General features: G+C 38.6%; 8 protein-coding genes across 18 annotated transcripts in view; 6 read left to right on the forward strand and 2 right to left on the reverse strand.

Moving 5' to 3' along the window:
- Window positions 1–693: 693 nt before the first annotated feature.
- Window positions 694–7,215, forward strand: LOC135680546 (APETALA2-like protein 1). Of its 4 annotated transcripts, XR_010515474.1 has the most exons (12): window positions 694–1,709; window positions 1,791–1,816; window positions 1,894–1,924; window positions 2,021–2,108; window positions 2,200–2,345; window positions 2,557–2,601; window positions 2,726–2,829; window positions 2,927–3,037; window positions 4,744–4,951; window positions 5,329–5,434; window positions 5,505–5,578; window positions 6,136–7,215. XR_010515474.1 is itself a non-coding variant. In XM_065194540.1 (9 exons), exons 1-9 carry the CDS (start codon window positions 1,078–1,080, stop codon window positions 4,767–4,769), a joined length of 1,209 nt encoding a protein of 402 aa, XP_065050612.1. In that variant the 5' UTR covers window positions 694–1,077; the 3' UTR covers window positions 4,770–5,148. The 4 variants fall into 4 exon arrangements, 3 of the variants coding, with proteins under 3 accessions (XP_065050612.1, XP_065050613.1, XP_065050614.1); XM_065194540.1 differs by lacking the exons at window positions 5,329–5,434; window positions 5,505–5,578; window positions 6,136–7,215 and having other exon boundaries at window positions 4,744–5,148; XM_065194541.1 differs by lacking the exons at window positions 5,329–5,434; window positions 5,505–5,578; window positions 6,136–7,215 and having other exon boundaries at window positions 2,927–3,033; window positions 4,744–5,148.
- Window positions 7,216–8,072: 857 nt separating this feature from the next.
- LOC135584195 (two-component response regulator-like PRR37) lies at window positions 8,073–17,680 on the forward strand. Of its 5 annotated transcripts, none has more exons than XM_065194547.1 (9): window positions 8,073–8,313; window positions 8,706–9,178; window positions 11,528–11,689; window positions 11,800–11,933; window positions 12,156–12,314; window positions 14,504–14,687; window positions 14,767–15,193; window positions 15,275–16,019; window positions 17,289–17,680. In XM_065194547.1, exons 2-9 carry the CDS (start codon window positions 8,809–8,811, stop codon window positions 17,394–17,396), a joined length of 2,289 nt encoding a protein of 762 aa, XP_065050619.1. In that variant the 5' UTR covers window positions 8,073–8,313; window positions 8,706–8,808; the 3' UTR covers window positions 17,397–17,680. The 5 variants fall into 5 exon arrangements, with proteins under 5 accessions (XP_065050619.1, XP_065050617.1, XP_065050618.1 ...); XM_065194545.1 differs by having other exon boundaries at window positions 8,073–8,241; XM_065194546.1 differs by having other exon boundaries at window positions 8,271–8,406.
- Window positions 17,681–18,376: 696 nt separating this feature from the next.
- Window positions 18,377–23,232, forward strand: LOC135680549 (CDP-diacylglycerol--glycerol-3-phosphate 3-phosphatidyltransferase 2-like). The gene is made up of 7 exons (XM_065194550.1): window positions 18,377–19,137; window positions 20,275–20,372; window positions 20,473–20,523; window positions 20,659–20,772; window positions 22,414–22,470; window positions 22,542–22,627; window positions 22,718–23,232. The coding sequence occupies exons 1-7, from the start codon at window positions 18,594–18,596 to the stop codon at window positions 22,836–22,838; spliced, it is 1,071 nt and encodes a 356-aa protein (XP_065050622.1). The 5' UTR covers window positions 18,377–18,593; the 3' UTR covers window positions 22,839–23,232.
- A 3,683-nt stretch (window positions 23,233–26,915) lies between these two features.
- LOC135588859 (uncharacterized) lies at window positions 26,916–27,727 on the reverse strand. Its single transcript, XM_065081209.1, has 3 exons — window positions 27,602–27,727; window positions 27,296–27,510; window positions 26,916–27,210 (listed from the first exon to the last, which is right to left on the reverse strand). The coding sequence occupies exons 1-3, from the start codon at window positions 27,725–27,727 to the stop codon at window positions 26,916–26,918; spliced, it is 636 nt and encodes a 211-aa protein (XP_064937281.1).
- A 3,254-nt stretch (window positions 27,728–30,981) lies between these two features.
- Window positions 30,982–31,775, forward strand: LOC103994387 (WUSCHEL-related homeobox 3B-like). Its single transcript, XM_009414708.3, has 2 exons — window positions 30,982–31,275; window positions 31,554–31,775. Exons 1-2 carry the CDS (start codon window positions 30,982–30,984, stop codon window positions 31,773–31,775), a joined length of 516 nt encoding a protein of 171 aa, XP_009412983.3.
- A 6,156-nt stretch (window positions 31,776–37,931) lies between these two features.
- LOC135680550 (uncharacterized) lies at window positions 37,932–58,033 on the forward strand. The gene is made up of 18 exons (XM_065194552.1): window positions 37,932–38,391; window positions 40,272–40,351; window positions 40,734–40,784; window positions 40,910–41,443; window positions 41,572–41,826; window positions 42,291–42,356; window positions 45,310–45,486; window positions 47,620–47,671; window positions 47,741–48,028; window positions 49,577–49,687; window positions 52,204–52,395; window positions 54,058–54,333; window positions 55,291–55,911; window positions 56,392–56,903; window positions 56,987–57,047; window positions 57,129–57,197; window positions 57,317–57,535; window positions 57,927–58,033. Exons 1-17 carry the CDS (start codon window positions 38,149–38,151, stop codon window positions 57,401–57,403), a joined length of 3,675 nt encoding a protein of 1,224 aa, XP_065050624.1. The 5' UTR covers window positions 37,932–38,148; the 3' UTR covers window positions 57,404–57,535; window positions 57,927–58,033.
- A 3,522-nt stretch (window positions 58,034–61,555) lies between these two features.
- Window positions 61,556–68,119, forward strand: LOC135680551 (uncharacterized). 2 transcript variants are annotated; one of them, XM_065194554.1, is made up of 9 exons: window positions 61,556–61,719; window positions 61,918–63,541; window positions 63,848–64,074; window positions 64,163–64,495; window positions 65,567–65,813; window positions 66,322–66,450; window positions 66,524–66,739; window positions 66,858–66,981; window positions 67,624–68,119. In XM_065194554.1, exons 2-9 carry the CDS (start codon window positions 61,982–61,984, stop codon window positions 67,860–67,862), a joined length of 3,075 nt encoding a protein of 1,024 aa, XP_065050626.1. In that variant the 5' UTR covers window positions 61,556–61,719; window positions 61,918–61,981; the 3' UTR covers window positions 67,863–68,119. The 2 variants fall into 2 exon arrangements, with proteins under 2 accessions (XP_065050626.1, XP_065050625.1); XM_065194553.1 differs by having other exon boundaries at window positions 61,557–61,719; window positions 61,914–63,541.
- A 140-nt stretch (window positions 68,120–68,259) lies between these two features.
- Window positions 68,260–68,760, reverse strand: part of LOC135680552 (type I inositol polyphosphate 5-phosphatase 8-like) — a 4,120-nt gene continuing 3,619 nt past the window's right edge. For all 3 annotated transcript variants that reach the window (XM_065194556.1, XM_065194557.1, XM_065194555.1), the window contains exon 11: window positions 68,260–68,760. This exon is cut by the window's right edge and continues 156 nt beyond it. In XM_065194556.1, the coding sequence (XP_065050628.1) occupies window positions 68,646–68,760 (115 nt within the window). In that variant the 3' untranslated portion in view covers window positions 68,260–68,645.

Consider the following 68,760-nt stretch of genomic DNA (forward strand, 5'->3'; position numbering starts at 1 on the left):
ATGCTCATTAATTGATTTCATTGTTATGTAGCTAATGTGGGCTCAATTTCATAATTATTATGATGTGATATTAAATTGAATTAAATCGATACATTTAAATTACTTAAAATTATAAATCGATCGGTTTGATTAAGTAGATTGTTCCGATTCGGACTATCTTATTTTAATCAAATTAAATAAAAAAAATCGATTCAATTTGATTCTTAATGATTGGGTTCGAATTAGTTTTAACGTTTATCTTTCTCTCGAGTCTTATAATTATATTGATTAATTAACATATAATATTATTATTATGAAACTTACTATTTACAATATTTTGTAGTATTAATAATTCTTTTTATTATTGATTATTTTTTTAAAATAATAAAATGATATTTTTATTATGTTGCCATCACTTTTTACCACATTACTAATCATCATCTTAAACTAATCCACGTGTTTCTTTTTTTTTATTGTATTTTAGCACGTGTCGTCCTCCATGAGGAGGCACATACTAATCTCTATCCGCCCCCTTCCCTCCGATTCCATCAGACGGCGGGGATGAATCCATCCACCCCAAAGGAGGTCGAGACCTTTGAAACCAAAACCGGGGCTACCGGCTTCTCCCGGTCACCCCACCTCACCTTCCACCCCACGCCTGCCTCTCTATATATCATCGCCGAAGTAACTCTCGCTTATGTCTTCTGCTCCTCCGCCTCCTCTTCCTTCGTCCCTCTGCTATCCGTCGAAAGAGCAGAAGGCTTTCGATCCCTTTGTCCTTAAACTCCCCATCGGACCCGATCTCGGGTGCTCCGTCTCCATTCTCGAAGCTCTGATCATTGGGCTAAGAAAGATCTGGGGATTGGAGGGCGGAACGAACGACGACGAGGGTGGAAGGTCGACGCGATCGGAGGTTGGAGTCTCTTCCATTGGATGCCTTGGCGGATCCCATGCCGTCGATTTGATCGTCGAAGTCCGAAGTAGATGTTCCGTAAGAACGACTCGGCCTTGTCCTGCTTCTATCTCTTCTTGCTCTGGTTCTTCTTCCTAAAATAGCGAGGAAGGATCCGAACCCTAAGCTGCGACGAGTGCTTTGCGATGGGGAAGAGGTCGAACCGGATCGAGGACGAGTTTCTTGGAGGAGCGATGTTGGACCTCAACTTGGCGTCTTCCAGCGAGCGCTCTGGCGCCGGGCAGGTGGATGATTCCAGGAGTTCCAATTCGTCCGGCCTCAACGCCGAGGTGATGGTCCATGTGATCGACGAGGATTACTGCTCCACCCAGCCTGCCGCTGCCTTCGAATTCAGTATCTTGAAGAGCTGTACGTCGGGTGAAGTCGGGAATGAAGTCGAAGAGGAGAACGAGGACGATCGGCGACAACCTGCTCTAGTCACGAGGCAGCTGTTTCCACCACCGCCGGTGGTTCCGCATGTTTCCCAACTGCCCATGGTTGCTTCTTCCTCGTCGTCAACCAGGCCGCATTGGTTGGATTTTACGTTCTCGCATGCCGAGGCACCAACGGAGTTGAGAGTTATCCATAAGCAGCAGCAGCAGCAGCAACAACAACAACAACCACAACCGCAGCAGCAGCAGCAGCAGCAACAACAACAACAACAACCACAACCGCAACAGCAGGTGAAGAGGAGTCGAAGGGGGCCACGGTCTCGGAGCTCTCAGTATCGAGGCGTTACCTTCTACCGCAGGACAGGGAGATGGGAATCTCACATCTGGTTAGCACCTTGGCCCTTCGAATCGTAGTCATTTCTCCCCTAAATCGGGTAAATTGACATGAGTTTTGTTTTCTTGGGCAGGGATTGCGGCAAACAAGTTTATTTGGGTGAGCAATTTCTTCTGTTGTCATCATCGATTATGCGCTTCCATATATATTTTTTATGATCGACTCTTGTTTTACAGGTGGTTTTGACACGGCTGATGCTGCCGCAAGGTGAGATTTGGTTTTCTCGTCTGGTCCTTATCTTCATCTTGTCATGTCTCTACCTATTTAGGCAAGAATATATGGGCAGATGTATTCTATTTTCAGGGCATATGATCGAGCTGCGATTAGATTTCGTGGAGTTGATGCTGACATCAACTTCAATCTCAGCGACTATGAAGAAGATCTGAAAGAGGTTACTATATATCATTCTTGAATAAGTTGCTTGATTATTCTTTAGATGGCTAAATTCTTTCCTTTTTTTCGTTTCTTTGAACCCTTTCCAGATGAAAAATCTACCAAAGGAAGAATTTGTGCATGCTCTTCGTCGCCAAAGCACTGGGTTCTCGAGGGGAAGTTCAAAATATAGGGGAGTGACTCTTCACAAGTGTGGTCGCTGGGAAGCTCGCATGGGGCAAGTCCTTGGCAAGAAGTAAGAAGTTTGTGTTCAAGTCCTTGACTAAGCCTGCTGTGGTCTTTGATTTCAGATCAGAATGAGTTCTTGCCTTTTACATGTTGTTCCTTAGTTTGTCAAGTTGATTCTTGATAGATCTTTGATATGTTAGAGTCCTTGTCATTTGACAAAAAAGAAAGATCACATAAAAACCCACCCTTTACCAATGAGAATATCAATGGATGTGCAGGTACATATATCTTGGGTTATTCGACAGCGAAATAGAAGCTGCAAGGTCCTCCTGAGCATGGATTATCTCATTACTAATGATGATTTTCTGATTACTTTTTTTTTACTTAAACCAGGATTCTGTTTTGACACCATTTTTTCTGTTTGTCCCCTTTTTTGTTTTTCATTAGGGCTTATGACAAAGCAGCTATAAAGTATAATGGAAAGGAGGCTGTTACAAATTTTGATCCAAGTGCCTACGAAGAAGAACTACTTTTGGAGGGTGATAAAGAAGGTGCAACCCACATATTGCAACCTCTTACTAATCTGTTTTATGCAAATCTTTCCCTGAATTAAACTGATGGGAGTTCAATGTTCTGAATTGCTGGCAGGCCATGATATGGATCTGAATTTAAGGATTTCGCAACCTGCTGTCCACAATCAGAGAGGGAATCAAAATCCAACGGGTGTTCAATTTGAAGCTTCTGATGCTGACAAAGCAAGTATAACCCATTTGCCATATCCATAAATTTTGGTCTCTCTTTTTCGCAGTCGGAGACTTTTTCTAAGCTTGATTCCACTTTTCTGTGTGGTTCCCATGTAGACATTCTTCTTTATTTCTTTTAGAATTGAAAAAGGAGGACTCAGACTCTCATATTTAATCACTGGTAGGAGCTCTCTATTTTTTTAATTGTATAGTACAGTTCAAAAGTTTTTCCTCTCATCTTCTTCTCCTCTTTTTTCCTTCTGCAACTGATTAACAATGCTTTAAGTCATATGGTATTTATGCCACATATCTCACCTGTAGATATTGAGCACCCTCATTTTGGACTGCTGAATCCAACACTTTCTTTCTCATGATTGAGGCACTGTCTCGAAAAATGCCGTGTTAAATTGCAAATTCGGTCGATTGAAGTGAACTTCCATTGTGGTTGGATCACTTAACTAAAATACAGATTAAACTTGAATGGTTGCTTAGTTCTTTGGGCATGACTTATGATTTGAATATGGTTTATGATAAAGTCTCGTTATCGTTTTATGGAATGAGAAATGCTTTTTACACCCACAAAAGAAGGCCAAAAAAGAAATTTAGATTATCCTAACCATCACTTGCATCAAACTCCTATGCAATCGTGAATGGTGCCATCCCCCATTGATCTTTGCCATATTTTGTTTTGTCGAGGTTGTCTTGTTCGTATTCCATTTGTGGATGCCTAATTCACTGCTCTCATTGGTTTTTTTTATTGCTGCGGTATCATAATTGTTTTAAAATTTGAAGTTCGGTACAGCTTGGACAGCAACATCTAAATCATTTGAGTTCATGAATAATTAGACAGCTAATCAAATGTTGTATATTGATTGTCAAAAGCCTTTTTGTTAATGTGCATGTAATCCAAGGCTTTATACGTGCAAATGTAGATGTTTTTCAATTCTTTCATTGTTTGATTTGGAGTTCGATGATAGAGTGCCCTTCTCAAACTCTGATGCCCGTTTTGGCTTTTATAACTTGGTAAAATGCTTTCAAGCTCAAATGACTGGCATGCATCATTTATGACAAAGTTGTCTTTTTAGACATAACTTGGTAAGGCGAAAGATTAACAACCATCTGATGCAATGAACATCACACAGATCATTCTCTTCTTCAAGTTTTGGAGTCTAAAATATACATTATCGTTGATCTTTCTATGGACAACTTCATTGATGAATTGAACTCTCTAATGAGATGGTTATGTGACCTTTTAAATGGTAATAGAAATATTTGGTGTCAGTATCATTGCCTTGCCTGTAGCTCTTATGGTTTAAAGCCTGCTTTTCTAGTTCCATGGCCCGAAAGGCTCATCAAGTAAAATTTTCTTCTTTTTTTTTTGGGTAGAACAATCATTGTAGCTCCTTTGTACTTTCTACATACAGTTCTAGGCTTTTGGCTTTTCCTAGGAGAAAGCCAGGTAGTGTTAAGAGGTCCATGCGGAAGTGAGCACTACTAGGGTCCCATCTCACCCTCCTAAACTCAGGTTAGGGCTTTAAACCTTTAAGCCTGTTACGTGTTCCTGTGAAGGTTAGGTAGTGTCCATCGGAGCCTCTTATATTAATCTGGGATAACTGCAATCTGCTGTATCTATTTATCTCTTGTTACTACATGATTTTTTTTTTTTTTTTTATGTTCGACATCTTTTCTAGTTGTTCTAACAGTTTCTGGCAACAAATGCAGGACAGGATGAGACAGAAGAGCTCTGAGTAGGTTGGTTCACAAGCTCTCACTGTTTCCGTCTGCAGAATCACCAGGATGCTGCTCTTTATCAACAGCAATGACCACCTTAAACAACCCATGGTCTCCGTTTCTCCCCAGAAGCTGTTTCAGTATCGGTGCAATGTTGCAGACAAAACAACAGTGAACATGCTGTAAACCTATCAACAGGGTAAGGCGGAGGCTCTGCCCAGTTTCAAAGACACATTACTCGACGGTGCTTGTTTCTTAAAAATCCTTGTGGCGAGTTCATTTTCCCTTTTGTCTTATTTTGGACGTGTGAGGAGGAGCAATGTTTTCAGCTCTTCCTCTTTATGGAACCTTCACTGTTTGCTTTTAGCTTCAAAATATTCCCTCTTAAACCATCAACTCAGCTTCTTCAACTTGGCAATGTCTATGGGTGACTCTGGTTTCTCGAACTGATCTTAAGGTTGCGTAGACCCGAGACTGCAGGTGGTCAGATTAATATTATTTGTTTGTTGGACGATAAACTTTGACTTATTATTGTCGACGTTCTTGCTTCTTTTGTTGCTTATTATTATTGTGTAGGTACAACAGCAAAAAGCAACAAGTGCAAGTGGACCTGTACCTGGATATTAAACTACTCCGCTCCCGATCTCACAATTGCCACTGCCTATCTTTCAACCATTAAAAGGTACGAGATGCTTTTAGGTTGGTACAGTCTCCAGCTTGTGTTAACTCATTTGCTTCCACGTGATTGCCAGGAAAAGGATAAGCCGCAAATTATTAGAGACGTACCACCGTTCGTCCAAACACCACCAGAAGACTCTTCCCACATGTGAGTTATTCTTTCCCTTTCTTTAAAGAAAACACATGTGAGTATTTTTCTTTTTATTTTTCGGAAAGCAAACCCTTTTTTATATGATTGAATTGTCGTTTATAATCGTCTGCTTTTTCCTACATATATCTGTATTATAAGTTTCAAGAATATTTCCTTTGTCTTTTTGGTGTCAAGAAATATTTCTTATTTGTGTCCTGTCCTGTCCTGTCCTGTCCCAAAAGAAGTCTGCGGTACTAATTAATCCCCTTCTTGATCGCGAAGAAGCACGTCACTGCTTACGTATGCTTGTTCTCAATTGCTCGTACTTTTTCTTCTCTCGTGTTTGTATGAATCTGTCACTTTAATATTATATTATATTCAAATCCATGTTCTGGCGTTACGTTTTGGCTTCTTCTTCAAGATTTGTTTATGGCCATAGCGTTGTCGGCAATAAGAATATTATACCTTTCTTCGTCTCTTCCTGCCAAATATTCAAATATGAATATTATTCTTCTGAGTCTTAATTCTGACATCGGCTACCGGCAGTCTAATGTTTGTTTGTTGTTAATTTCCAGAAGCCAAATTTAATTTCACATCTGCCTTCTCGGGCTTCGTCTTCGTTGTTCCGGAGGCTCAAAGCCCACAAGTGTTACATCCAGCATCACTTGGAGATTTTGTTAATTTCCCTTACATTTTGTTCTCCAAGAATCACTTGGAGATTTAGCAATCTTGCCAACACACTTGTGCAAGGTTGGAGTTGCAGGTTTTCCATTCGGCCTTACATCAGTAGTCTTCAGGGGCGTCATCCCTGAATTCAGATACAGCAAGATCCTAACAAGTTACTGTGAAGATAAGAAGATAATGCATCACCATCATGGTTTGGTCTCCGATCCAACTTAGAATACTCCCACGGAAGAATGCAAGGCGATGTAGTTGCCATTACTTTGGGCTAAAATTCTAGTGTTATACCATGCAATGGTGAGCATAAGAAGATTCCTAGGCCATTGTCCTCGGGAATCTTCGCTGAATCTGATCCCTAGACCACCTTCTGCACTGTCTTCCAGCTTTCCAATCGAAAGCTATGTCTTCCCCCATTATCTGCATTGCTTTTAAGAAGGCCAAGCAAAATCATTCAAAAGCAAGCACTGGGGAAGAAAGATCTCACCCTTTTTTTTTCCTCCCGCGTGCACCGACCACAACCAGGAGAGACAAAAAAAAAACAGATGGATCAGATGCCAGATCGAATGGAAGAAGCTAAGGAAGGCAGGCCACACGAGGAGAAAGAAGACGATGCAAAGATCCGAGCACTGCCTCTTGGGCCACAACAAGGAAAGCATAGATAAAGTAGGAGAACCTCACTCGAGGGAAGACGATGGAATCCAGTGATCTCTGTGGCCACGTCCCGCTTCCGCATTTATGTTCCTTCATCCGTTCCAGTTGCAATGCAGATTTCAGTCTTTGTTGCTTGCTGTGGGGAGATGCACGCAGCATCATCAACTCCTATGGAACTGACGTGGGCTTGAAGTCTTCAACCTTTGTCGACCTCAGCCCTTCATGTTCGACATGTTCATATCCCTCATAGTAGGCAGAGAAAGAAGACGGCCAAGTAATGCCAACAGTTGCAGACAATCACAAGTTAAAAAACACTTTCTTCATCCTTCAACTTTTCCCCCTCTCATAGGTTCTATATCGCACTTAATCACGCTCTAATCCAATTTTATTCAGACTTTCAAATTAATTTTACTTAAATATAAAGTTCACTTAATGTATGAAGTTATTAGGAAAAATAAAAAAATCATTCTTAAAATATTAGGTATAACTTTGATAAATAACTAAGAAAATATTTAAGATGATGTGAATATATACTAATGAGATAAATACACATGATAGTTAGAAGATAAAATATATTTAAAAAACCTATAAATTACAAAGGATATGACTTTTCACATAGCTCAATAATGATAAAAGATATATGTAGCCTATATTCATAATAGTTAGAATATATATATATATATATATATATATATATATATATATATATATATATATATATTGCCTGCAAACAAAAAGTATAAATGCTATTGGAGCTTCCTGGCTTTAATTTATGAAATAATGGGGCGTTTCTGCAAAACTTCCGGAGATCCGTTTCCGCCGTCTTGGACTAGTAAACACCGTTACTTCGACGTTATGATTTTTATTCTTCCGCTACTGGTCCCCTCAGTCCCCGAAGACCCATACCGCCCTCCCATCGCTCTCTCTTTTCCGAACGAGGCAGCCAAAGCCGTTGCGGTAAGCTGACTCGGCAACTTCCCGCACCGTCACACGTGGCCGATACACGATCGGGACGGATGCGCACGGGGCGCGTCAGCTCGCGGCTTTTGATCTCGTCCACGTGTTACGACACGACGGGTTCATTCATCATCCGACGTGGTATCCATGGTCTGTTGCCCACCTCCACTTGTTCCATGTCATCTCCGTGGAGGCCCTAATATCTCTCTCTCTCTCTGCCTCGACGCTTCCGGCTCGGATGTCATCGTCTACCCCCACTCGGACTTAATTGCGCTCTGAAGCACTCGGCCATGGCGCTTCCCCCTCGACCGTGACTTGAGATTTAGATTCCCCAAGAGGACGAGCCAAATCCATTCCTTCCCCAAAACGTATCTGTTTTGGGATTTCTGGAGGTGCTGGTTAGATTTTCGGGAATGGGTTCCTGAGCCTTTCTGTGGGATTCTCCATTCTGATCGAGGGTTGACGTACTCGAAACCTGATACGTTTTCTTTGTTCTTGTCGGCGTTGGTTGAAGCTGATGTGAATTCCTCTCGATTTGGATTCTTTGCTCATGAAAGGTCTTGTTCCGTCGGGATCTTTGTTCCTTGTGGTTCTCGATTAGTTATTTGGGGTTTTTTTTGTCGGTATTTCTGTTGATTCGTTATCTAGAGCCGTGAATCGTTGGACCGTTTCTTTTTTAATGCACGCCTTGATTCGTTTCTTCAATAATTGTATTTATTTGCAGGTAAATATACTGTTTTACTTGGAATATTTGTTCTATCATTTGCTGATTTGGGGATGACTTTGATCTGTAGGGCTTCGAGTTCCGTTCTTTGGTTCTCACGCACAAAATATTTTCTTGTGGTTTCTGATGTAGGTATTGTTTAGCTGAGTTTGCATATGTGCACATTCCATTGTTGGACAATCGTGGGGATACGACTGGTTCAGCCTAGTGCTATTCTCGATCGTGAGTCTGGTTGATGGCAGGTTCGCATCGTAGGAGCCACGATGGGGTTGGAACCAAGGGGCAGGCGACCAGTAACCATCAGGATCAGAACGGGCACAGGGAAGTCAGGGATGCCACGGCTGGGGAAGGTCAAGGACTCTCGGAAGAAGATGAGTCCAAGATCAATGTCGTGGTCGGAGATCTGAACAATAACCAGATAGCGGATGTCGCACAGCCTTCACAACAGTGTGGTGATCCCCAGAAGCAGCAGCAACAGCCGCTGGGGCCAATCGTCCGTTGGGAGAGGTTTCTTCCCATCAGAACACTTAAGGTTTTGCTTGTGGAGAACGACGACTCCACCCGTCAAGTTGTCAGCGCATTGCTCCGCAACTGCAGTTATGAAGGTAATCATTCCATATTCAATTGGTGTTACATCAATGAATTGTCTTGCTTCTACCATAGTAGATGAACAATCTACTTCAACCAAAAGAAGTAGATGAACAATCTCCACAAGTCAACCCATTCCTACTCGAGCCTCTCCTCACACTCAAATACTAAATCGACTTCTGATACCAAATCTCACGACCCGAGTTTGATGGGCTAATTGGCCCATCAATTTCGTTTGACCTAAATCACTGGTCAAAATACTTAAGTTGAAATTGATAATAGTACATTTATCATATCCTTATAAGTCAATCTTAATTTTGCCCACTTTCGATGTGTGGGACTAATCAGTGTGTAATACTTGTGGCCTTACCGCACCTTACTTGTAATATTTTGTCAACGTGCATCTACTTTCCGTTTTGTTGTTTATTTTTCTCTTTTTGTTATGTCATTTTGCCTTGCTTGCTTATGAATCATTTTTCCCTAGTGGGATTGATCATTAAAGTCTAGAATAATGAAAATTATTATTTTTATCACAGTGATCTTAGACAAAAGATTAAATTCATTTAATGTTCAAGCCTATGATGGACTTTTTATCATAATAGTAAAGAAGGCCTGCATTGGTGGGAGTGTTGAGTTGTGGGCTTCCTTTTTGGTAGAGTTGGACATTAATCTTGATTTTGGCTCTTTTCTGTTCATCTCATGCATATTTCACCAAACAATATAAATTCACCCTGATATGGATCGTTATCTAATGCTTGTCAACCTTTGGTTTAAACTATTGTCTTGCATTAAGTTCCACACAAGTCCATTATTTCATCTTGCTTTCACTTGAGAGGGGATGTTAGAGCTCATATGTTGTGTTATACCTCTTTTAGGAATATTGGTTATCCGGCACCCACTAGAAACTTCTGGACTGGTTGTGGGCCAGGTCAACATACATCCAATGTGGATCCCATTTAACTGATATTTCTTATGGAGATTTCTACTCGGAACCCCTTTTTACTATTTACAACTTCATCTTAAGAACTTTTAATATTCCTAAAATATCCCCTGCAAATAGATGTAATTACCCTCTTTTTCCTCCTCTTTTTCTTCCTCTTCTTTTGCTCCTTTGTCATTATCGCCCTCATTGTCTCTCCCTTCCAATGTTGCTGCTGCTGCCCCTACTCCCGAAATGGCCTCAGGAAGCATCTCCTCCTCTTCTCCTTACCCGGCCTGATGTCGCTGGCGAGCGGCCAGCGGCGTTAAGCAGTGTGGTAACAAAAGGGTAACATTGGTAATCGAGAGGTTGTAAATAGTAAAACTGTCTCTTTTTTTAAGGGGTTTCCAATAGCAAAAAGGGGATTGCAAATAGCAAGCTTCTTTTTTATAACTGATGTAAGCCATATGCTTGTCTTTTTTGCCATTTACGTATATAGGATGTTATAATTAGCAAGGTTTGTCGTACCGTACCATACCGATGTTTTAACCCGGGCTCGGTATGGTACGGTACCGGTGTACCGAACAATTTTAAATTTTTTTTCATACTGTAGCAGTGCTACAGTATAGTACTGTAGTAATGTAGCGGTACCGGATGGTCCGCGTACTGGTAATCTGTCGGACCGGTACGTACCACTCGGTACGGGGGTACGTTTCGGTATGACAGACCTTGATAATTAGAGCACTACTAGGAATGGTGGTATATTTAGATTCTGGTCTAACCCTTCTTTTCCGCGGTATCCAGCTGGTTTATTCTCATTTATTCCAATCTGCTTCTTAAATCAGTTTGTTAAATTTGCGTGGTTATAATGATGACTACAATTATGGTCTTAAAATTACATTCCTAAATTCAATTTTGCCCTTTTTTGGTGGACCAGCGAAACCTGGACCTTGCCTGAGTCCCCATGAGATTTCTAAAGCAACCTGGACTCAGAATTGACCTTGGCATAAACTGCAGGGACTGAGGTCCAAAATTCTATATGCTCCATGCAAAGGTGGGTGGTAGTGGTACATGTGCCTGACTTGATGGTCTTGCAATAGAATTTATAGGGTTAAGTGCTCTCTGTGTTTGCATGTAGAAATGACAAATAGTACTATATTAAATGGCAATATACTCCTGAAAAGTTTCCTATCAAATCTTTATAATCAGTTTGGCATTCCTGCTTATAATATTCTCATAAGATATACATATAATTTGGATTATCAAATGCTCTTACTTAATTCAACACCCATTCAGTTACAACTACAATTAATGTTTGAAAAAACATATGATGGCTTCAATATTATCAGGGATCACTCTATTTAATAATAAGAAATCTCCTGGTTTGATCAGTTTGATGGGCTTGGGACATATTTCTTGACCTAAAGCTTCTTCTTTTTTTTAACAGTTACTGCTGTTGCAAATGGTCTACAAGCATGGAAAATATTACAGGATTTAACTAATCATATCGACCTTGTCATAACTGAGGTTACCATGCCCGGTTTAACAGGCATTGGTCTTCTGAGCAAGATCATGAGCCATAAAACTTGCAAGACTATTCCTGTGATCAGTGAGTATTATTCTTGTATCATGTTATTAAAATAACATCTTTTGAATGTGTTCATAAATTATTCATGCTTCATACTTTTAACTGCTTCACTTTATGAGCTTTATGTGCAGTGATGTCATCAAATGATTCCATGAATACAGTCTTTAAATGTCTGTCAGAAGGTGCAGTTGACTTTTTACTGAAACCTATCCGGAAGAATGAGCTTAAAAATCTTTGGCAGCATGTATGGAGGAGATGCCACAGTGTAAGCTACTATGTTTACCGATAATTTCAATATGGCATAGGTCAAGATGAGTCATCATATATATTATCATCATCAGTATCTTCAATCTATAATGGATCAAGAAGGCCTTTGGTAGTGGTTCACTCACGTGTGGACTTTTTGTTCTCTCTCCTTTGTTGCTTGTATAAGCTAATCCTTCTCCTGTGTATGCTATCTAGTTACACCAACTTTGCTTTATTGCAGTCCAGTGGTAGTGGAAGTGAAAGTGGCATCCAAACCCAGAAATCAGTTGAGTCAAAGAGTTCTGATGACTCTAACAATAGCACTGGAAGCAATGATGATGAGAATGCTAGTGTAGGGTTGAATGCAAGAGATGGCAGTGATAATGGAAGTGGAACTCAGGTGAACCTTTCACCTAAGATTTTTCACTTATTTTCTTATTTTTTAATTAGGAAAGCATAAAATATAATATTTATATCATGGTTCGCATCACCGATCCATACCAAAATACCGACCAGTTGTTGGTATGATATGTATCAAGTTGTATCGAGCGTACTGACATATGGTACACTAGGATGTACCAATGTACCGCCCATACTAGTCATCTATTAGACCAGTACGTACCACCCATATTGAGCGGTATGCTTCGATACGTCAAACCTTTATTTGTATAATTACTAATAAATGTTTAATGCATCCAAATTGTCTTCTGCTGCAGCTTCAATTTTATTAGGAACAATACCCTTTCTTTTTTGAATGTGGCTTTTTTTGTTGATATCCGAAGTTCTGAACATACACATGGTTCTAGTGCTACTATTAACTTTGTGGGTAACAACTGGAAGTTCAAGAACCTAGAAATGCTATACTGCTGTATTTTCATCTCTATTTGTCCAACCTGCCTGTTCCTTAAGTTCAGTGACATTATTTGGTTCATTAACTTTCTTCATTCAAAGCTAAGAACCCACCTTAATCATAATTTGCAAGCATCAGAATTGTTATCTTGTAAACAAGTTATGAATGGAAGATTTCATTATCTTGTTGTTTTCACTTCTGAAATGAGCAATGGTGCATTGGTAATATGATCCATTGACATCTTAACTTGCTCATACATAGCATAACAATCATGTTTCACTTGGTGACAAGCCTTTCTGAAGTACTCAAACAATTGATACTACAGATTAGATCTATCTTTTCAGATTGTTAGGTCCAGTGGCATTATGCTGAAAGTACAAAAAGAATACAGCAATCTGTATCGGATAGAGCAATCTGTTGGAGGATCATTGACTGGATCTACCAACGAATATTAGGATTTTCTTTGGTGTGTTTATTTATTTATTTTTGGGTGTGGGACAAAAACAAGTCTCTTTGAGTATCAGAGATCTCCCTTTTATCTAATCCATGGCTGTACCATCAGCATGCATAATCAGTAATTTATTCATTTCCGTTTGTCCACCCTTTTAATAGAGCCTTTTATTCTAGTATCATCGGAGTGTGATGATCACAAAGATCAGAATCTTCCTAAATCGTTTATGATATTTATCTAGCTTAGAGAAATCATTGCTCATATAGGTACCTAATATGTAGTGTATGTGGGCCATACCATTGTGTTTCCTGCTTCTCTTATAGGATATTCTTAAGAAAAACCAAGAAGAAAAGGCGATCAAGCTAGTAGACTAGCTCAAAAGGTAAAGAAGTGTTGTTTTCTAAATAAATAGAACTTCCTGGTATGTTTTCTCACATTGAAGACCTTGATGTGTCTCATTCCATCTAAAGTTGGATTAATCATTAATTAAAAAATTTCATATATACCCCTGGAAAACACCAGATGTATCAAATTAATCCCTCCAAACTTCAAAATGTCAAACATATCCCATAAAATTTGTAGTTTATCGAATACATCCCTCCCATCAGCTACCTTTAGTGAGTGTTGCTCGAACATTAGCTAAATGCAGGTGAGGGATGAATCAAATATGGGAAATAACCCTTGTACCTCCAACTTAGCAAGCAACCTCTTTTTTCTTCTTACCCCTTCCAAACTTGATCCTGACCAAGTCTTTCCCAGATGCAAATTCTCCTTAAACTTGATTGCAATGACAAAAGGTTATCGAAGCTTCATATCAAGCACATTGTGATGAGAAAATGAGTGGCAGAGATGAATGATTTTATGGAGTGAAGCCGAGAGGTGCTTGCCATTCATAAAAAGTGGACCAGACTATATGAGACATTTATTTAAGTCAGGCCATTAAGGAATTAAGAAATCAGAAATGATCATTTCACCAGTTGTAGGATCATACTTGAGCCCCATAAAAGTCAAAGCAAGCATTAGGCTAGCAGTCAATGATCAGATGAACATATTAGATAAAATTTTCACTTTTGAAGGGATAGTATGTTATTTTGAAGTCCGGATGGATTAATAAGACATTTGACTGTTTTGAAGGGATATTTGTGAAAAAAAATCATCGCTAATTGGCAGAACTTTTTGAATGAACAAGTGTCGTCGCCTTTCTTTTGCAACTTCCCAACATTACTTTCAGAAATAAAGGCTTCCATACAGAACAAATGCTTGACAAGATTCTAACTTTGACATGCAGAGCTCCTGGACAAAATTTGCTGCAGAAGTTGACAGCCCCCAACCTATGTGTCCTTCATATCGGTTAGCAGATCCACCTGACAGTACTTGTGCACAGGTCATTCTCCCAACAACTGAAACCTTCTGCAAAGATCAGGTTCCTACATCTGCCAATAGTGACAACCAGGGTAAAAAGGAACTTCCTGGTAGGCTAATGTTTCTTCAAAGATAACTAGATTCTTGCACTGTTTCCAGTGTTTTTGTTAACCCTGTTCTGTTCCTTAGATGATTGCATGATCAAAGACTTGGAAATTCGAGTACACAGGACCCTAGAAATGCAATATGAAACTCATCAAATTGAGCAGGACTGTATCAAGCTAACAAACACAAAAGCGGGTAACTTGTCTGAAACGGACCCCAAGATTAAGGGATGTTTAGGCGCTCTTTGCAACAATGTGTTGGATGAGCCAAGTTCTAATCCGATTGGTGCGACTGCCAATAGCTCAGATACTCGAGTGCTGACCACGATTATTCAGGCTCCTAGTGGCTTCTCAAAGTTCTCAGAAGGCCAAGACAAGATTAATTACACCTCTGTGGATCTACCATCCCTTGAGCTGAGTTTGAAGAGACTGAGATCGATTGGTGAGAGCAGAACTGCCACTCAAGTTGACCGCAATGTTCTAAGACATTCAGATATGTCTGCATTCTCAAGGTGCAAGAAACAGATATTAATTATTTTTTAATTTTTATTCATTTTATAAATACAATATTCTAACTGCTCTAACTGTTCAAGATATCACACATCTTCTGCTTCTAATCAAGCTCCTACTGGATGTGGACAAAGCTGCTCTCCACTTGATAACAGCTCAGAAGCAATTAAGACAGAGTCCACATACAATGTAATCTCTACTTCAAATGCGGCTCCCTTGAAACAAGGTTCCAATGGCAGTAGTGATAACAATGATATGGGATCCACTACCAAGAATGTCTTCACAAAACCCTCAGCTTTTCATCCGGTGCAGTTTCGAGCCTCAGAAAGTCAGGAGCCTGCACAACAGAATGTGGAAAATGTGACAATAGCTTCAGCCACAGGTCAATCAAGGGAGATTCAGCATCAAGCTCAGGCTCAACATCATCATCACCACCACTATCATCATCACCACCACCATATTCACAATGTGCAGCAGCACAAACCACAGCCACCAAAAACTCACAATGATTTGCCACTCAATAACAGGGCAGGATCTGCACAACAGTGTGGGACTTCCAATAGGCTGCTTGAGGGTGATGCTGCAAATTATAGCATAAATGGAAGCAATTCAGGCAGCAATCACAGTAGCAATGGGCACAATGGAAGTCATACGGTTATCCAAACTGGAGGATTGAATATAGAGAGTGCTAATGGTATTGCAAACCAAAGTGGACCTGGAAGTGGGAGTGGCAGTGGTAGTTTAATAGATGAGAATCGGTTAGCTCAACGAGAGGCTGCCTTGAAGAAGTTTCGACAGAAACGGAAAGAAAGGAATTTCGGAAAGAAGGTAACTTGCTTTGTTTGGTATTACTAAATTTTCTTTCGAGGGCATATTGTGATCCTTGAACATGAACTGTATGCATCCCAATAAGAAAGAGCAGTTCAGTGTGCTAAATTTACGTTTATGTTATCATATTTAAATTTGTCAGCCAGCCTTTGACTAACAGAACCAGAAAATAAAATAAACATAAAAGCAACAGTGAAGCAAATAAAAAAATGACGAGCAAGCAAAAAAAGTGAAATTCAGAATTCTGTTTAAATTTTTTCTTTGAGGATCATAACAAGGGACCTCACTGGTTCTTTTCTAGTTTGATCATGGGGATTATAGGATTTAATTAAAGGAACTGACCAAGACATATGTTGCTTACAAAATTGTATGTGTAGTTTACAATACTTGTTGGATCGGTATGTACTGACTGCTATTTACCTTATTTACTGGTTTGATCAAGTACCAAAAGCAGACCATACAGCTTGATCTACATTGTATATCACATATTATATTATTATTTTATTTAGTGAACAAGAATTCGGTATTTTTGTAGCATACATGTCAATGGATTATTAGAACGGCTATGGTACTAGTATTTAAGACCTTTGTTATAAGTACATGTGGGGGCCTCATCTAGTGTCATGTCTTTGTGTTTTTTGGTTATTTATGAAGTTGGGTAAATATAATTATATGCTTCCTATTCTGAAATTCAACTATGCTGCCTCTTTTGATGCAAATGAACTCTGTTGGTAAATATATGGTTACAACTTACAACAACAGAAGTAACCATCTGGAGTCTTTAAAAAAGGTAGACTAACATAAAAGGGAAACATAGTACTTCAGAGAAGAACATGGGATTTAAACAGTTGCTTTGGTGATTCTAATTTTCTAAGGATAGCATGCTGAATCTCAACTGTCATTGAAAATATTATTGTTTTCTTACTTTAATCACAATGTATACAGGAATTGGCATTAGATTATGCATATTGTTTTCCGGACCTTCTATTTTTCGTCTTCCTTCAAGTGACTACTATTTGTTTTCTCTTGTATGTGTTAAGGAGTGACAAACTTGCAAAAATGTTTACTTAAGTAGGATAAGCTTTATAAAGGAGAGCCTCAATAACATGTACCAAATATTTCTGATTGCTGTGGCGCCTGCTTGCTTTTCAGCATCATAATCGGTCATTGATTTAATCTTCAAGCAATGTTTTGCCATAATTTTTCTATTTAAGTGTGGCTTATAGAAATTACAATTGAAAGTGGAATTTTGTTGGTTTTGGTTACTAGGTCCGCTACCAAAGCAGGAAGAGACTCGCAGAGCAGCGGCCACGTGTTCGTGGACAATTTGTTCGGCAATCTGTGCAAGAACAAAGTAGCCAAGATGCAGATAGATAACCACCATGCTTGTGGTTTTCGGGGCTACGTAAGTATTAGAAAGTAGGCATTTGAAATTGCTTGATGAAGAACAGTTGATTGATGGATAGTTTCCAGTTAAATGATGTGAGAACACTAGATAGAAATGACTTTATGTATTGTACCAGTAACAACCACATGTGTGTATGTTTCTTTTTTTGCCTCTTTGTAAACCCTGGAGAGGTATCAATCAGCTATACTAAGTAACTGCATTCCTAAATCGCTAGAATTTGTAGTTTCATGCTGTCAAAACTTTTGCCATATCATGGACTCTTTACTCTGGGAACTAATAAGCTTACTTGTCTAGTATGACAAACATACTATTCCTTGGTTGAACTAAATATGCTGGCTTCCACTATGGATTTAGCAAGCTCATTCAGCATATGAGATCATCAATATTGACCAGTTTGGATAGATCATGGATGTGAAGTTGCCACATTAGTCATAACCCAAAGACATGCATTGATGAGTTCAATAATTTTGATCAATAATTTAGTCTCAACAAAGTTGATTACAAGTGTTGCAATGTTAAAGACTGCTGGAAGTGTTGCAATGTAATAGGAACTGCCATTGGATTCATAGTTTTGGCCAGGAATCCTATGGATGTATCCGGAAGTCAACTTGCGTTGGTGTTTTCTCTTTTACCACTCGCAATATAGAGCGAAGCTGCAAATTTTTGAAAAGATTAATGGCCCGAGTCCTTAGGTCTCTCTCTCTTATGAGTTGATAATATGAGCACACTATTCACCAAACATTTCTATTATTATAATTTTTTATTTTGAAAACAAAAAATGGAGAAGATGTTGTTGTTGTTGTTATTGGATAGCAAGTGAACAAGGCAGGAAATGTTTTGATGCCAATCATACATTTATTGTTGTTGTTATTGGATAGCAAGTGACCAAGGCAGGAAATGTTTTCATCCCAATCATACATTACATGGTGGTTGTAGCCATCTTCGTTTATAGTTTGCCCACAGCATTAACAAGCATCACCGCCACACGTGCGCGTTTCCTTTGTCCCCTTCGTCTTCGGCTTCCCGGTCCGCTCGGTCTTCGTCTCCATCGCCTCTCTCGATCCTTCGTCGGCGAGGTCGGTAATTCCCATTTCTTTTAGTTAACATTGAAGCCCAGCCATCCGCTAGCGTTGTCTTCTCCTTTCTTCCTTCTTCCAAACAATTCCATGCCCCCGACCTTCTTCCCTTCCTCAACCCTCCTCAAGGTTGCTGTCTCCTTCCCCTCCCGCCACCATCACCCTCCCTCCCCCCTTCGTCATGGAAGAAAGCACAACCAGCAGCAGCACAAATCGGCTCATAGAATCGTCCGTTTCAACGCCGCTGCCGATCCCAGCGTCGCCCTAAATCCATCCGTCGGCCCGAGGAGTCTCGTCGGTGCCCTAATCAGCGGGACGGGTTTCCGCGGCTGGGCCCGACCCGCCGGGGCCGATTCGTGGTGGATGATGAGGCCCGGATCTGGGCAGGCGACCTTCGGTCGAGGCTTCCTCGGCGCGAGAAGCTGGGCGGCCGGCGGGCCGGATCGCGGGGGTGCCGGCGAGAGGGACGCAGTTCAGGTCGTGGGTCCGGCGGAGTCAGGAGAGATGGAGATCAATGGGAGTCATCCTCCGCGGCAGCAGCAAGAACAGAGAAGTTCTGATCCTCCTACGTTGCTCACGCTGCCAACTGTTCTCACCCTCGGGCGAGTCGCGGCAGTTCCCCTTCTTGTGTGCAGTAGGTTTCCATATCTTCTCCTCATTTTGTTGTTCATCGAACATGAATTCCAAAGATCATGGTTTACTGTCCTTATAAATATCTCATAACATTTTTCCACCCAATTATTTTCTTCTGTGGTTACTTATATAACAGCTGAGCGTCCGATTGCAACTTTAAAGGTCTCCAACTAGGTTTGCTTTAGTTTCAGTTGCCTCTTGCTGAAACCGTCAGCCAATTTTAGTTTGCAGTTCATGACTAAATCGGGTTAATCAGTACAATACGGGGTCATGTAATTAGCCCCTTCACTATTTTATGAGCGTCATTTTGCTCAACTGAGAAAAAGTCATTGCCAACCTATTTCCCTATGAAATTGAATGAATTTAGAATTTTATTTAAATTCTTACTGCCTTTTACTTGGATTGTATTCAAACTAACATTGGCTAGATAGTTTCTCCCAAACCCAATTTACTTTTCTGGGTGATAGTTCCATTTGTTAATTGTAAAAGTAAGTGAATATCTACAATTCTACATGACCTTTTACTTGCCTGAAAAAAATTATGGAATGGGAATAAAAAGAATTACAATTTAACTTTAAACATGATCGACATGTGGGTGCTAGTTTAGATAATAGGAGTCATGTAAGTTCAGATCAAATACACCAAGAGAAGCAGAGCCATACTCGAGAAAACTTGATTTTGATCAATAAGAATGAATATGATGGCCATTGATTTTATCTATGACATTGCCCTAAACGGAACACAATGGAGGGAAAACAAGCATACGGTTGATACGAAAAAATTGTGAAAAGAGGCCTGTTATCATTAATGTTGGTAGTTGACCTTATTGCAAAGCTTAAATAATAATGCGGTTTTCTATTGAAAAGTTTGTAATGTTCCATAATGAATTTCAGGTGTTGGATGTTATTGATCTAACATTTTTTACATTTTAGAGTGTGGAAGGTTTGCCATGGCCTGTGCTAGTGTTTTTCAAACCATATATGTTTTGGCAATCAACATCTATGCCTAATAGCTCATTTTTCAATATACTTCAACTGTTAATTTCATGCTTTGTATTCTTTGTACAGCTTTAGCCTTTAAGATCTACATGTCCATGTTTTTTCACTTTGTTTAGCTAATATGTTCTTTGCCTGACTAGCTTATTACATGAATGGTTGGTGGGCGACAACTGCTACAACAAGCATCTTTATTGCCGCAGCAATCACAGACTGGCTTGATGGTTATATTGCTCGAAAGGTTTGTGGCCACTTTAAGTGACACCTATTTCAGAAAGTAGTACGATGCGACTGCATGCTTTGATGGAACATTTTCTTTTCAAAATATTGGTATACTTCAGAAGCATCTGGGAACAGCATTTGGGGCATTTTTGGATCCAGTGGCTGACAAGGTATTCCCATTGCCTCGTGCTCAAGGTTTTGTTTCTTCTCTGCTAGTTGATATGAGATGGTTCCTAATAGCATCATTGGACTTCTCTTGACAGTTTTAAAGTGTTCATTTGAATTCTTATGCTGGTTTAATATAGCTTATGGTAGCTGCCACACTAGTATTGTTGTGTACTAGACCCTTGGAAGTTGGTACATTTGGAGAGGTACCATGGCTTCTAACAATACCTTCAATTGCAATTATTGGAAGAGAGGTAACCAGCTAAATCTAACTTTCTTTTGCTTTGAAATTTTTTACTTCAGCTTTACCTGGGTTCATATTGTTTATTCTCTCTGTTCTTTTTACTTTGTTGCTTTTTTCCTAACGTTTTGGAGTTAACATAATGTTGCACCATCTTGTTCTCTTTTCTTAACAGTTTGGTTAATTAAAATCCTCTTTTTGAGAGAGAAAACATAATTGATGTGGAGTTTGAATACTGGTTCATCTATGCTTATTTTATTTTAGCCATTTGATTAGGGAACTCTATACTAAAATTTTTTACATGTGGTACAGAGAACTGATAGCACTTTTTTTAATTTTAATTTCTTAATTCTTGGTGGAGAAAAACAATATTTCATTAGGTAAAAAATATTATTTCACATTTGAGATATTCAGGTTTTTCATGGAGGAGTTTTTAATTGGTAAAAGGGATAATGAGCTAATTAACACGAACATTTTGCTATGTACCTTCAAGAAATTACTGGGAGATGTGGCAGTAGTTAGTTTCTTGTGACATCAAACCCCATTTTAATTAAGCTAAATTGCTACTTTTTCCTTGCATATTTTTATATTTCTGAATACATCGTCCCAAACCCTTAGGGGGGAATATTTTGATTGATTTTTAATTGAATGGATAAAAAATTTTTGCTTATGTATGTAGTTTTTAATTTTTAATGTCTACTTGTCAACACATGCAAGGTAATATGAGCTGGACTCCATGGGATCCATGCTCTATAAAACATTTTCACTTGTCAGAGACATCCATGGGATCTCATCAAGATAAATTTTTAGACATTCTGGGTTTCTGAGGCATCTCGTAAACTGATTTTCAAAAAATGTATCTTTATAATGTTGAAGCTTGTAGGATTACCTTTTGCCTACATTTTATTATACTCCTTTATCTTATTACTACTTAGGACTGTATGATATGCTTCCAAATTTGATTCTTGCACCTATATCCATGCAACAGATGTAGGTTTCTTAACCTGCATGACATCTGGATTTCCAGTGAAGTTTTTTGGTGAGATCTGACTTCTCAATAAAAATGTTGGTGTAGACAAGGAGTCAAAACTCGGATGTACCAATTGATATGGATTGGTATTTACCAAGGGCCAGCATCGTGCTGAAATTTAATTTATTGTGTATAGGAATATAGTGTTTAACATTTGTCATCATGAAAATGTATTGCTAGGATCATGTGATATAGAGAATCATTTTAATTATTTATGGTGAATTTTTGCCATGTATACGATTACAAAGTACAAGTTACTGTATGGCCAGTGGGAATGAAAGCGACATCTTATTATATTCGTCTAATTGCTAACTTGAGGAGTTCAGTGGAGGAAAATAATTGTAAAATTGGTCATTTGATGATGTAATTTAGGCTTTGTTTCCAATGGAATATAAGATGCACCAATTCAGTCCTTTTGTTTAGAAAAGTGTAATGAAAATTAAATCCTGTAGAGAATGCTTGAAGATGTAGACCTTGACGGATGAATTTGTTTCCTTGAGATAAGTTACTCTACCATGTGCTTGGTAATGTTGTTGACGAAAAGGGTTTCCCTGTTTAGGAGCGTGTTTGCATTGACAGCATCGGTAGAGGCAGCTAATAATATCTTCTGGTATCTCTTTGCAGATCACAATGTCAGCAGTTAGAGAGTGGGCTGCATCTCAAAATAGCAAAGTTCTTGAGGTTGCTTCTGTCGTTCAATTCTCTTTTAACAATCTGATGTAGAGATTCCTGATGTCAATTTGTGATGGCAGGCTGTGGCGGTCAATAAATTGGGGAAGTGGAAGACGGCGATGCAGATGATCGCACTGACCATACTCCTTGCAACTAGAGACTCCAAGTTGTCATGCTATTATTTTACATGCTATTGAGTATCTGTGGTATTGTCCTCAAGGCCTAATTGTTAATTCTCATTTCTTTGTTTGTGCAGCCTCACTGGGATAGACATGGTAGTTGCTTCTGGTGTAGCTTTACTCTACGCATCCGCCAGCCTTGCTGTGTGGTCCTTGGTGGTGTACATGAGGAATATATGGAGACTCATGCTGATGTAGCAGCTACTAGTAGTTTCAAGATGAGAACAAGCATTGGCTTCTCGTGCATCGCCAATGAGCATATGGACTCACGATTCACAGGTGGCTTAACCGAGTAACAGAAACTGGGTTCGTGAACCAATCTATCATGCTGGTCTCCAGTATGAACTATATATATACTTGGATCTTCTGCAAATTGACAGTCTAGTATGTTCTTTTTGTAAGGGATGGCCTTACCATATACTGGTGGGAGACTACCCCGTAATCCATTGTGGATCATATCCGATGTGAAGTTCGCCACCAATACGAAGCTAGTAAACATACATTCCTGACGCAGCGATAGCTGTGTACGTTGGATACTGATTCGACGTCAATGTTTTACAAAGGTTGAGAATATCTTAAGAACTTTCTAGTAGTTCGTGTGCATGGTTGATCTTATTATGGATTTTTAAGAGCACCTATTTATATTGATCATAAAAATAATGTATCATATTCTAATAATTTTTTTCATTCTTATTTATATATTTTAATCTAAATTTTTATTTTTATTTTATTTAATCTTTATTATTTAAATTAATCTTATCATACCTTCTTAATTTAAAATAATTGTAACTTGAAGATGTCTTCGGAAGAAACATAATTTGTCTTTCATCAAAGATTTTTGGTGTCGTAATAGTTTATTTAATTTTTTCTTTATCAATCAGTTTACGAATGAAATGATATCAAACTTCAATGTGTTTAGTGTACTCGTGGAGGATGGGATTCTTGTCATTGCAATATATCAAACTTCAATGTGTTTAGTGTACTCGTGGAGGATGGGATTCTTGTCTATAATAGATTTTAGTTGATCCAAATCTTATTTTTTTTGGAGAACTGTTAGAATTTTTGGAAGCCAAACTATTTGACATGTTATACTTGTAGTCGCAACATACTTCACTTTAGAGCTTGAGAGAGCAACACATCCTTGTTTTTTTATTATCCATGAAATCACACTTGACCTGAGTACAAATCTTAAAGTATTTTTTCTATCATATGCAAGACCAAGACCAGTCCAATCACTGTCAGCATAATAATATAGCTTAAAATCTTTTATCTACTCATAACTATGTTATAATTTTTTATCTAAAAACTTTTTTAGTTGACTTTAGAAACTCATTGATGCATAATGATTTTATGCTTCGTTATCACAATAAATGTTTTCTTTCTTTTTTTCTTGAATCCTTATCAAAACCTAACATAACAAAGATAGGGTCATTAGTTGTACCTTTCTTGTTATCCTTGGTCTCTTAGGAGAATGTCGACTTTTCTTGTTTGTGTGGCTTTTTAGTTTATTATCATTGGAGTTTATGGTCTTGTCATTTTTGTGTGTATACGTCACATTAGTTATATTTCCTCAATTATCACTACCTACATCATGGCATTTCATCGCATGATCATCATGTGAGATAGTTTGCATAGGCCCATAAAAATTCAAATGATAATAGTTTTTATATCATAATATTGATTCATTGCCCTATACTAATTATATTTTATTTAAACCAAAAATAAACATCACATCGTCAATAAATTTTTTATTAGATTTGATGTTCACAGTAATTGTTCATTTTCCTTCCACTTGTACCTTACTATCATTTCCCATCTGTACTGTAGACCTGATTGAATCATCAAGTTTTTAAAATAAATTTTTTATTCCTTGTTATATGATTACTATATCCATTATCCAAAAATCAAATCGATCTAGAATATTCTTAATTAGATGCTATCAACAAAATATTTTCTTCATCATTTTTTCACTATTATTTTTCTCATAATAATTTTCTTAATTTTTGTTTCAATAATATTTTTCAAAATGACCATATTTTTAACAATGAGAGCAAAGAGGAAGATTTTTATTTTTGTACTAGTAATTTTATTAATATGCCAATTTTTTAAACAAAAATATTGGCAAGTTTTTTTGTTACCTTTATTAGAGTTCCTCTTACAAATGAGATCGGTCACAACTTTTGCCATTTTGATCTCTTTCTTAAGATTTAGTTTTAAAATTTTTCTTTTGGTCCTTCTTCTAATTTATCTTCGTCCGAAGATCATGTTTTGAAGTTTCATCCAAAAATCTGTTGAGTTTTTTTCATAAACTAAAAGGAAGTCCATTAATTCATTAATAGACAATATATTTATACCTTTAGCTTCTTCAGTAGAAATCATATCAAATTTTAGAGATAAACTTCGTAAAACATTTTCTACTATAGTTTGATTTCTTAGGTTTTCACTATAAGATCTCATTTAGTTCACAGAAGAGACTTTTGAAAACAAATCAATAATAGATTCAAAAAAATTTTATCATAAGAATTTTGAATTTACGTTGAAAAATTTGAAGCTTTGAAATTTTTATCTTATCTATGCCTCCAAACACACTTTTTAATTTTTTTCAAATTTTTTATTGATGTTGATACCATCATAATTTGAGAAAATATGGGGTAATTATAGATTACCCCCCTATAGTTATATTTAACCCCAATTCTCCTCATGTCATCAATTTCATCATAAATGGAAGGGGTAAAAAATTAATTTCATATAAACTTCCCTACTTTCCTCCCTGTGGATGACAATAGCGTTGGTGGGGCACAAGGCCGACGGCACCGGTGGCATGCGAGGTCGACGCCCAGATCTCTTATGGAATGCCAACCTCATGCGCCTCCGGTTGCACAGTGGATGACAAACCAGTGGCAACGTCGATGGCACATGAGGCCAACACTCGGATCTCCTATGGAATGCCACCCTCGCGTGCTATCCTCACACACCTCTGGTTGTGCTATAGACGACAGACCAATGGCGATGTCAAGTAAAAAATATTACACCACCAACCCTCTCATTCCTTGTGAAAGAAGAGTAAGACAGATGGGCGAGGGTGATTTGATGTCCATGTTCTCCAAGCAGTTCATAGGGATGGTGTTGAGGCCATGGACGCGGGAGGAGGACAAACTCTTTGAGTGGGCCCTGATGGTGTACCCAAAGGTCACCTCGGATCGGTGGTCTACCATCGCGGCACAATTGGTAAGACAGAGTTTCGTCAAGGCGTGGGAGTGCTACTAGGCCCTGGTGTATGATTGAGACATAATTGAGCGAGGGATGATGGAGATGTCAGACTACTAGGATGAGGCAAACGATGATGGGAGCGACGACGAGTCCAATAGTGGCGTATGGCACCACCAGTAACCGATTGTCCGGGGCAAGGGAGAGGAGCAGAAATGTGGCATCCCCTAGGCCAAGTACAAGAAGGGGGATTGGAGGAACATCTTATAGTGGGCAATGAAGATAAAAACACTAACGGCAAGCCTAGAAGTTCTTCATCCGGTAGAACTAGAATAATAACGGCAAGAGCAGAGACACAAAGAGAAAGAGCATCCATGATATCATATAAAAATTAAGACTATACTTATTTTATAAAATTAAATATATGGTGGATTAGTATCACCTAAGTGTTAATCGATGATTAGAAATCAAAAAACATATAAAAAAAAGGTGATCGTACGAGTTTGCATCCATGCATTCTTGTTAATGCCAAAAGTTTATATGAAATTATTTTTTTATCTCTTCCATTCATGACGAATTCGACGATACGAAGAGAATTGAAGTTAAATGTTTCACTTTCGTAAATGTATGGATCACAATATTACTTTTTTAAAATATAGAAACTGAGATGCTAATATTATGTAACTATATGAAGTAATCTATAATTATCTTGAAAAATAGGGACTCAATTGGCTATAGTCACTATTATTTCCTTTTTTTATTTATTTGGAATATGCTAATTTTGTGGATTTGCAAGAGAGCAGTTAACAATGAATACAAAATAAGCGCAGATTAATAATCTTTAGGCAGAAATATTTTTGCATGTAAATAGAACAAGTTTTGTATCCTCTGGCGACTCATGCATCAACTAACGTACGTACTCATGTTTTCTTAATTATTGGATGAAATCAATGTATTGGCCTAATCACAGGAGTTAGTAGCAGAATTACACGCCCGCGACCCTCGATGAGACGGACGATCCAATATCAACAATGCCGAGTCGCCAACCTTGTGTTTATCCACGTCTGTCTACGCGGTGGGGAGATGCCTCTCGGCGACATCAAACTCGGTGGTGCAGACGTCAACGTACTCTCCCTTGGTGTCGTCCTCGTCCAAGTAATCCGACCTCGCATTCAGTGTTAGCATCTGGCAAACAAGCCAAAAGAGAGCGGCATCGAGGGCGAGGAAGGCGCCACCGCCGAAGAGCCCCGTCTTCGCGGTTGGGCACTGCGTGGTGAGATCACGGTGCACGTTGCGAGACCTGTGGAGGCTTTCGCTGATGGTAGTCCACAGCAGCATCACCAAAGCCAGAACCGTGAGTACCCTGAAACCACAAAGAAGCACATGTGAGTGAAGAAGCATGAAGGAGTTCTCGCAGGGTAGGTTCGAGAGCCGGCTCGTTTGCTTACTCGGCGAGGACAAAGAATGTAGACAAGGTAGCGCTCCCAAACAAAGCATTTCTTGGGACCGACTTGCCCTTGTAAGGGAAGTAAACAGCAACGTGCCCTGCAATGGCAGCTAGAACGAGTGTGACGACAGATAGAGTCCCCAGTAAGATGGATGGATCATCTGGGAATTTGCAGATTACTGCATCCTTTGCTTGGATTGGAGTTCCGAAGGGAGGCTGTCGATCAAGCACATGAATGAATAGCAACAACCGTGTGAGGTCTAAGAAGAATATAAATTTTCTGAAAGAAAATATCATGGATGCTCACTGTAACATTTCGTTCTGAGATGTAAGAAAGGACCTTTGAGGTTTCTGCAAATATAGCGAGTAAGAAGGAGATGAACCCAAGACAAAACACACAAGCTCCAATTCTAGCGGTCTGACTAAAGGCCATTGTTTCTCCTGCCATATGGAAGGGAGTTTAATCCAAATAATAGTAATAATAAAAAAAAAAAAAAGAACATAATAATAGTAATAAGATTAAATAAGCTAAACTAAATTAATTCAACAACAAATGGAGAGAATAGGTAGTCTGGAATCTCCAAGACAAAACTTTCATACCAAATGTTTGTAGAGAGACAGATAAAGGATTATGGGATGGGATGATTTCCACTCCATGCAATCAAATCCCATATATACTCGATGGAAGCAAGGGTATTTTGATAAATATTTATGAGTCGTTCGGTGTTTGTCCTTAAATAGGATGTAATGATCTGGTGACAATATTGTGGGTCGGTATCCTCTCTTAATATCGTATGGTTTGAATATGTTCATCAACTATAGATCTTACGGGCTCAAATATTCGCCTATCATCAGGAAGCGATCTCAACCGTTCAATGTTAGTAGTGCATTCATTGGGTCGACACCAAAACCGCTAAATGAATAAGTTTATTGGTATTATTCCCCGTTTTGATCTCTGCAACCTTCGTTGTCTGTTTCCATTGAACTACCCACAACTTTAATTTGCTATTAAAAAAAGCTATAGCAAATTCTTTGTGAGAAACTAATTTTTAGTTTGAGAGTGATATTGAAACATGTTTTTTTTTTTTTATGATTCGAAGAATTTGATGTACCACATTAATTTAGTCTCATAAAAATAGATTAAGATTTAAATAAATTGACTTATATCCATGAATGTGCTACTATTAGCATGAGTTTAAGCATATATTTCATTAATGATTTAGACTCAATGAAGTTAATAGGGATGATTGATATGAAGGCCATCTTAAGTGAAGATTATAACACCTATTATGTTACATATAAATTGTAAGATTGGATGGAAGAAACCACTTACTACAAAGCAAATATAATTTATAAATTACAATATTGAAAAGACTAAATAATTGTTTAACCTATTTCAAATTAAAATAATTAGTTATTTCTATGTAAGCATTTACATATATATATATATATCCGGCATGGGCGAGCGAGTGCAAGCAAGTATTTAGTCTCGTTCCTGTGAGTCTGCAACACTTGACTCATGACGTCGCTCATGTCCTACCATTGTCAGGCATGGGGAGAGAGAGAACTTGGCGTGCAAGGGAGGAGAATGAGGTGATGGGAGACAATGTCACGTCGGGCTGGGCACTGCGTGCCCTACTGCGCTATGACTTCCTCTGATGCTGTTGTAGCCCTTCTCTAGGTGGGGATCAAAGTATTCGAGTTGACTTTTGTTCGCAGAGATTCTTCTTCCTCTTCCTCCTTTAAACTTATACCACTGCGTCTCATCTAACTTGCCTGCATTAGTAAACGAAGCATTCTGGTCAACGTATCGCTGCAGGCTTATCATCTGCCACAGTGGACAGCTGCTGCATCAATACGCTCTCTCTCTCTCTCTCAAAGAAAGAGAGTCGCTGAAGCGGACGTCTTGTCACTCGATAGACTTCAGAGTCTGCAAACGTTTCGGACTTCGAGGCGTTGCCTTGATGCCTTCCCCACTGTCGTCGTCACTGACGTGTGATTCGGTGGAGAGCGGCTGCTTTGGAATGTTGTCGGTCAACGCAAGAGACTGGGAATGCAGCAAGCAGTGGCATTGCAGAGGTGGAAGAAAAGCCTTTATACACAAGGAATCTACTTACACTTCCTTTTAATACGGATCAAGTTTTATGAAGCTGATGCAATGAAGAAAAGCGTTGGCTTTTGTGCAAGAAGATTAAACAAGCACTAAGATCCAAAGAACAGGTTACTTGGTCCACCATGCATGGATCTACGTGCCATTACTAGAGAACCAATGGTCAACATTCAACAACAAAACCAAAGCCACAGATTGCACTGACGATTACGACTTGATCTTGTCTGAACAAAATCCGATGACACTGGATCTCGCACCATCTCCCAGGCCATGGAAAAGACACAAAAAAGAACAAGAGCTGCATTAACTTATTCTAGGAACGCCACAAAATATCCTGTTTCCTTACATTCCCAGGTTCGATCTGCTGAGTAGTTAATGGGTCACTGAGCGTGTCGTCAACTCTCCTCCTTGCCTCGTCAAGTCAGACGCATACATCATCTGTTGGCAAAAGAAGAAAAAGTAGTACGTGTTGCTGCGACCAACTTCGTCGCCTAAAAATCTACGTTGGAGACATTCCCTTCGGAGCATTAGAGAGCTTAAGCAGTTGGATTAGACAGAATCGTAGGAGTCCAATTGCTGACTCCAGATAAAGCCAAGGCTTTGTCCTTTATCCGTTGAAACATTTAACCTGTCTGTGATGCGTGACTACACATGCAGTCACAAAGCTAGTTCATAATACTGAATGCCAACACAAGGACTCTCTCTCTCTCTCTCTCCTCTGCTGCACTACTTGCATACAAGTTCTTATGCTTCAGGAACACCATGGATGCAAGGAGCATGGGAATAGATAGATTGCTTTAAGAAGACCTCACTCAATGCAAACTCGCACTAGTTAAAGAAGGTATTGATGTAAGATTCTATAGGATCATAATGCGGATTATTCATCACTCTTCTTGTACGTTCTTAGGAAGATCTTCCATCAAAAATTGTTATAGATAATTACTTCCATGAAAAAAATAATCATTTTTTCTACTTCGCTCCTTGGTCCTTCATTATTGCATGATATTGCAGTCAACAACATGTGTTCAACGATATAAGAGTAACAGAAGGAGATGGTGGAAGATAAAGGTGACGGAATACGAGGAAGACAATGTATTTGAACATGACCGCCATATAATATGAGGAAACCGGATCGCCATTGTTGGAATGCAAGTTGAGTGGCATCATTCCCTTATAATTTTCCTAATCCTGTGCAAAGCTGCGTGTCATTCTCTCTCTCTCTCTCTCTCGTACATATTGTCTGTGAATAGACACGTAGGAACGTAAGAAAAGAAAGAAGCAAAAGCATTGAATTCCCACAGTGCTTCGTATGGGAACAAAGCATCAGCGTGACGGGACTTTCCTTCCCTTTGCCGATCCCTCAACCCTTTACAGTTCCCTACAGCATGTTTGTCTCTCTCGCTCTCTCTTCCTTGTGCCCCCTCTGATGTGTCCTCTCTCTATATATGTCTCCAAACCCAGACCACGGATCGACGCTAAGAAAGAGACAAATATAGAAGAGAGAGAGAGAGAGAGAGAGAGAGAGAGAGATGCCTCAGTCGCCTTCTAGTCGGTGGTGTCCGACGCCAGAGCAACTGATGATACTGGAGGAGATGTACAGGAGCGGGGTGAGGACCCCAAGTGCTCAACAGATACAGCAAGTAACAGCACATCTCTCCAACTATGGCAGGATAGAGGGCAAGAACGTGTTCTACTGGTTCCAAAACCACAAGGCTAGAGAGAGGCAGAAGCTTCGAAGGAGGCTTAGCAGGCACTACCAACTTCTTTGCTCGGGCCACTCACTCCCTCATCACCAGTTGTACTGCATGCAGGACGCTACTGCTTTCCCTCATTCGCTCCACCATGCGACTCCAACTCACTCCCTTCATCTGGTTCTCCACTCGCATCCAGCTCTATTTCTTCCTTCTCATCAGTAAACTTCTGTTCTCGCAAAATGCTATTGCTGAACAATCAATTCTAGTGTTCTACTGCTACAATAAGGAAATGCTATAAAAGCCATCGAGCAGGGTTGTATGCACTTGTTGTTGTGTTTGATCTTTTTCCTCATTCCAATTTTCTTCTTTTCTTACAAAACTGATGTGCAACATCATTTATAGTCATGAAGATATAACATCATATTTGATACTTACACATTTTGTGATCATTGCAGGAGTCAAACGGAGGGCTGAATCTGCTAGAGAAGATGGAGATCAGCAACGCCGAAGAAGCACCAGAAACGAATTATGAAGCCTTTGGCCATGAATGGACGTCCATGATGATGCTTCCGAACCGTAGATCTCTCAGGACTCTCGATCTCTTCCCAACTACGAGCACCGGCCTCAAGGATGAGTGCGCCACATCCAAGCCCTCATCTTCTACATCGATCAACTAAACGAGACATTAACGATCTCCATCTCTTTAGCTGCCTTAGTATGCATATTGGAACTGTAATGTGGTGTCACTCAGTACGGCCACCTGCACGCACTGCTTCGTCTTCCTTTTCTCTCTCTCTCTCTCTCTCTCTGTAGATTCTAAAAGCTGCCCACGTTCGACAGTAGTGCTCAAGCGACTTTCAACAAGATTTCAAGCCTTTACTACTTGAAATCTAGTCTCTACCTAATGCACTTCAAGGAATTATGTCGTCAGAATACGGTTTAATGGCTTTAGCAGAAATGCATCAAGAAAAATGAGGCATCACAAGGCAGCAATCTAACCACTAATTGAGAATGAATAACTAATTTGCAAAGCCAAAAGGTTCATCTATATTTTCTGAATATATAAACGAAAATGGTTTATAGCTAATTTGTTGTAGCATGTAGAGGGCTCTTGTATCTTTTTATATATTCTCATTCATCTGATTTCTTTGATCTTTAGTAATATTAGGATGATCTTGTAGATGAATAAAATCATCTTTTACCAAAGTCCACAATTCTTCCTCGTAAGATAAATAATAAAGTTTTAAGAAGTTGATTAGGAACACTTACTCTAATGTTTGGCTGACTATATCCTGATAGCTGTGCACGTTGGATACTGATACGACAACAATGTTTTGCGAAGCTTGAGAATATCTTAAACACTTTTATTAGTTCGTGCGCGTGGTTGATCTTATTATGGATTTCGAATGGTGGCAAACACTCCCATCTCTCTCGATCTTTTTATGGCCTTCACTTCCTCAACATGAGGGTAGACTCAATTGGCTGTAGTCACTATCATTTCCTTCTTATTTATTTAGAGTAAATGTTAATTTTGTGGATTTGCAAGAGCAGTTAACGATGTATACAATCAATATAAGCAAGCGCAGATTAATAATCTTTAGGCAGCCATATTTTTGCATGTAAATAGATAGAACAAGTTTGGTATCCTTTGGCGACACATGAAATTAATGTATTGGCCTTAATCACAGGTGTTCGTAGTAGAATTACACGCCCCCGACCGTCGATGAGACAGACAATCCAATATTAACAGTGCCGAGTCTCCAACCTTGTGTTTATCCACGTCTGTCTACGCAGTGGGGAGATGCGTCTCAGCGACATCAAACTCGGTGGTGCAGACGTCAACGTACTCTCCCTTGGTGTCGTCCTCGTCCAAGTAATCCGACCTCGCATTCAGTGTTAGCATCTGGCAAACAAGCCAAAAGAGAGCGGCATCGAGGGCGAGGAAGGCGCCACCGCCGAAGAGCCCCGTCTTCGCGGTTGGGCACTGCGTGGTGAGATCACGGTGCACGTTGCGAGACCTGTGGAGGCTTTCGCTGATGGTAGTCCACAGCAGCATCAACAAAGCCAGAACCGTGAGTACCCTGAAACCACAAAGAAGCACATGTGAGTGAAGAAGCATGAAGGAGTTTTCGCAGGGTAGGTTCGAGAGCCGGCTCGCTTGCTTACTCGGCGAGGACAAAGAATGTCGACAAGGTAGCGCTCCGAAACAAAGCATTTCTTGGGACCGACTTGCCCTTGTAAGGGAAGTAAACAGCAACGTGCCCTGCAATGGCAGCTAGAACGAGTGTGACGACCGATAGAGTTCCCAGTAAGATGGATGGATCATCTGGGAACTTGCAGATTACTGCATCCTTTGCTTGGATTGGAGTTCCGAAGGGAGGCTGTCGATCAAGCACATGAACAGAAACAACCGTGTGAGGTCTAAGAAGAAAAGAAATTTTCTGAAAGAAAATATCATGGATGCTCACTGTAACATTTCGTTCTGAGATGTAAGAAAGGACCTTTGAGGTTTCTGCAAATATAGCGAGTAAGAAGGAGATGAACCCAAGACAAAACACACAAGCTCCAATTCTAGCGGTCTGACTAAAGGCCATTGTTTCTCCTGCCATATGGAAGGGAGTTTAATCCAAATAATAGTAATAATATAAAAAAATATATAGAACATAATAATAGTAATAAGATTAAATAAGCTAAACTAAATTAATTCAACAACAAATGGAGAGAATAGGTAGTCTGCAATCTCCAAGACAAAACTTTCATACCAAATGCTTATAGAGACAGACAAGAGCTTATGGGATGGGATGATTTCCACTCCATGCAACCAAGTCTCATATATACTCGACGGAGGCAAGGGCATTTGTCCTTAAATAGGATGTAATGATCTGGTGACAATACCGTAGGTCGGTATTTTCTCTTAGTATTGTATGGTTCGAATACGTTCATCAACTGTACATCTTACGGGCTCCAATATCGGACAATTAGAAATGTGATGGTGTAACCGTGACTTGCGAAATAGGAATTCTAGGGAATCCTTAGGACCGGGGAATCCAAGAAGCTAACATTAAGGTGCTACAAGTCGAGAATATTTTCTTTCAACTCTAATCATACCCTTCAAGATTAACCACGTTAGGGGAGGTCAAAAAATGAAATTGCCACCCAAGGAGAAGCTCCACATATCATCATGAAGCGATCTCAACCGTTCAATATTAATGCATTCATTGGGTCGACGACAAAATCGTGATATCGAAATATGTTATTGTTTTTAGATTCAATGAAGTTAATGAATTATTTATTTTATCATGATCATGATGATTGATATAATGGTCATCTTATGCGAAGAAGAAATTACTTGCTACAAAAGCAAATATGATTTATAAATTACAATATTGAAAATACTAAATAATTGTTTAACCTATTTCAAATATATAATTTTTGTATCCAAAACTTATTCGTAATACATTTATTATATATATATATATATTTATATATATTACTTCTTGGCTAGCATATCCTATTCTACTCATTCTAATTAGATAAGATCTTTTAGTACTTCCTCTCCGAGAAACTACAATTTTAGAGGATCTTCATGATTTCCCATAATTAAAGATATCTTAGAAAAACCACAAATTGTTCCATCCTAAGATACAATACAAATTTCTACGTCAATTTACAAGCACATCATCGAACTATCTCCATTAAATATTCAACAAGAAGGAACACAGGATTACCCAATTGATCTTCCTTAGTTTTTAAGCGTCTTGAGTATATATATATATATATATATATATATATATATATATATATATATATACACACAAACACTTGATATCTTTGACAATGATAGGATCGATTGAAAAGCTAAAAAGAAAACCTTTAGCCATCGTATCGAGTTCATATCCAAGAATTTGTGTGGGATTTATATGTTCAAATCAATGGATCTGATCGGCAACAATATAAGAGTAACAAGAAGGAGGTGGTGGAAGAGAAGGGTGAAAGAATACGATGACGGAAATGTATATGAACATGACCGCCATAGAATATGAAGAAACCGGATCGCCACTGTTGGAATGAAAGTTGAGCGGCATCATCTCCTTATAATTTTCCTTCTCCTGTGCAGCTGCGTGTCATTCCCTCTCTTCAACGACTCTCTCTCTCTCTCATACATATTGTCTGTGGATAGACATGACCTGATGACCCAACTATAAACAAAATTAGTTTTAGAGAGTAGGAACGTAAGAAAAGAAAGAAGCAAAAGCATTGAATTCTCACAGTGCTTGTTATGGGAACAAAGCATCAGCGTGACGGTACTTTCCTTCCCTTTGTCGATCCCTTAACCTTTTTATAGTTCCCTGCAACATGTTTCTCGCTCTCTCTATATATGGGCTCCAAACCCAGACCACAGATCGATGCTAAGAAAGAGACAAATATAGAAGAGAGAGAGGGGTCCAGAAAGTGTGAGAAAGAGATTCCTCAGTCGCCTTCTACTCGGCGGTGTCGAATGCCAGAACAACTGATGATACTGGAGGTGATCTACAGGACCGGGGTGAGGACCCCAAGTGCTCCACAGACACAGAAAATAACGTGTTCTACTGCTTCCAAAACCACAAGGCTAGAGAGAGGCAGAAGCTTCGAAGGAGGCTTAGCAGGCACTACCAGCTTCTTCACTCGGGCCACTCACTCCCTCATCACCAGTTGTACTGCATGCAGGACGCTCCTGCTTTCCCTCATTTGCTCCACCATGCGACTCCAACTCACTCGCTTCGCCATGTCCAAGCCCTCATCTTCTACATCGATCAACTAAACGAGACATTAACGATCTGCATCTCTTTAGCTGCCTTAGTATGAATACCGGAACTGTAATGTGGTGTCACTCGGTACGTCCATCTGCATGCACTGCTACGTCTTCCTTCTCGTATCTCTCTCTGTAGATTCTAAAAGCTGCCCACTTTTGACAGTAGTGCGCAGGCGACTTTCAACAAGATTTCAAGCCTTTACTGCTTGCAGACTAGTCAATGAGACTAATTTGTATTTTCTGAATATATAGCACTGCAATCAGTCATACAAAAAACTATTTCATACCAACTTATTATAGCACTATATATTTCATGCTTCTCAAAGATATGCATGAGGATTTAGATGTGGAACCTTTAATTCACTAAGCATTTATTATTATTATTTAGTTTCAGATCAAAATACTAATAGGCTACTGTTTCATACTATCTACTGACGTACTATGTGCCACCTCAGTGATCCGTATCCAGAAGTTCCAGTCAATACTGGCCGTCCATCTCCAGCGGCCCGTATCACCTCCAACTCCCAACAATCTCGTCTCCTTCCCACCACGTATAAATACGCTCGAACGCCAACCCATTCGCACCGCTTCGAGTTTCCCGACTCCCGCGATCTCAAGCCATCGAAGCACTCCCTCTGTTCCCTTCTTTCATCTTCCTCGCAAATCAAGCTCATGGCGCCCTGAATTGCTGCCGAGAACTTGTAGATCAGCCGATGTCGAGACGATGGAAGCGCGCACGGCAAGGGATCGGGCTAGGGCTGGGTGAAGTGCCACCTCAAGGTGCTCCTCAACCGCATCCAGGGCCTCAGGTAACCAGCCATCCGTCGCATCGTGACTAGGGGCGGCCCGAAGCGTGTATTAGCGCGCGGCCTCATCGACCCGCGGCGTCCTCAAGGTTTTCCTCGCGAATCCAATCCGCGATGCCGCCCCCTACGCTGAGCTGCCTCCTCGTCGGATGACCTGAGAGGCAGCGAAGGACTACCTACGGTTATGGTGGTTAGGGTTTCGTCTTTAGTAAAGGCTTGCTGCCAAGAAAAAAGGCAAAACCGGATCGAACGGGGGGATTGCTCATCGAGGGTTTCTTTGGTTTTCTGGGCGCTGGTACTTATTCTCGTTCTTGATTGCTGAATCTTTATCTCTGCTGAATAATAATAGTTCTGTTTTCAGCTCTTCCGGCAGAGCGCCATCCTTTTTGCTGTTTAGTGCATGATGATGTTCCGATGCTGTTCGACATGTTTTGTTAGAAACTTCTAAGCTTGTCGATTGAGATGCATCCTTTTTGGTGTCGAGTGCATGATGATGTTATGATGCTGTTTGACATGTTCTGCTAGAAACTTTTAAGCTTGTCGATCGAGATGCATGTTCTGTTCATTCGTTGGCTGTAATGTCCATAACATTCAATTATGAATCTGAGATGGAAGATTTCAGGGTGAAAAGCTTCCAAGGTTTCTGATCGAGAGCCACCAGAACAGCGACTTCGAGAGGAAGTCACCAAAATTTGGTGGACTATCAGCAGTAAACATCAAGTCATAATGACTATCTTATGCCATTTTGATCTCCGACACCAAAATGAATCAATTGGGGTCGGTTGTGATCATTGAAATAGCAAATGGCTTGATCGATCGATCGATCGATCGTTTGCCAGATGGAGTTTCAAGATTTGGTGGAAATTTGATTGAATAGGTCAAAACCTATCACGTTAATCTCTCACCGATTTCAATCCGAATCGATCGAGCCGCGTGCTCTACTCGTACGTATCCTGGTTTATACTTGTAATTGACGACGCGCAAGCAGTCGGTATCGGGTTCCAGGACGGTGGGTTAGTATGGTCTAGTATAAAAGAAGCCCTAGTGGCGGGTCCCGTTGACAGCTATAACCCTCTATCGAACACCTCCGTTCTTGGTATCAACCTGGTAAACACCCAATCTACACCCAGCGACCTGAATCGCCGAGAAGCCTGTGGAGTACATGTCATTCCCTGCAAGGGTCATTTTCTTTGGGGTGTTTTCGTCTTTAATTAAAACAAGGATTCGAAAGCTCGTCTTCTTTCCCTCAACCCTAACTCCTCCCCCAAATCTCTCAAATCCTCCATCTTTCTCTCATTCTTTTCTCTGTTCTACCCTTCCATACTGCAGAGGCATCCAATGTGAAGAAAAAGACGTGAGGAATGAAGTAATCAAGGTGGTGGCAAATTACGAAGTGATCTTTGAAGAAGAAGTGTTTCGAGAGAGAAAGAGAGAGATTGAGGTGGAGAGGAGATGCCGGTGGAGGAGGCGCTGCCGGGATCGTCGAAGAGGCCGCTGAGCTATAGCCCATCGCGGAGTCCGGCGAGCACGAGGCTCTTCGGGGTGCCGCCACGGAGGCCTGCGCTGCAGACGTCGGCGGTCAAGAAGCCACCGGAGCCGCTCCGTAGGGCCGTCGCGGACTGCCTCTCGCCCGCCGCCCCCCACCTACATGGGAACCCCTCGACCCTCGCTTCTGAGGCGGCGAGGATCCTCCGGGTCAGTTATCTTCTTCCGTCTCTTTCTTACATGTCTTTGGTGCTTTAAGGTTTGAGAACCCCACCGACATGGAACCACTTTGCTCTTATAAATCTGGATGCGAAGGTCTGATTTTTCTCATTAGTACACGCCCTTGTATACTTCTGTGATTGGATCTCTTTTCTTGTTAAATCCTGGCCTTCTCTTGCTTCTTTCCTATTGGTCCTAATCCTGTGGTCCGTGGGGTCTGATTTGGTCTTAGGTCTCAAATGCCACCTTTACCTGCGGTTTACCAAGTTTGGCGTTTCCTTTCATAATGTGCTCGCCAAGCAAAATGCGAATTTTGAGACTATGTATGTTCAATATCCTATCAGGAACTAACGTGATATGGTAAACCGTTTCCTGTCAGATTTGTGAACCTCAGCAATTCGTACTTGTCACTGTGCAGACTTGTAGCTTGATCATGTCTTGTTCAGCCACATTTATATTTTGCCAAAAAGTATAGCATCAATGTTCTGCTTATTGTGCTTAAAAACAAGATTTTCCAATAAAGGCATGATGCATTAGATTAATTTATCCCTTAAAAGGCAAATCCATTTTAATCTTGTTTGATGACTCAAGAGGTTTTCCTAACTGTGTAATTTTAGTTATATATGTTTAAAAATTTGATAGTGCTATATTGACTATACAATTTCTTGAATCTTAACGGATAATATTTGACTTACAAACCTCTTCAGTGCAGTTATAAGAAGGGTTATATTGAAATCAGTGAATTGAATAAATTATCTTGCATCTTTTTATCCCTTATACTTTCAGTAAAACATTACAGCATGCAGATACTCTAGTATATTTTGGATTTTTTGTCTGTATGGTGTAGCATTATGTTACCTACTAATGATCATGTTCTCAATATATGCTTTTAGATAACATTTAAAGAGTTCATATTTATAATTTGATTCTGAGATAGTTGATGTTTCTTGGTTGTTTCTCATTAATTTTGTTAAGTAAACTTAATTGCCTAATAAAATAAAATAAACATCTCAGGTGTTGTCATTTCTTGGAATGTTTTAGTTTCTGTTGATAGTTAATATGTTTTTTTAACCATTATTGCATTGCACCAATTTGGTAAAACCAAACTTTCTCAAAATATTCTTAAGCTCCACTGGGGCTTCTGCTACTGGAATTTTTGAGTTACTACACTCATGTTGCTCTTTTGTCAAAAAATGGTCACATCTTCAACTATGTAAATTCCATAATGAACTTCTTTAAATCTAATGGTTCTATATGGTAGTAATAATTGGAATGTTATTATTCCATCAAGACATTTAAAACTATGTAGGATCATTTTCTAAAGATGCCTTGTATTAAGTCTTATGACTAACTGAAACTCTGAAAGTGATGAAATGATATTTGGTGTTTTGAGCCTGCAATACCAAGGTGTTGTGTCAGTAATCATATGTTTCAGCTTTCCCCTCATTTTATCCTTATGCTCATTCATAAATATATACACGTGATTCATCGTGTCAACATTCACATCTGTAACCCATATTCATCAACCATTTTGAAAGTGTACAAACTCAGCATCTTACATGTGGTGGTCTTGTTATTGGGTTCGCCATTGGCAAGGAATAGTGTGATATTATTATTGACTGGAGTTGAGTGATAATGACGGTAGCATACATGATTGGGCAAGCAGCAGGGGCCCTTTGCAGAGACTGCTCCCAGCCGCTTGTGTACATGATGCCACTGTTAGTCTCATGCACACAAGACCTAGTAGCATGACTCTTGATTAAGATGCCTTCTATTATTTTCTCATTGTGCTTCATCTCTCTACTGGCTCATTTATTACTTTCATGTTGTTTCTATTTGAGTTTAGCATTAAAGTGATTGGATGCTGACAGGATTTCATGGCTAACCCTTCAACCACTGACATGGCTTATACCATGCTTGTAGAACATGCACTGGCAGAAAGAGATCGGAGGTACTATGTTGTTTGATGATATGTATATTCTGGTATTATTTCTGTTAAAATAGAAGCTCATATCTATATACTTTCCAGAAATTCTTTACTCTGTATATTTTATTTAGCAAGATTTTATGAAATTGTTCGTAACATTAGTGGAATTTGAGCAGTGTACAATATGGCATAGGATGAATTATGATGATTTTTAGTAAAACTTAAAATTGATGGGTCTTTATGCTTTAGATCTTGTTACATCTTGATTTTGACTAAGGTTGGGTATAAAAAAGAAGATTTCAAGCCAGGCAGATTTTGCTGTGTGATGATGTACTTAGAATTTGGAATTTTGGATCATAGCTTAAACATGATGCAGTATCTAATTCTTCCTTTTTCTATGGACCAGCCCAGCAGTACTTCCAAGATGTGTGGCATTCTTGAAGTTCTATCTTCTTCGGTGAGTTACCTGTGGTATTATTCTTGCACTTGATGCCATGCAACTGATATTTCTCATTCAGTGCTATAGTAGGAAAAAAGTCTGATTAGGTTTATATTTCTGGTCGTATTATCTCTCTCCTGCAGATATGTGCCAAAGGTTTCAACATTGCGGCAGATTGATCTATTTTGCATGAATGCAATTGCTGAGTGCGAATCTGTAAATAGTCGAAGAGTGCCAATGTTGACCAAGTCATCAACTCAACGATCTAAATCATCATCGACGGTGTCAAATGCTTGTGTTCCTTCCTTACCACGCCCCAATTTTGCGTCTGCTTCACTTATGAAATCCTTAAATTATGTGCGCTCTCTTGTGGCACGGCATACACCAAAATTGTCTTTCCAACCTGTCATGCAAACTACAGCATCAACTTCTGCAAAACAATTACTTCCGACTCTATCTTCTTTGTTGACTAGATCATTTACTTCTCAATTAAGTCCGGAAGTTGTTAGTAGCAAAGATGCCCTTGAGATTAAAGAACCTTCTGGTCCATCTGCTTCCGCATTATCAAATATTGAAGAAGTTGATGGAGAAGGAAATAAGTATATATTTTCCGATGTACTTAAATGGCGATGGCCTGGGGAGGGAGAATACAGAATGTCTTGTTTAACAAAGGAAAGGTATAGCACAAATATCTTTTAGTCACACTTCTCCATCCAACTAACGCAATTTCAGATGGTATGTGTTCTTATGTATGTTTGGATAGTAATTGAAACTCAAGTCTAACAAGATTTTCCTTGCCATGCAGTTGTGGTGTTATGCGGTCTCAAGACATTCATACACATAGTTTTTTAGAAGTTGGTGCTGCAGGTCTTTTAGTGGGAGACATAGAGACCAAAATCAAGGACCATTCCTGGATGTATTCTGTAACTCACAACTTACGGGATACTGACCTGTTGTGGCCTTCAACAACTACAATGGCTACCAATTTTTCATCGTCTAATAGCCACTTGAAAGCAATAACAGCATTTAAGCGCATGAAACCAGGCCCTCACCAAGTTTGGCATGTCTTCTTTCATTGCCATTTTCAGTACCTTTTTTGTTAGTTCATGTTTTTTCAGATATTCCTGCAGTTCTGCAAGTGCATTGCAATATTTGCCACCTAATAGCAGTTCATAGATTTATGTGAAGAGACGTCAACCAAGTAATTTGCCTGAGTTACACTATTAGATTCACTTAGATGATGTATGACACTGTTATCTATAAATACCCATTAGCATGTAAAAGTTTTAAGATTATTCTTTCTTATGGCAATTGGTCAGTAGATCTTCATGTTAGATGATTGAAAATAATTCTACTCAAGAAAAAAAAGGAAGTTTTGCTGGTTAGTCTTGCCAATCTATTTGGTTCCATGAAAAACATGTTATTATCAAAAGCTAAATAATTACATTATGATTGACGAATTGGAAGCATAAATAATTGAACATGTAAGAGTTTGTGTATGTAGTTAATTGTTCTTTTCTTCAGGGCCAATATACCAGTGAGCACATTTCATCCACGAGTTCGGCCCCTATTTCAATATAGACATTACAGGTACTAAAGGAAAGCTCTTACCATCTTCTGAATTGTTTATTCTTCAAAAAGGAATTAGTATATGACATTCCTTGCATTATTACGCATCTGGATGCAGACATGTATTTTCTTGATTGTTTATTTTATGAGTACTCTCTTGAAATAACTTTTCATCAAATATAGATCAATCTGAAATTTTCTAAGTATGTAGATTTGCAAGACTTAATAAAAGGAAAGTGAAGAACTAGTTAAAGCTAATAACATTAGAAAAAAAATGTTCAATAACAATGAAGTTTTATAAGTGCATATTTACAATTAAATGAATTTGCATTAATGAAAAAGGAAAATTTGAAATTTGTGCTTTGATATTGGATCTTTCGTGGCCATAATATATTAAATTGGTGTCATATCATAGTTCATGTTGCAAGGTGTTGCCAAAATATGGATGGTTCTAAGTTGCTTAAATTGTTGTGATAATGTGGATCCACCAGAACTTCTGTTCTTAGGTGACAAGAAATTTCACTAGTTTCACATTGTCAATCATTTTATTCGTTTGCATTGTGAAGAATTAAAAAAAATTATAACGTGGATCTTTTGTCGCATTAAGATTTGTAGAGAACAATATGTTTTAGTTAAGATATGAGTATTTAAGTTTTTATTTGTCGTTTCTATTGAAGTTCTTTCTGGTCTTCTTTTACCTATCCTCGTATCATTACTCCTATCTATCTTCGTACCATTAATAATAATTATTTTTTCTCTTTTAACTATCATATTGGTTGGTCTCTGAACACATGCTTGTACCATCTTAGACAATTCTCTCTCATTTTACTTTTTATCAAATCGATGCCTAGTTGTTTATGAATGTAAACATTTCTTTTCTTATTTTTCCTACTAGTCACGTACATCCACCTCAATATTCTTATCTAAGCAACACAAACTATATATATATATATATACATACATATGTTATTTTTCAATAGTTTAACATTTAAATCCATAAAGCAACAAATTGCATAACTTTGCCCCTTAAAGCTTCAGGTGGTGTCTGCATCATTTACAAGTGTCGGCGTGAATTGTATTTCATATGAATTTTATGTTGGATGATGATCAAGCACTTTCTGCTATTGCTGTAGCTTTCTGCATTTGGTATTGTGGTTTGGCAAAAACATGGAACTACAAGTTACTCTGGATATGACCTTTTGTAGCATTAGTTGATTTGAACTTGACCAGTGATTGATAGTTAAAATGAACTAATTTCATTTTATTAAAATTTACTTGGATTATTTGTAGGATAACCTTGTCAAAATTTTAAATTGTAAACCGGATGCTGATTTGCATATTGAATGTATAACAAGTAAAAGGCATCTCAACCTCTCTCTCCTTGTTCATCATGCAGTGTGATGTATAACAAGTTCATGATGAACAGAGGAAATATTTTTTTGTGAGAATACAGGAAGGGAAAGAGAGAGGATAGTAAAGATAATAGAAGAAATTTGATAATAATTGGACTTGGTCTTGCTTAAGGAGTAGGATTAAAAGTCATGTACCTTCGCACACGTGACACGCGGATGTCATCGTAAAAGATATATGGCCTTAGGCCACTCATACCTAATGTGAGAAAAAGGCATTCATCCATTCGCTTATTATTTATCCATTTACAATCCCTCTGCCTTTTATAGACAATAAATACAAAGAAGAAAAAGAAGATACATAAATATGGAAAAATATAATTACATCCAGTCAAATCAATCAATTATACCTTCCAAGAAGTTAATATTTTATATTTGATTTAGAATTTTTTTTTCCTTTTGATGATATTTTTAATTGATAGATTTTTGTCGTCAAAAAATGATACTAGTTCCTATAAGTATATTTGTTAAACAGATGAAGAATTTTATGAACTAGTATATTTAATTTGAAAATTAGGTATATTTGTGAAGCATGTAAATATTTTTTTAGGAAAGAAAAAGAGATGGCAGCTAATATCATAGTTATAAAACTTAGGTCGAATTGGCCAGTTGGGTCAGAAACATTGGAGGACGTTTGACTGGTCCAGTTCACCGAGCCATGAAAACTTTAAAAAGAGCGAAAGTTCTTTAACTTTTTATTGAATACCGAAAAATTTTGAATTTTTTGGAGGGCATTTAATTCTTTTTCATGATAAGGATGAAAGACAAGAATGCTCAATTACATGAATTACTCTTACCTGCTCTCAACATGTCTGCCATGCCCTTGTCATTCTCTGTCATAGTATTAGGAAAATTATTTTAATAGTTATCCATATGTTTTGTATTTTTGATATGATATATAATATTATTTTATTTTTAATAAAAATATTAAACATGATTGTGTCCATGGCTGGTCTGGTTCTAATCACTATACTCAATATTCCAAAAACCAAATTCAGCAAGCAGGTATTTCTGATATTGCACAGCATATATGCATGTGCGTTAGTATGGAGCCATCTATGAGAATTAATTTAAATTATTCAAAATGTACTGGTTAAGTAACAAATCAGAAATGTATGATATTTTAAACAATAAAAACATGACAAATATAATTTGACATATAAGATGATATTTGTTGTACTCACTGAAGAACCTAGTACCTGACAAACTATTGAAATCAGATGAGTGAGATGTAATGTAACCTTATGGCCTATGTACTAAGTATGGTACATAAAAATGGTTTATTAAAGAGGAAAAATGAAGTAAAATATGATATTTGCATAATATGTTATATATATATTTGATTTGGGGTATGCTTTGGCAATTATTCACTATTATAAATGTGTAGACCATAGTCTCTGTCGCATCACTACTTAGATGGGAGATAGAGCTGGATAGAGATCCAACACAATAACAATTAGTGTCTTGTTTTTACTTTGAAATGTTGAAGAATCTTTTTTATTTTTGGTCTTGGTGATTTGCCATTCTTTTCTATTGCTTCTAATTATCATCTTAATTTATGCTAGTGAGCAGCAACCTTTAAAGTTAAGTCTTGCTGAAATTCATGAAGTCATAGCTGAAGTTTGCTCAGAATCCACTACATCAAATGCTAATACATTAATTGCAACGTCACAATCGAACCACATCAGTCAACCTGCTACAGATGTTGCTATTAGTGTTCTCATCAAGCTGGTTATAGACATGTATGCTTTCACATCTCTGATTGCTTTGTATTATTGTAATGTCTTCCATGAGTTGTTTGCATTACTCTTCTTATACTGATGGATCAATGTGATGCTTAATATATTTAACCTGAATGTGGCATCACCATTATTCTATGACCAAGTGTTCCAGTTCCTATTATCTTAAGTAGTCTCAAGAATGATTCTTGTTGCAGGTGACATGGCAGGATGGTGTTAGTGTGAGTATCTGATGAAGATGGAACAAATTAACTCGAGATTCATTTAATAGCTGTAGATCACTCATATATATGTATACACTACTAACTGTTGAGTGTATGCGAAAGTCTAATTATGTGCTTTTATTTCCTTTGAACTTTTTTGTGAACCTTTATTTAAACCGTTTACTATTTTAAAATATAACAAAATGTTCTTTTTTTGCTGTTATATTCTTTTTTCCTACTTTATTATTATCGGCTATTATTAAACTGGTTGGACTGGGCCATACTGACACAGATCAGGATGCGGACCAAGCGATTTCACCTGGTTTGGTTCGAAGATAGGTGCTTCTACTATCCTTACCAAACTAGGTGTACTGTCCAGTTCTAATGGTTTAGATCGGGGGTGTCTGGTGGCAAGCCTACTGTCCGGTACTCCTATCATTTTTTGGATTTTCTTACAGCTTTTGACAATTGTTTTTATTTTCGTTTCCTTTTCCTCTCACACTTCTCTTTCTCTCTCGTTTTCCTGCTCGTTTTTCATGCGTCTCTCTAGGTTTTCACCCACCCTCTCTCCTCGTTGTATCACCATTGTCGCGCAGCTCCAGCATCCTGCCATCCCATTGTGTCACCATTGTCATTGTTGTTACTGCTTCCTTTTCTGCCTCTGGCTCCTCGGATTCTCCTCCGGCTGTATCGTCTTCCTCCACTATGCCTTTTGCTTCTTCCTCCTCTTTTTGCTACTATCCTTCTTCTTGTCTTTTCCCTTTTCCACCTCCTCTTTTTTTCTCCCTCTTTCTCTTTCATGTGTGTTGATCGATATGCCAGTGTACCATGTATCGAGACACAAGTTAGTGCCAAATGTACATCGGTCCACTTATTGGTATTTAAAACCTTGGTTATTAGGGCGAACTCAGTGTATGAGGCTCTCACCATGGCGTCTAGGGATAGTCAATGCACATAGTCTTATATCTATTTTAAAGAGGCTATCTCTGAGACTTTTCCTATTCTGTCAGGTCGCAAAGGAGTGACCTTAGTTGTTAGTTTACCCATTTATGTTAGTAATCCAAAGTGCTGTACATTCTCCACAGTTCTTTTACTATTTGCAGTTGGAAATTTTTACCAAGACTGGTACATTAAAGGTTCAATCAGCCTACCATCTTACCACGGCACCACCTAATATAACTATAAGCTTCCTGTTGATTTTTTGAAGGATGGTGTGAAGTGTGTTTATCAGTAAATACCCAGTTGGTGTATATCAGTTTTAATAGTATTTGAAACCTTGATCCTCACATTGTTAAAGTAACTTAATGATGCATCTTTTTACCTCAAAGCCTATTTTATCGACTTCAATATTTTATCCAATTTTGCATTTGATCTAATAGGTATTTGACAAGGGAAACCCACACCCACCCACCCCTTTTTTTCTTTGTCTGAATCTTGTGTATAATCATTTTCTTTTGCTATAGATATCTTTAAATATTTTCCTCGGGTTTAATATTGACCAATGGAGTTAAGATCCTTGCTCAGGGAGCAGGAACTATCAAAGTCTTCTTTTTTCTGGTTCTCTTTCATCTTCCTATGAATCAACAGCTAGATTGGTATTTTCATATCTGAATATTTTCTGTATTTGGTATATATGCTTTTTGCTGTTTCCAGCTTTTTTTTGTTCATAAAAAATGTTAATAATGAAAAATTTTGATCTGAAGTTGCATGGATCTTTCTTATGTGCTATAGAATCAGATTTTAATAGTAAGACTTTGTCTTTAGACAGTCAGCAGACTGCAAGCTGACTATAAACTTGTTTCCTTATATGTGTAGTAGACAGTTGACAAGCATGCCCTTCATGTTGACTTTGTATCTTTTTCCAATGTACATCTACTGTTTGTGTTACTCGAGAAGTCCGTCACATTTTTAAGAGTATAATCAACTTTTGTAGGTATATGTTGGATCCTGGGACTGCTACTCCTCTCGCTCTTTATATGCTGGAGGTGCTGCACTTTTAAAGCAACTTGACTAGAATTTGTTGTTAGCATTTCTCATATTTTGAACAATTTTAGGGTATGCTTGGCTCTCAAAGAGTGGCTTCTAGAGCTCGGGCTTTTGATTTTATTTTAAACCTTGGTGTCCACGCACAACTGTTGGAGCCTATGTTACTTGAAGACCCTCAATCATCTGAGGTGGTTAAACCTTTGCAAGAACCATATATAAACAATGAAGAACAGCCTGGAACACCAGGAAAGATGAATAATGAGTCTAGCATGCAGCAAAGGATTTTTTCAGCTGTTGATAATTTTGAGTCTTGGCTTTTGGTCATCCTATTTGAGATTCTTCGTCTTCTTGTTCAGGTAATTATGCATAGAACGTCTAGTTACTTTGGATCATTTTTAGACATCTTATAGATATTGTGGCATATTATTTGTGAATGCCTTGCCCATTATGTACATGTGTGACACTGAGTCCTATTCACCTACTAATATGTAAAGAATGAAAACAACAAAAACAAGCAACCATAGGTTTTAAAATTACAGTTCATTAGTTGAGTTGGATATGCAGTGACAAAAACAGTAACGAGAAGCCTTTGCCTTTTTATTTGAGAACTTTCATGTGTCATTGACAGCTTTTAACTCTGTTAAGGTTCTTTTCTAATAAAATCCTGCCATCATCTGTACTTTAAGGCTATACTTAATCAGTAATCAAGACTTCTTTTTTGGGCTTCTCTTGCCCCCTTGTGTAGACTTAATCGGCTCACATTGTTTTCACTGATCATTTGAAAATACTCTTTGGATATGTTTGGTATTTATAAATGAATCAAACTGATTCGTTTTGAATTTTAAAGTTGAATTTGCTTATGAATTACAACCTTTAGATGGGCAAAATTCATAAATATAAGCCTGCCACTAATTTAGATGAACATATTGCTGGTTTATTGTCTGCTTTTCATGCTCCTTTTCGTCAATTGTTCAAAGACTTTTGGAAAAAAAAAGCAGATTCATTTTATGGTTCAGAATGTGATCTTCTGTTTTGTGCTTGCTTATTTTCTGAAAATTATTGTTTAAAATATTTGGATGATAGGACTGAGGTCACACTACCGCATCCCTTTTGTACTTGTCTCTTTTAAGCAGAGAATTGTAGCTTTGTCTTATGGTCTCAATTCGTTTATTGCATATGCTGCTACTTATTTTTATGTTCTTTGGTGGAATGGCATGTCATGTTCACATTTATGCTTATTTTTAGCAAAAATTGTACATATAATTAAATTGACATGAAGTGCAGTTACTTCTGGGACGCTGAAGGACCTGCTTATCTGTGAACTGGTCATATGCCTGCATGATCCATGTGTTTGATTTTTTAGTATAAATTTAGAAAGATTAATTAAATATGTAGGCAAATTAACCTCCACCCTAAATTATTTCTTCTAATTAATACCTTGAATCGATATTCCTCTATAATTAATTTTAGTCTTTGATTAATTCTAGTAGTTTACTTTTCAGCCAATAGACTAAATTAAGCTCTTTCTATCTCTCGCATTTCATACTTCTAATTAATCCTGTCAGGTTAATCTCTTTCTCCTAATTTATCTCTAGTATTCTTTAATCAATGTTAATTGATAATAGGATTATAAATAATGATTGGCTTTTCTAATTGAAGTTCAATAGTTAAGTTTATATATGAATTAAAGACTAGAGAGTAATGACATAAAAATATAAAATATAAAACTTGAGCAACTGTTGGGCCCTTCTTTTCATGATTCATTTTTATCTATCATGTTAAATTTCTGCTTGGATTTTTTTGTATAACTTCATTATCTTTTTGTTGCTGTTCCCTATGTAAAAGTACACAATTCTTTTTCTCTTTTTGGGCAACAATGTGATGCATGCTTTTGTTTGTTGCAGATTGATGAAAGGGAAGAAATTGTATGGGCATCTGCTCTGAGTTGTTTATTTTACTTTGTTTGTGATAAGGGACACATTTTAAGGAGGAGACTTGATGGTCTTGATATAAGGGTGAGAAACATTCTTCTTTATCCGCATTGTAATTCTGCTGGATGAAATGAAAGAATGTTATGTCTTGTTGATAGCTTGTTTCATATTGTATCAGGCATTACCTGAAAAAACCAGCAGCAGCTTGTTTCATTTTGTACATTTCATGGGTAAAATTGCTGGATTAGAATCCGCTTGCACATTAAGAAGGGATTATGTCATTTTTATTAATAAATTAAACTTACTAAAATGACAGTTGAGTTTTTTGCTTTAAAAGCAAAGTGCTCAACATATCAATATGATTTTTGTGGTTTTCCTTCACTGGGTACCTCCTAAATATGGCAAGTGTAAACAGCATAAGACCAATCTTAGGGATGTGGAGAATGTTTTGAGGGTTTTGAGCTAAAATTTTAGACAAGAATTTTAGTGTTATGTATTGGATGTTGCTATTTGAGGCAATGGCACGTATGGGCTGGCATTGGTGGGCAAGACTTAGTATGCTTAGTTACAACTTGATCAGGGTTCTTTTCTTCCTTCCACCTGATTTGCATAATGTTTGTGCCTTTGTGGTGCAAATTTATGTTTTATGCTGTGCTTGGTGGTTTGATGATTATTGTTGTGTAATACTTGTATTGGACCGAATACATGCTGACTGATTATTGTAGGGCCGGTTGTACTGTAGTATGTCTAATTCTTTCATACTACTCGTAATTAGGCTGGTCTATTGTATATGCTTCAGATTATTTACGATTATGAATCAGATAATCACATAGACATGATATGTATCACACTTACATAGCATCAATCTTATTGTAACACCTCGATTGGGCCCACGACGGAAGTGGGTAATACTAAGATTGGTTTATAAGGGTCTGATGAGTGTAGTACTATTAACTTCAATTGAAGTATTTTGACCCGTGGTTTAGATCAAACGAAGTTGATGGGCTAGTTAACTCATCAGGCCTGGGTTGTGACACTTATAGATTGTCTCTTAACATGATTATGGTGCATAAACCACATAATTCTCCAATTCAGGTTATTGGATGCATCTATCATTGGTCATTTGAAGTCTAATTAGCATGGCAATTAGATACTTTGTAAAAAGTGCTTTCTTGTATAAAAAGATACTTCATTTTATATTGTTCAGATATTATACATGTATCATTACAGAAATAGTATTGTCAAATTTTGGGAAGAATTACAGTTCAAACTGCATCCCATGTGTTATAAGAAGTAATAAAGAAAGTAGAAGGTTTTCATTGAGTTTTAACAAATTTCAACACTAACATCCGAGTACAAGCAAGATTGCTTTGCTTTCTTTGCTTTCTCTGGACCAACTTCATCTCTTTATAGTTTGCAACTCCATATGCCTAACATGCAGTTCAATATAGATGTGGTTGATATAAAGTAGTCCTGATTGACCTAAGGAGTGATATATGCATTTGGCTTACTCTAGATTGTAGTGAACTTATACTTGGCATGGGACCTAAGACCATTCCAAGACTTGCTAACGCTAGGTAGAGTCCGATTAAAGCCTCAAATTATCCATTGTCTTGGTTTTTAGTTAATGTTGTTCACAATTCATTTTGTGCAGCATATTGTTGTTTTATATGTTTATATGGTGACCAAAAACCCTTATCCTCATGGAGACTAGTTAGGAAGGAATGTATAAATTCCAGAGACTTGTCAGAGTAGCACAAGTTTAGATAACATAGGGTTTTTATGTGTCATATAGTTTCATGGTTTAGTTCAATTTGGCATACATAATGGAATAATATTCCTGTTCAAGCTTTTCTACTTAACTAGTTTCCTTTTAGTCCAAGAATGGTCAGAGTAGCCATGCCTTTCAGGCATTAGGCCTGACTTAACCTATCGGCACATTTTATAAGAACCAATATCTGGACCTTGAACCTTGCCTGTGTTACTATCTGAGATGCACCTTGTACTGCATTGAGACTAGAATAACCATTGAGTACAATGACTGATTTTCTTTTTTGCTCATGTTTTAAAAGTTTTCCCTAGTATTGCTGGGACCATGTGAGCAAGACTGGTTTGCAATATAGCAAGACATCTATAATGAGGAAATTTTTTAATATTGATGTTAGTCAATATGTGTATCTCTGTGAACTATTGGTATCTCTGGAGTGGGCAGCTATTGTTCATAAATAGATATATGGTTGGTTGCTAAAATTCAGTGGAAACTGTTATTACAATTAACAAATATGGGCCTTGTCATTGACATTATGTTTTCACCCAACTTCTCCGAGCTGTGTCAATTCCTCTTATTAAGCCATTGTTGCTTTGCCTAGGGCAATATTGTGAAGTGTTATCTTTCTACTTGTGGTATTCCATGACAACATCTAATGTGTCTTTCTAGTTTTGAACCATTCATTAAGTTCTAATTTGTTTTCATGCCATCATATACCTGATAGAACTATCTGAAACATTTACTTGTTTCTGCTGTAGATATGTGGATTTTGCTTTGGTTATGAACATCACCATTTAACTTAAATCCTTTTTATCCTTGTTTTTTACTTCAGGTTATTAAGACATTTCTAGAAATCAGCAGTGAATATTCATGGGCCGAAGTTGTTCATTGCAAGCTTATCTGCATGATGACTAACATGTTATATCAAACTTCGAATGAATCTGCAGAGGATGTTCCAGAAATTCCAACATTCCTGGTTCAACAGGTTGATCGTCTTGGGGGAATTGACTTCATCTGTATAGAGGTGCACCCTTAAGTGCTATAAACAAATAAGTGCATTTGTCTTTGCTACACAATGCATGATAATTTCTTTTGGGGTTAACATAATTTGTGGGGTTAGCTGAAGCCTTGTTGTGAGCAACATCACTAGTCAAACTCTGTTATGAAACTCCTCGTATTTCTTCTAACAAAGTCTCTACTTCTTTCATGATGAACCTAAATATACTTACATTACTTAAATGGCACATTCGTAGTTCTTTTTTTGTACATGTCTAATCATCTTAAAGAATCCTTTCTTTATTATATATTCATTTTGAACTATTCCCATGTGTCAATGTTGTAAACATTTCTTATATCTTTTCTAGCAACCTTATTCATACATTCAATGCCATCTTCTCAATGATTCTAATTTCCTGTTATTTGATTTTTAATTGCATAACATTCAGATTCATACAAATATGGCAGGACTTGCAACCAATGATGATTGTTTAATTGGCATGGATTGAACTGCATTTTGCTAGAAATATGTAATGCATGATGTTAACCCAATTTGAGAAGTACCAACATATGGCTTGCACATATTTGGTTCTGTATTGGCTGGCACAAGGGCTTGCCGATTATTATATCATGGGATCATGTCATGCTAAAAAGTTATCAGCACACTGATGCTACAAATGACAATACTTGCTTTGAATTACATTTCTTCTGTAATTTAATGACACAGGACAAACACAGGACTTTAGGTGCATCTTTCCACTTGAAAATGTCACTTCATCTCTATGAGCAGTATCTTTTTTGTCATCTGCTTGTTTTATAGTAAATGCTGAACTTTTTTCTACTATTGCAAATTTTTTGTCCATCTACTATTAACTAGATCTTTGAGTTTTCTATTTGCTTTACCAGTTATATCTTTGCTTGTTTAGTTGTTGTCCTACTTAGCCTAAAAACTTTGATTTTTAAAATTAAACTCCTTTGCTCACTTCATCCTAACTTGGCTTTCACGGATCAAGACAATTTCAGCAGATCATGTGTGCCACAAAATTTGATTTTGAATATTCCTAGTAAGCTACGATCATTTTTAGTTTGTTTGCAATTAGACATTCTCTATATGCAAATGGCTACTAGTAAGACTAGTTAAGGCTCAAGATTCAACTTAGAATTTATACCTTTAAATGTGAGAGACTCATTTAGAAGTTTGTCCTAAAACATCATGGTAAACAACCTCCATATCCACATGTTCTATTGACCTACACAATATGATTTAAAATGCCATGGTAAGATGTTAGTGTTTTGAGTTCAGGTTTGTATGTTCTGCTTCACTATTCAGCTTTTTGACATAGTGCATATTGACATAACTAAATCCAGCCTGAATGTGCTTTTGATGTGCTTGGATGAAAATAAAAGATGCATGATTACATGTACAACTCTACTTGGGAATATTTATGTTGTGACAGGCATTTCAACCCACTATTCTTCCTCGAGGCTGTTATCGTTAACCTGTTCATGAATCTCCTGTCATCCTAAAATTTTGGACTATGAAACAGTGTATATTAAAATGTCTTGTCATAGTTGTTTTTCTTTTTTTTTCACCCAACAATTATTCTAAGCTCGTTGTCTGAAGGATGAACATGAAAGTCATTTATTTTATGCTAATATATAGTTGAATTGTTTGCATTTTTCTGTGCAGTATATACGGGCAAATTCCAGGGAAGAAAAGAACAACCTTTTCCTTGTTCTTTTTGATTATGTTGTACATCAGATAAATGAAATTTGCTTGGCTAGTGGAGCTTCTGTATATACCCATGATGACATTCAACCTCTTGTGGCCATGCTTATGCTTGCTAATGCACCTGAAGCTTTTTACATTGCCATTAAGCATGGTATGGATGGCATTGGGGAGATATTGAAAAGATCCATCTCTGTAGCCTTGTTGAGATCATCAAATTATGAGCGCCAAAATATGGTAATATGCTTATTACCATCATGGTTATGATAGATCTTTTCTGAAACTATAAATTAATCACAAACCACAACCTTTTGCTATAAATGGTCAATTATGAAGGAAATACTTGCTAGAAAGTTGTTATTAAGCTGATTTTCTGTGGTATCTGGTTTCAGAACCTATTGTCTTCTGTCATGTTCTGGTACTTTTCATTTGCCACTCCACAGAGAACTTTCCTGAACTTGCAACAACGAATGAAAATCAGGCTTCCATAGTTACACAGGGCGAACCATATATCAAGTGCAGCGACTAAATATTCAATTGCTACCATAAAAGACTTCATAGGAGCTATTTACCTGTCATGTTTTGACAAAATTTTACAAAATTTTCCCATTCTTTCAGCTTTAGTGCTACTTTCCACATGGTCTACTGACTGTACCTGTTGGTGTATTGTGTTATCTTTTGAGGCCCATCGGTTTCATCATTGTACCTTACAAGCAGAAAAATAGATTTGCTTAAAATGTTTTCTTGCTCGGAAATTTTCCAATCAGCCAAAACAGTTGTAGTGTTACCTGAATTATTGATCAAACCAGATAGTGATAAACCATAATGTGTTCTTGCTTGGAAATTTTCCAATCAGCCAAAACAGTTCCAGTGTTACCTGAATTATGCAGCAAACCCAATAGCGATGAACCAAAAAGTGTTCTTGCTCAGAAATTTTCCAGTCTGCCAAAACTGTTTTAGTGTTACCTGGATTATCCAGCAAACCCAATAGTGATGAAACAAAATGTGTTATTGCTTGGAACTACAGCAGTTAGTGAGCTGTTATCACCAAGTACCTTGGTTGCCTTTCTGCATTCTGACTTATTTAATTGGCTTCTATGTGAAGCCGATTTCATTTTCATTGTAATGAATTGTAATTTGTCACAATTTCTATTGTTTATTTCACCAATCTGATCAGTCCGCTTTTATCTGTAGCTGTTGGACAAAATTATGAGAAAACTTGATGCGACTATAAGTGTATTCACTAGGTTGGATACTGAGTTCACATATATGTTTCGGATTACAAAAACATGCAAATCTTCAATGAGCATTAAGGATGTCCTTGGCGAATCAGATATTGGTGAGAAAGCTAGACTTTCATGGGTTACATTGCACTCTCTTCTCCACTCAGAAAGGCTTGCCAACCGTCATCATGGGTACATATGGCTTGTTGAATTACTTATTTTGGAAATCAGTGAGAGGAAAAATGAGAGTATATGGTCGAATGTCAAAAACCTTCAGCAGCAAATTGCTGTCACTGGTAATCAAGACTCAGCTTTTTCAGAAGTACCACTGTCCATTTGTATGTTGTGTGGGCTTTTGAAGTCGAAACACAATTTTATTAGATGGGGTTTCCTTTTTGTTCTGGAGAAACTTCTTACACGGTGCAAATTATTGCTTGATGAAACTGAGCTGCAAGATATGAACAATGATAATGTTATCAGTAACAATACTGAAAATCGTCTGGACAAAGCGAATGCAGTGATAGACATAATGAGTGGTGCTTTATCGTTGGTGGTTCAGATAAATGAGACTGATCACATCAACATTTTAAAGGTAACTTTCATGTGTCATTTTAAAATGTTTCTTCATATATCTTAGAGATTAGTTGTGTCTGTCTGTCTACCTGCATGTAACTTGTGGTAGAGAAGTAATTTCAACTTGATACAATCATGCTGTAGTGTTGCTTACTGAACTTCTGAAGATATACAACTTGAACTTGCCAGCTTCAACTTGGTTTCACAGTCAATATTAAAGTGTTACTTTATCCGTGCATGTGAAAGTCATCATTTTATTAGACTGGGCACGTACTAATGATTTGTTTGAATCGGACCTGATTTTGTCCAAGAATTTACCTACTTTAGGCACCCCACAGTATAGTCTGTATGCTTTGGTTTTTTTGTCGAGTTTTTCAAGTTTCTTGACCAAGTAACTGTTCTTTCACCTGAACGATTGACCAAGAACTTCTCGAGTTTTTTGGAAAGAGTTAACTTGTGTCTTCTGTCCTTATTTCTACTTGATTGTGAACATCTGCAGATGTGCGATATGTTATTTGCTCAAATATGTTTGAGGCTTCAGTCTGCCATTCAAGTACCTCTTGGTGATTTCAATGACCTCAGTCATCTCTCTTGTCGCACAACTAAAAGTCGTGAAGGCAACTTAGTAACTCATATTTCATTAGAAGGATCTAATTCTGATCAGCGGCGAGATGAGTTGTCACAAGCTGTCGATAATCTCTCTGGTGCTGATCAAGCCAGCACAGTATGCGAAACAGCCTCAATGGCAGCAATGCTTCTTCGAGGACATGCGATTGCTCCGATGCAGCTAGTAGCTCGTGTTCCAGCATCCCTGTTCTATTGGCCATTAATACAACTTGCTGGTGCTGCAACGGATGATATTGCATTAGGTGTTGCTGTTGGCAGTAAAGGAAGAGGGAATATACCAGGTGCTACGTCAGATATAAGAGCTGCCCTTCTCCTCCTTTTAATTGGGAAATGTACTGCTGATCCAGATGCACTTTTGGAGATTGAAGGAAAAGAGTTTTTTAGGTAAGCTATTGCCTGCCCATAGTCATTGCTCTGTAGGATGATTCTTTTGTAGGTTCAATGATATGACTTGACAACATTTACAGGGGACTCTTAGATGACATGGACTCAAGAGTAGCATATTATTCTGCTTCCTTTCTCTTAAAGGTATGTCATAAATTTGTGATTTATTAGTTTTGCACCATTGGTTCTTTTTCACAATTTTTACAATTCAAAATTGCATTACAGAGAATGATGACAGAAGAACCTGAAACTTATCAGCGCATGCTTCAGAGTCTTATTTTTAAGGCACAACAGGTAGGCCTTACTCTAGTTGCAGGCTTGAACACAATGCTAAAAAGAAGGCAAGCATATTTCCATTATAGTTTAGTGAATAAACACATCAACTAACATGTTATTGTGTTTTTACTTGATAGAGCAACAATGAAAAGCTTCTGGAGAACCCTTACCTTCAAATGCGTGGGATACTGCAACTATCAAATGATCTTGGATCCCTGTTATAAGATCATGAAGTTCGATTTTTTGGTTTCAGAATGAAGGTCGAACCGGACTTCGTACCCAATATTCTTGCAGTGTTGCTAGAAAATGCAACAGGCAGAACATCCAGAGCAAATTTTCTGCTACTTGAGTAGGAGGTGATTTAAATTTGCTTAGAAGTAAAACATTTTTGAATTATTAGGACTTGGAAATTGATGATTGATTGAAAGAATATCGAGTGCCTTTTGCAAAATACTCAGTGTTAGATAAAAATTGCTTAGGAGCGATCCTCAATACTTTGGCTCTGATACTACTTGTTTGATGCCATCTCCTGTTCTTTGTCATTTCAAAACTTTAGATGCCATATTGTAGTATATATGTCCAATCTGTGCCATTAAATGGTATTGGTTTTGTTGTCTATTCAAGCATTTTCTACATTTAGTTGGAGGGCCTCATCTTGCCACATATCTATGTGCTTCTCTTTTATGCATGAAATTGTAGTTTCTCTTCCTCTTATTAGTAATGGGTTTTTTTTTTTTCGTTTTGCAGGTTTTGGATCAGAAGTTGTAAATTAGCATTTTGTAAGAGAAAATTAGAAGCATGTGATGTACAGAACCTGAGTCCGCTTTATTTATTGATTGATTTTAATTATTTTCCTTTGCTGAGTCACATAAGAAATGGCAAGTCTTCTTCAATGTTCGGGGTATCTACTTGTTCAGATCGGGCAGTTCGTTTTTGCAGAAACTGGATGTACTACATTATAACCGGTGCAGCTTGCAATTTGTATAGTTGCAGACCATGTGTCACCGGCATTTGGAGATGAGTTTGCCCCGTGAGAGTCAAATTTCTTGTGTCATCAAATTTTGGCGACTATGTTGTACCGGGGTTTATGCAGTTTTTTTTTAATCTGGGCATCCTCGGCAAGTAACGAATTTTCTTTGATCTCCTCGCATGCAGTTGTTTAATAACTAGGTTGTTTTCTTGTATAATATCAAACTTAAAAGCAAGGATGGATACTTCTCCAAACTGCATTAACTTCATCAGACTTGTCTTTTTCCTTTTCTTATTTACATTTTCTGAACCTAATTTGTAAATGTGTTCTCTGTATTCCAATTTTGTTAAAAATGTTGTTCTTGTCACCAATGATCCGTGTAACTCATTGTACTGAAGTCTTATCAAAGTTTTAACACCACCAAATTTTGAAGTGCCTTGTATTGGTCTTCTTTTTATCTAATGCCAACTTTTGCTACGGTGCCTTGTATTGATCTGGCGGACTGTTGTGGCTTCTCGATTGTTGTTGCTGTAGCTGCCGCGTGGGAGGATAGGATTCGTCTTTCGCATCTCAGATTCTACCACGGCCGGCGATCTATTGGAAAAATACGAGATCAATGGAGGACTCCGCAAGGTGAGAGAGGGTTTCGGTTTTTGCATTGCACTGCGTCGATCTGGAGAACTTCCCTCGAATGGTAGCATCTTCTCGAAACCCTAAGTTGGTCATCTGTTTCTTTCTTCGGATGGTAGCGGTTGTGCATTTTCTTGCCTTGTTCTTTTGCAGGCGACTTCCATTGAACCCCTAATAGCATAGACGAGACAGCGATGGGTTCTCTATCCTTACGAGGATGGAGCGATAAGGTCATTGCGAGACGAGCCGTTTATCATTACGATAGGTGAAAGTGGAATATGCAACAGAGACATCCTAATACACTAGGAGATTTGAACCTTGTTCCTACGCGAGGATTCATAGATCGTGTCTTGAGTTAAGCTTTCTCCTCCATCACGTTGATCTTTGGGTCGAGGCTGATTGTGGTTGCTTCTCCTTCGACCTCTTGTGTGACTTCTCGTACTTACTTGAGATTATTGGATAATATCTTGATTAATTATTTGAAATATCTCATGTAAAGTTATTGATGGTTTCTCTAGTAATAACTAAAAAGATAACATGACTTGAGTCTCATCATAAAAGTTTGTATCATGAATGATGAATAAGTATCTACTATGTCTTAAATCTCATTTGTAAATTGAGTGACGAAGTTTATGAGCGTTTCTTGCTCTCTTTACCTAAGTTCAAGGAGTGTTATCGTTAAAAATTGAGGGTGTATATTCTTAAGAAAGTAAAGTTTGAATTCTCTAGATAGTTGGGTGAAAGAGCAGATGGAAAGTATCTTCAGGCAAGCATATCATTCTCGTCTTATACCTCTTAACATGATTGGGAGGGTGTGGCACATTATGGTATCCAAAGTACCATACAATGATATTCAGGTGTGGAAAACTACAATGTGCTTTATTGGATTGAGATTATCATTAAATATCTCCAATGATAGGAGACAAAAGCTCATTGGAATTGGTTCATCTTAGATTTTTTGGGTGAACAATAATTGACCCGAGGTGGGATTGAGTAGAGTTTCCCCCTTTTAATTGCTAGAGCTTTGGTTGTATCTCATTCATTTACCATGGTTGGATCCATAGGGAGTCTTTCATCAAATTCGTTAATTGAGTTTCGGAATTAGGTCGAGCATACTTAAGGTGGTGTGATCTTTTGAATTCCATAATTTGGGGTTGAAATGCCCCATCTGCTGATAGTTGGATAGGTCTAAGCGCTCCTAGAATGTTGGCATCACGTCGAGTTAGGAAACCTGAATGGGTGCCGTTAGTAATGGAGCTAAGTACTACAATTAAGCTGGTGGTATCACCTATTAGGCTAACTGGGGCAAAAGCAAAACAATAGCTTGTATCATTCCCGTTAGCATTTATACTTGCTGAGTGAGGTTTAAGAACACATTAGCAAGAATGAGTAAGTGGCTCAGGGTGATCCCTAGGGGTGAGAAATTTGGATCGTTGAATAAGTGTTAGTATTGTGTTAGTATTTGTTCCGAGGTGGACATACTGATGTGTAGAAAGGGTGACTATTGCCCCCTTTAGGAACAATATTATAGGTCATGAGCAAAGCCTATTCGTTTGAGCATTCATTGAGAAGGTTAAGGGCAGGCATTCCTACGGCATTGAGCCCTCATTCTAATGTCAAAAGTATTATGGGAAGATGTCATTGACGTCCTGATCGACTTGATATGATCTAGACTCATATGCGTAGGGTTGTTCAAGATACCTTCAAGATAAAAATATCGAGCTCCTAGGTGCTACTTATATGAAGATTGAGGTCGGAATGGATTTCTTGACCCGATTTTTTCGATACCTAAATTAGTAACTCGAGATAAATACGTATGATCATAAGTGTTAAAAGTGATCCGATTATGCTAAAAATAAACTTTTATACCTAATCAGATAGAATATAAAATATTTTATGAAAAGATAGTCCTCAATCAGACCATCTCCGTTTAACCTTGTCCATAGTGTTCGTATGCAAAGATAATAAATTGATCGACGATATTAATTTATATATTTTTTTTCTTATGAATCGAACCTTCATGAGCGAGCTATCGATGATCGACACGTGGCATTTTGAACGGCGGCCGGGCAAGCTACGCCTACGTCCAAGTCTGTCTTGATCAACTTACGCAGCGGGCTGCATCGCGGTCCCATCATGGCCGCCCACCTGATGCGTAAAAGTTTGCGCGTGGATGATGCACGGGGCCGTAGAACTTCCCATGGTAAGTAAGATGTGCATGAGGAACAAATTATTGTGCACTAATGTTTCATCTGCCGTTGGCTTTCTAATTGGTTTGAACATCGAAAATGGAGTTAATGTGAATATATTTCGATAAATAAGCAATACATTTAAGAAGCACAACTATCCGGCAATATAATATGATTAAATGTATAAAATACAAAATAAGCTATGCTGAGTCCTTAATACTATTTACTCTCGATAGTGATACCGATGATATACAACTATGTCAAAACAACTATGTACAAATCTGAATCATGGTAGCGTACATTAAAATCACCACCGTTGGTCTGGTGGGGCTCCTATTTATCTACGGTCTAAAACGAATGAATGGTGCCGAAACCTCGATCCTGTGGCGCCCGAGACAGGGAAGGCTCAACAACTCCGGTCCTGTACACTTGTATAGAGGACCGGCGCTTGGTAGATGGCGTCACCGTTTCACGCTTACAAGTCGCTTAATAAGGTGCGTATTCCACCTTCTGATACTGACACCCCTTTATTCCCTCGGACGCCCAATTTGTTCACTCGAAGGCGACATTATAAGATGATGGGGAGAGAGTACATGTATCGAAAAAGGGGTGTAGTTTAGAGACCCAGCGGAATAAGAGAAGCTCCGGTGCTCGATGAGCAGCGTACGACGCAAAGTTGGTGCCGGGCCTTCCGCCCTCCGAAGACGAACCTTCGCCCGGGGTCTCGCCTTCTCCTACCCTTTTTCGTCAGGTACCGTCTCATCCAATTCTCGATCGTTCCTTCTTTTTTCTCGCTTTGATTCGTTAGAATATCATTTTTTTCAAGATCTCTTGCAGGTTGGTAGCATTTCTTCTTTTTCTATATGTTTATTCCATGAATTCTCATTGTATTTTCAGGTTGAGGTGTGTATGTTTTAGTCTTGATCTCTTTGTTCTCTGAGACAGGCAGGTGTTCTGCAAGAAAGCTGAAGTTTTTACTCACGGTGGACTCCTCTTAGTCGAGATCCATCGCCATGGCGTGGCTTAGGGCCGTGTCAGGTGTGGCCACATCGGCAATTAGGAGAAACCTGGCTCAAGCGCCGCATCACACCGCCAGACTGCGCGCCCTGCCCCATCCGCCGGCCCGGACCTTCCACTCCACTGCCCTCAGACGCAAGGCCGAGTCAGCCGCGCCGATCCCCCGCCCCGTGCCCCTCTCCCGTCTGTCCGACAGCTTCCTCGACGGCACCAGCAGTGTCTACTTGGAGGAGCTGCAGAGGGCCTGGGAAGCCGACCCCAACAGCGTCGATGAATCCTGGGACAACTTCTTTAGGAACTTTGTTGGACAGGCTGCCACCTCGCCGGGAATCTCCGGCCAGACCATCCAGGAGAGCATGAGATTGCTGCTGCTTGTCAGGGCCTACCAGGTCAACGGCCACATGAAGGCCAAGTTGGATCCTTTGGGTCTAGAGGAGCGGGAGATTCCGGAGGATTTGGATTTGGGCCTCTATGGATTCACGGACGCAGACTTGGATAGGGAATTCTTCCTCGGTGTGTGGAGGATGGCCGGCTTCTTGTCGGAGAACCGCCCTGTGCAGACCCTCCGCGAGATATTGAACAGACTGGAGCAGGCATATTGTGGGAATGTGGGGTATGAGTACATGCACATCCCTGATAGGGATAAGTGCAATTGGATAAGGGACAAGATCGAGACGGTGAAACCAAGGGAATACAGTCGGGATCGTCGTGAAGTCATTCTTGACAGGCTCATTTGGAGCACTGAGTTTGAGAATTTCTTAGCTACCAAGTGGACAGCTGCAAAGAGGTTTGGCCTCGAAGGTGGAGAAACCCTGATTCCAGGAATGAAGGAGATGTTCGATAGAGCGGCTGACCTAGGGGTGGAGAGCATTGTTATTGGAATGCCTCATAGAGGAAGGTTGAATGTCTTGGGTAATGTTGTCAGGAAACCGTTGCGCCAGATTTTTAGTGAATTTAGTGGTGGCACAAAGCCTGTGGATGGAGAAGTTGGGTTGTATACAGGAACTGGTGATGTGAAATACCATTTGGGTACTTCATATGATAGGCCGACCAGGGGTGGGAAAAGGATTCACTTGTCTTTAGTTGCCAATCCAAGTCATTTGGAGGCTGTTGATCCTGTTGTGATTGGGAAGACAAGAGCAAAACAATACCACTCCAATGATACCAAGAGGATGAAAAATATGGGTGTATTGATCCATGGAGATGGAAGCTTTGCGGGGCAGGGTGTGGTTTATGAGACTCTACATCTCAGTGCTCTTCCCAACTACACTACTGGTGGAACAATTCACATAGTGATTAACAACCAGGTCGCTTTCACCACTGATCCTAGGTCAGGAAGGTCTTCTCAATACTGTACAGACGTTGCTAAAGCATTGAATGCACCAATCTTTCATGTCAATGGAGATGATATGGAAGCAGTTGTACATGTTTGTGAGCTTGCAGCAGAGTGGCGAATGACATTCCATTCTGATGTGGTGGTTGATGTTGTTTGTTACAGACGATTTGGCCACAATGAGATAGATGAACCCTCTTTCACACAACCAAAGATGTATCAGGTGAATAATTCTTCAGTGTAACAGTTTCTGGCACACTGGCTTGCATTTGTTAATATTCTCTGACACATTGTTTATTTTCCATTAACGCAACTTTGCAGTTTCCTTTATCTTGCACTCATTATTTGCATGGCTAAACTTTTTTTTGTTTGCATGGTAATGAATCATAAATAGCTAAGCTGTGAAGTCATGAGAACAGTGACTCCGAGTTCTATTTGTTTGCATGCACATGCTATTTCTACTCTTTTTAGGTTTTTATAAAAGATTTTTCGACCAAATTAGCAAATAATTATTTCTTCTACCGTGCAGGTCATTCGGAATCATCCAAGTGCACTTGAAATTTACCAAAACAAGCTTTTAGAGTCAGGAGAGATCTCTAAAGAAGAGATTGATAGGATCCGCAGCAAAGTCACTTCCATTCTGAACGAGGAGTTCATTAATAGCAAAGACTATGTTCCAAAAAGGAGGGACTGGCTTTCAGCATTTTGGACAGGATTTAAATCTCCAGAACAGATATCACGTATTCGAAACACTGGGTACAGTTGCTTGTTTGTTGATTTTAAATTTCCTGTAATCTGTTGTCTTCTTGTCATGCATAATGTAAACTTCTGAATCATTCTGCAGAGTTAGACCTGAGATTTTAAAGCGCGTTGGACAAGCCATTACATCTCTTCCTGAAAATTTCAAGCCTCATAGAGCAGTCAAAAAGATCTTCGAGCAACGTGGTCAGATGATTGAAACTGGGGAAGGCATTGACTGGGCAATGGGAGAGGCGCTAGCTTTTGCTACTCTTATCATAGAAGGAAACCATGTTAGGTTGAGTGGCCAAGATGTCGAAAGAGGTACATTTAGTCATCGCCATTCAGTTATTCATGACCAACAAACGGGAGAGAAGTACTGCCCTCTGGATCATGTTCTGATGAACCAGGATGAGGAGATGTTCACTGTCAGCAACAGGTCTGTACTATGAGTTTTCTGCTTTTTTAGTATGTAGGTTCATATACTAATGGACACAGATAACTTAACTTATAAATCTCACCTAATTATATGATTTATGTTCTTGGAAGTCAAATAATTCGTGATCAATAAATGCCATATAATTGCGTTGTTATGATTTGGTTCTGTATAATGCTCTTGCTTGTCTGGACTTCTTAACATAAATGTTGTATCAGTGGAGTTTTAGTACACATATCTATATCAATACCATGTAAACATTATCATTTTCATCTGTGCTATTTCTATCCAGTTTGTTTGCTTTTTAACGGTGGATTGATCACTCAATTAATTGTATACCGTATAGATTGACCAATTCTTTTGCTAAATGGTTCAGATGTATAAATTTTTCACAAATGCTGGTAAAGCCTTTAGTGGCCATCTGATGGTTGGATCCGGTATGACTTTGTTTTTCGTGCCAATTAAAATTAAATCTCCGTGGATGCTATTGATTATATTCATTCTTTATTGTGGGATGCCATTGATTTTCCTAATCATTGAATACCTTTTCTTTTCCTTACCATTTACTTGCATGCTTTTCTACACCTAGAAAGTGTTACCATTGGTTTCCAAAGAATTGGATTATCTTGGAAATGTATATTTTTTTCAAGCAATAGTTTCACTGAGGTGTGTTAATTGCTTGTTCCTGGAAATGGAGCTGACTTGCGAAAACACAAAAGGATGAATACCTATTACTGCTTCTGTTGGTACTCGAAGCATTGTAGGTTCTCATGGGCCTTTCATTTGTCCTATTTATCAAAAACACATGATAACAGTGGAATTTTTTCCTATTTTGGCATCTAATTTTCTTTGAAGATAGTGTCTTGAAAAACTTTACAAATGTATTTCATCTTTGTTTGCTTACATGCTTTTGTTGGGATAACTTAAGGTTGTTGTCTTAAAAGTAGGACCAATTCGTAGTGGTCCAAGAACTGGCATGGTATGCACTTGAGTTACTGTATACATGAATTAGCCTCCACCATTTGTGTTATGTTGTAATGAGTATGATCTTTTTACACTCCATTCAAATTGCAGTTCGCTTTCAGAGTTTGCTGTCCTTGGATTTGAATCAGGATACTCAATGGAAAATCCTAATTCATTGGTACTTTGGGAAGCTCAGTTTGGTGACTTCTCGAATGGTGCTCAGGTAATGTTTGATCAGTTTTTGAGCAGCGGAGAATCCAAGTGGCTTCGCCAAACTGGGCTTGTTCTTCTACTTCCCCATGGTTATGATGGTCAAGGCCCAGAACATTCAAGTGCACGACTGGAGCGTTTCCTCCAGGTAATTTATTATAACTATCATGTGTTGTTTATCACATTTAAGTCATCTGTCATTTTTATCGTTAAGCAGATCCGCTTCTATATTTGCATTTGATCTCCATGCTTGTATCTACTTCTAGATCAGGTAGCGCTGGTTTTGTTATGTGTAGATGTTTATTTTTCTTTCCCCCTTTCCCAAGGTCATTGTTCATCCACTAGTTCATTGCTTTTCTCACTGATATTGTAAGTAAAGTTCAGGTAAATCATAAGAGATACTGTTGTGTATTTGGTTGCAATTGGATGTCTATCTTGACTTGTAGAGCTCTACATTTTCTTTGGCCATTATTTTCTATGGCTTGAGAAGGTGATTAATGGTTTCAATGATGTAGTTTCATTGCATCAATTTCATTTGAGCCATATAAGAATATTATTACCAATTAATGTTATAATTTCTTACACTTTTTTAAGCTACTTGAAGTATTATAGTTATAGTGTTTATCTGAAAATTGATGTTTTACTGTGTTAAACAGATGAGCGACGATAACCCGTATGTAATTCCTGAGATGGAACCAACTCTACGGAAACAAATCCAGGAATGTAATTGGCAAATTGTCAATGTGACAACTCCTGCTAATTATTTCCATGTTCTGCGACGTCAGGTAGTGTTCTGAAATATACTTTATATTTTTGTCGTGGAATTAAGCTGAAGTCATTGTTTAATTTGCCATCTAGATCCATAGGGAGTTCCGGAAACCTCTGATTGTAATGTCTCCCAAGAACCTGCTTCGTCACAAGGACTGCAAATCAAATCTATCTGAGTTTGATGATCTGGAGGGCCATCCAGGATTTGATATGCAAGGAACACGCTTCAAGCGCCTTGTAAAGGACCAGAATAATCACAAAGAAGTTGAGGAGGGCATTAATCGTCTCATCTTGTGCTCTGGAAAGGCAAGTTATATGATTTCACATCTTTCTTCTCTAGAACATTTGAGCTTGCTTGTTTTTTTTTTTTCACCATTTTAAATGATCCAACTAGTTCATTTCTGTTGAAATATGGTCTTTGCAGGTCTATTATGAGCTTCACGAAGAACGTAAGAAGTTGGACCGTAAGGATGTTGCAATTTGTAGAGTCGAACAGCTCTGCCCATTCCCTTATGACCTAATTCAAAGAGAGCTTAAGCGATATCCAAGTATGGGCTCCTCTGTTTGATCACCACAGATGCATTTTCTTTATGCTAACTGCTTTTAGTTCCCATCTTCAGTGGAACTTCCTTTCAAGTGTTATGTTAAATTTGTTTATTGTCATATACATAACTGTCAGCTGGGCCAGGAATGTTACTGGATTTTGACTCATTTTGATAGCATATCGCATTGGGCTTCCCTGCCATTGCTGGGGATTCATCCTATTCAATTGTATCAGGATGAATTTGGGCTGCTGGCGATCAGATTAGCTAGGGAAGAATCTTGGCTGAATTCTGTGTTCTTAGCTGCCCTTTCATGCTTGTTGCAAGTCATGTTGCTCAGCATCAGTTTCAGCTCTGACTTGACAAGTTTACCCACAAAGCTCAGTAAAAGTTCAACTAAAAAGCTTTGCAGCAGCATGAATAACAAAATTTTAGGATTACAACTTGTCCCTTATGCGTATGTAGAGCTGCTGCATCTATTCATGTTGTTTTCTGCTTCCTACCCTGCACATGTTGTGTGTTTACTTACAACTTTTGCTGGTACACTATTTTGCATCACTCCTCAGCTTCTGCATTACATTTCTTTTTGTATTAATTTGCTGATGATCTTTGTGGCTAACTTCAATCTCGTCATATGTGTTTCTGCAGATGCAGAGATCGTCTGGTGTCAGGAAGAGCCGATGAACATGGGTGCATACGGTTACATCACTCCTCGCCTATATACCACGATGAGGATGCTCGGTCGGGGGACTTTTGAAGATATCAAATATGTTGGAAGGGCACCTTCTGCCGCAACAGCTACCGGTTTCTACTCGGTTCACGTCCAGGAGCAGACTGAGCTTGTACAGAAAGCAATGCAGCCTGATCCGATCAGTCATCCTCATTAAAACTCTTCTTCTGTTTCCGATTCTAAAGGAATAAGATGGAATGAGTTGTTGCCTGAACTCTGTGACATGTTTCAGGCAAGGTGTTCAAGCTCATGAACCAGTTCATCATTAATTGTTTTGGTGCCTCTGTTGTCATTTGCAAATGGCAGCAAGCGGTGATTTTTTACTTGTAGTATTTCCAGTGTATAACATGTTGGTGACAGTCCACCACCACATTCATACCGTGAAGACCATGTGAGCTTCACATGTTCGATCAATTGACGTATGTACAGTATTTTCTTTTCGTCGACAACATCGAACCGAGCAGGCGTTCCTCTTTGTTCCCTACTTTTCTTGCACGCTATTGCACAGCGCCCAAAACTGGTAGCAGAAGGAGAGCAGAGGATGATGATGACAGAAAGAGGGAGCTCGAAAGCTGCCATCCGTTAGGTTTGCCGCGGTATGCAAATTCCTGTTGGCTTCTAAATCATCGCACTTTTTATTCTCTATCTTAATGTCAAAAGCATGGCACCGTTTCTCCTCGATGCGGTGGCCACAATTATTAGATTCCGTCAGTTGACAAGGTTGCCTTCTCTCCGGTCTCGAGCACGTGGTTAGACGTGCGAAGGCCGCCTTTGGCCTCTCCTCTCTGCACGCGCCTACCAGGTGTTCGGTGAATTGAATCAATGAGACCTTTTGTGAACACAGTTGGCCTCTTCTTCTCCCTCGTGCTTCTACGTATTCTTTGGATGGCAAATTAGGATCTGAGCTCCGGGATTAAACAATGGGTTCCCTCAAAAGGTTTCAGAATCTGCTGGCTTCCAAGCAGCTGTGTGTTCTCCCTACGAGGAACATCTCCTCGGCCTGCACCTTCCCCCATGATGAGCACGGCGAGCTGCTGCCTCTTGAATCTGCTCCC

Source organism: Musa acuminata, chromosome BXJ1-8 (assembly GCF_036884655.1).
Source record: "Musa acuminata AAA Group cultivar baxijiao chromosome BXJ1-8, Cavendish_Baxijiao_AAA, whole genome shotgun sequence".
Classification (NCBI taxonomy): domain Eukaryota; kingdom Viridiplantae; phylum Streptophyta; class Magnoliopsida; order Zingiberales; family Musaceae; genus Musa; species Musa acuminata.

Coding starts and splice junctions, on each gene's coding strand:
- LOC135680546 (XM_065194540.1), top strand. CDS start 1,078: ATGGGGAAGAGGTCGAACCGGATCGAGGACGAGTTTCTTGGAGGAGCG. Junction 1,710..1,790: donor AGATGGGAATCTCACATCTG/GTTAGCACCTTG, acceptor TTTCTTGGGCAG/GGATTGCGGCAAACAAGTTT. Junction 1,817..1,893: donor CGGCAAACAAGTTTATTTGG/GTGAGCAATTTC, acceptor CTTGTTTTACAG/GTGGTTTTGACACGGCTGAT.
- LOC135584195 (XM_065194547.1), top strand. CDS start 8,809: ATGGCAGGTTCGCATCGTAGGAGCCACGATGGGGTTGGAACCAAGGGG. Junction 12,315..14,503: donor ATAATGGAAGTGGAACTCAG/GTGAACCTTTCA, acceptor TTTGACATGCAG/AGCTCCTGGACAAAATTTGC. Junction 15,194..15,274: donor GATATGTCTGCATTCTCAAG/GTGCAAGAAACA, acceptor TAACTGTTCAAG/ATATCACACATCTTCTGCTT.
- LOC135680549 (XM_065194550.1), top strand. CDS start 18,594: ATGCCCCCGACCTTCTTCCCTTCCTCAACCCTCCTCAAGGTTGCTGTC. Junction 20,773..22,413: donor TTGCAATTATTGGAAGAGAG/GTAACCAGCTAA, acceptor ATCTCTTTGCAG/ATCACAATGTCAGCAGTTAG. Junction 22,628..22,717: donor CTTGCAACTAGAGACTCCAA/GTTGTCATGCTA, acceptor TTGTTTGTGCAG/CCTCACTGGGATAGACATGG.
- LOC135588859 (XM_065081209.1), bottom strand. CDS start 27,727: ATGGCCTTTAGTCAGACCGCTAGAATTGGAGCTTGTGTGTTTTGTCTT. Junction 27,511..27,601: donor TCTCAGAACGAAATGTTACA/GTGAGCATCCAT, acceptor CTTGATCGACAG/CCTCCCTTCGGAACTCCAAT. Junction 27,211..27,295: donor ACATTCTTTGTCCTCGCCGA/GTAAGCAAACGA, acceptor TTGTGGTTTCAG/GGTACTCACGGTTCTGGCTT.
- LOC103994387 (XM_009414708.3), top strand. CDS start 30,982: ATGATACTGGAGGAGATGTACAGGAGCGGGGTGAGGACCCCAAGTGCT. Junction 31,276..31,553: donor CAACTCACTCCCTTCATCTG/GTTCTCCACTCG, acceptor TGATCATTGCAG/GAGTCAAACGGAGGGCTGAA.
- LOC135680550 (XM_065194552.1), top strand. CDS start 38,149: ATGCCGGTGGAGGAGGCGCTGCCGGGATCGTCGAAGAGGCCGCTGAGC. Junction 41,827..42,290: donor CCAGGCCCTCACCAAGTTTG/GCATGTCTTCTT, acceptor TCTTTTCTTCAG/GGCCAATATACCAGTGAGCA. Junction 57,048..57,128: donor CTGCTTCCTTTCTCTTAAAG/GTATGTCATAAA, acceptor ATTGCATTACAG/AGAATGATGACAGAAGAACC.
- LOC135680551 (XM_065194554.1), top strand. CDS start 61,982: ATGGCGTGGCTTAGGGCCGTGTCAGGTGTGGCCACATCGGCAATTAGG. Junction 64,075..64,162: donor TCACGTATTCGAAACACTGG/GTACAGTTGCTT, acceptor ATCATTCTGCAG/AGTTAGACCTGAGATTTTAA. Junction 65,814..66,321: donor GACTGGAGCGTTTCCTCCAG/GTAATTTATTAT, acceptor TGTGTTAAACAG/ATGAGCGACGATAACCCGTA.